This window comes from Somniosus microcephalus, chromosome 18, assembly GCF_052327205.1.
Source record: "Somniosus microcephalus isolate GS21.2 chromosome 18, FLI_Smic_1.0, whole genome shotgun sequence".
Taxonomy (NCBI): domain Eukaryota; kingdom Metazoa; phylum Chordata; class Chondrichthyes; order Squaliformes; family Somniosidae; genus Somniosus; species Somniosus microcephalus.
The window spans coordinates 21,018,905-21,090,993 of NC_141004.1; the positions used below are offsets into that span (position 1 = coordinate 21,018,905).

A 72,089-nucleotide genomic window follows, 5' to 3' on the forward strand; every position below is an offset into this window, starting at 1 on the left:
CGTTTCTGTTGTGTATGTCCCTTTAAGGGAATAACTGGTCTTAGACTGCAGTACCGGCAGTGACCAACCCTGTATAAAAGGCCCCAGCAGGCTTCTGTAGTTTCAGTTTCAAGCTGCCTCTTGTTCAAGTAAAGTACCTGTTAACTGTTCTCCTGAAGTCCGTGTATTATTGAGGCGCGGACTTTACAGTGGCGACGAGTAAGTTCGAACTCACCTGCAGTGTGGCATCATCTCACGGGGATCTCGCCTGAAAGGAAGGTCCTGGAAGGTCGTAGTCTGGGCAACGGGCGTCGACCGAGGGCAACCGCCCAAAGAATCCATCGGTGTTTGGAGAATTGCGGGAGAGACGGTGGTTCCAGCGAATCGTGCTGGTAGCAGGTAGCGCGCTGACCCTTCCGGACTGTGGCGGGCTCAAGCGCGATCGAGTGGCTCTACAAATCGGGCCGCGCAGCGTCGCCGGGAAAAGAAAACAAGAGAGAGAGGGTGGAGCGCACAGGGCACGGTCAGTGCTCGAGAATAGGACAGCGGAGAGAAACTAAATGGGTGGGAAGGAAAGCGAGATGCACCGAAGCTGCGGGTTGCCGCCATTACCCCGTAGAACGCTAGGAGCAGCGTGGCAGTAAGGGGAAGAAGCAAAAGCGCGGGAGACGCCATTTTATCCCGTCGGAGACGAAGCAAAAGCGCGGGAGGCGCCATTTTATTCCATTGGGGAAGAAGAAAAAGCGCGGGAGGCGCCATTTTAAATCGACCAAGATGCTGAAAAGTGGCAGTATCACTGCTTTCAACAATGAGGTTGAAGACTGGACCACGTATGTGGAAAGAATTGAAGTGTACTGCAAGGCAAATGAGGTGGCTGATGGAAAGAGGGCATCGGTATTATTAAATCTGATGGGTGCGAGTACGTACGGCCTATTGCGGAATTTAATTACCCCAGCTAAACCAATGGAGAAAAGTTTTGAGGAGATTGTTCATATCTTACAGGAACATTTAAGCCCTACACCACTGCTGATAGCAGAAAGATTCAAGTTCCATAAAAGAAACCAGCGCAAAGATGAGAGCAATGCTGACTATCTTACGGAACTACGCAAGTTATCGAAGCACTGCCAGTTCGGAGCAGGACTGGCAGACACCTTACGGGATAAGTTTGTCTGCGGGCTCCAGAGTGAAGGAACCCAGAAACGACTACTTTCAAAAAAGGACCTGACGCTAGAACAGGCTTTCAGCGTGGCAGTATCCTACGAAGCAGCAGCACGGGGAGCTGCGGAAATACAACAGAAACCACAAGAATACAGCGCTAATGAAATGGCGTATGGAGCCGAAAAGTGCTATCGGTGCGGCAGAACAACCCATGAGCAGAAGGACTGCTGGTTTAAAGACAAAATATGCAGGCAATGCGGGAAAATAGGACATATAGCAAGAGTCTGCAGGTCGGGAAAGAAGACCAACACGACAAGAACTACTAAGGAACAGTACAGGAAAGTAAAGAAACTGACAGATAGTAGTTCAGAAGACCAGGAGAGTGATAAGGACTCCGGGAGCAGGCGACTAAGTTGTTTAAAGTTACACAATGTGATCGCAAAAGAAGATCACCGAACCATTTGGGTCACCCTCATGATAGCAGGGTCCCCAGTGAAGATGGAATTGGACACAGGATCAGCCCTAACTGTCATGAATCGACAAGACTATGAGCGGCTATTCTCACACATACCCTTAAAGGACATGTCCATTGTATTGAAGACATACATGGGGCAGAAGGTCTACCCCAGAGGAAAAATAAGGGTGCCAGTTGACTATAACGGAAAGGAAACACAGAAACTATACATGTATATACTACGAGATGGAGGACCACCATTATTGGGACGTGAATGGATCCGAAGACTACAATTGGATTGGCATTCCATTCTGGCACTAACTGTGACTGACAAAAAAGATGATGACGCCGCACCTGGACGCCTCTCACAAATTCTATCTGACGCGGAAGCGGTGTTCCAACAAGGACTTGGGACTCTAAAAGGAGTAAAGGCAACCATAAAGATTGAGGATAACGCAACCCCAAAATTTTTCAAGGCCAGACCGGTGCCATACGCGATACGCCCAGCTGTGCAAGCTGAACTGGAGAGTCTGGAGTGTTCGGGGGTGCTGTCTAAGGTGGACTGGAGCGAGTGGGCCACACCCATTGCTCCTGTAATGAAGAAAGCATTGAGCAGCACGCCTGGGGAGCCAAGGAAGGTTCGCATCTGTGGGGACGTCAAGGTGACTGTGAACCCAGTCCTGCACACAGTACAGTATCCGCTTCCGCGGATAGAAGATATTTTCGCCTCACTCTCTGGAGGGAAACGTTTTACAAAGATTGACCTGGCTCAAGCGTATCTACAAATGGAGGTGGAAGAAGCATCTAGGAAATACCTCACGATAAACACTCACAAAGGCCTTTACCAGTACAATCGACTGGTATTTGGGGTAGCATCGGCCCCGGCTATGTGGCAGAGGGCAATGGAACAAGTCCTGCAAGGGATCCCGGGGACCCAGTGTTATTTGGACGACATCCTGGTTACGGGCGAAAATGACAATGAACACCTTGCCAACCTGGAACAGGTGCTCAAGAGATTGCAGGAATATGGGCTACGAGCCAACCGCCCCAAATGCGAGTTCTTCAGGAGACAAATCTCGTATTGTGGCCACATGATTGATGAGGAAGGGTTGCATAAGTCGCCGGACAAGATTGAGGCTGTAGTCAAGGCTCCAGCACCAGAAAATGTGTCGCAACTGAGGTCGTTCCTCGGGTTGGTGAACTACTACCATAAGTTCTTGCCGAATTTATCTACAATTCTGCACCCACTGAACGCCCTCCTTCAAACTGGTGTAACATGGAAATGGAGTGATGAGTGTAAGCGTGCCTTTCAGGAATGTAAATGCCAAATCACTTCAAAAGAAGTATTGGCCCACTACAACCCAACACTACCGATTCGGTTGGCATGTGATGTGTCACCTTACGGCATTGGAGCGGTGCTGTCACACAAATTCCGTGACGGTTCAGAGAGGCCAATTGCCTTTGCATCGCGCTCGCTAACCTCAGCCGAGCGTAACTACGCCCAGATTGACAGGGAGGCCCTCAGCCTGGTGTGGCGGGGTGAAGAAGTTCAATCACTATCTGCACGGGCAGAAGTTCACCCTACTGACTGATCATCAACCCCTGGTCTCAATTTTTAACCCAAGGAAGGGCGTTCCGGTGATGACTGCGCAACGGCTGCAAAGATGGTCACTTTTTCTAGGGGCACATCAGTATGACATAGAGTACAAAGGTACGAAACAACATGGAAATGCTGATGGGCTGTCGCGCCTACAGTTGCCTATGGCAGAAGAAGCACCTGCAGTGGACCCTGTGGAGATATTCCATGCGACCATAGTCAAATGTTTGCCTGTTACAAACGCAAGTATTGAGAAGGAAATCCGAAACGACCCGACATTCTCTCAGGTCTATGATTTGACGGTGAAGGGATGGCCAGCATATGGCGACTCACTGTTGCCAGCATTCTCGCCAAGGAGGGAACAGCTGTCAGTGTGCCGGGGCACCTTGATGTGTGGATCCTGAGTGGTAATTCCACCCAAGTTGAAAGATAGAGTACTCAATGAACTTCACAAGGGTCATCTGGGAGGGGTAAAAATGAAGAGCCTAGCCAGGGCGTTTGTGTGGTGGCCGGGAATCAATAAAGAAATCGAGGATATGACCAAGAGATGCACAGGATACCAGAAGGTCCAAAACGCTCCACCACAGGCCCCGCTACATCCATGGGAGTGGCCCTCATCTCCATGGCAACGGGTACACATTGATTTCGCTGGTCCATTTATGGACTCAATGTTTCTAATTGCTGTGGACGCCCATTCGAAATGGCCAGAGGTCATTAAAATGTCCTCCACCACCACGGAGAAAACTATTGCAGTCCTAAGAACCATCTTCGCCAGGAATGGGTTGCCAGAACAGATCTGTTCCGACAATGGCCCACAGTTTGTGTCTGAGGATTTCCGGAGGTTCCTGAAGAATAATGGGGTGAATCATTACACATCTGCCCCATATCATCCAGCCACAAATGGTTTGGCTGAGAGGTTTGTTCAGACCTTTAAAAAGGCCATAAAGGCAATGTATAATGACGACATACCACTGCAACACAAGGTGGATAACTTCCTGTTTGCTTACCGGAATGCAACACATGCAGTCACCAACCAAACTCCAGTCGTACTGTTTTTCAACCGGAGACTAAGATGTCGCTTGGATTTGCTCAAACCAAACATAAGACGAGATGTTGAGGATAAGCAGTTCCAGCACGTAAATGAGAAGCCAACCAGGAGCTTCAAGATAGGGCAACCAGTCTTGGCCCGCGACTACCGAACAGAAAAATGGCAGCCAGGCACGGTATGCACACAGCAGGGACCACTAATGTACACAGTGGACGTTGGAGAGAGCATCGTGAGACGCCATGCTGACCAGATTCTAGAGTCACAGGAAGAAGCCAAACCTGTACCACAAGCATGTGCACCTGGTAATGAGCCTGAAGTACAGATTGCGTCTACCTCAGAAGCAGGGGTATTGGAAGCTGACGAACCAACCAATGACAATGAGCCAGAATTGACTCCACCGCCAGAACAGGATACGCGAGAAAGGCGCTATCCAGTCCGGATCAGGAAGCCTCCTCAAAGACTGAACTTATAAATGATGTATATATTACTGAGAAAATTGTAATTGTAATTAGTTATTATTTAATTGTTAAATGAATGTTATGTACTGTTTATCTAAAAGGGGAGGAATTGTTGTGTATGTCCCTTTAAGGGAATAACTGGTCTTAGACTGCAGTACCGGCAGTGACCACCCCTGTATAAAAGGCCCCAGCAAGCTTCTGTAGTTTCAGTTTCAAGCTGCCTCTTTTTCAAGTCCGTGTATTATTGAGGCGCGGACTTTACAGTTTCCACTTAGTTAGTCAAGAAATTTTGTGCCAAGACTTCCGGCACTGCCATTGCTTTGGTGCATCCCCCAATATTGGGACAGTGGGTTTCCCAATGGGAATTCTCCTTTATTAATGGTTTTGGAGGAAGAAGAGGTGGAGCAATGGGGAGATGCCGGGCAGAATGTGCCCGCCTGCTGATATCCTCCGACCAACATTTGGACACCGAGGAGTGCTGACCTTAACTTGCTGAATCAGCTCCACAGACTCTGTGTCAACAGAGAGCCCGGTGCAGAACTAAAATGCAGCAGTGTTCATGGCAGTAATGGTCAGCTGGACCCTTCTTCCATGGATGCTGCAATGCTGTCCTATCGGGGTGGTGACCTAGACAGAAAATCAGGCACCAACCTCACTAACACTTCATTTTGCACCATCCCACTTCGCCAGCCATCAAATGAGGGGTTGGAGTGTTGTGCTGTTCCATCACTTGAACATAGACTTGGATTCTTGCCTTCAAATGTATTTTGCTGCCACTGGGATTTTCCAGGCACTTTTGTTACCCAAAGACTGAAATATGCATTGAAAATTTTACCAGGCCCTGTAAAGTTTACCAACATTTTTACCACAATGTGTGGGCAGGTACCTTTAAGTAGCCACATCCCTTTAAATTTACCCCTCCTACACAGCTTTTTTGCGAGCTCCCAATGCCAGGCCCAATATGGGCTGTAATCCTGCCCCACATTAAGCAAATGTGACTGACTCCACAAACTCAAATGGGGTCAGTGCATGTGTTAATAATGCATTACTCAAGCAGCATGCAATCAGAGACCTGATCGGAAAATCCACCAGATTACGTTAACCACGAATGGAAGTAAACCCAAACTGAAACTGAATCCCCTTCCCCAACATACAGAAGACACAGGACAGCTAGCTGTATGCCGTTTATGATGTATGTTGTTTGAGCAATTTAGGAACTATTGTAAAGGATCGAGAGCCTAAAGGATAGAAAACCCTGCTGTGTTAATCGCAATTACATTAACGTGGCTCAGGTCAGGAAATCCTGGTGCTTCTGGGACTGGACAGGAACAGCAAACTTCAAGAGATCCAAGTCCAACTGCTTATCTAAATGGGCATTCCTGGAAGAAGACAATGATGAAAGGTCATTGACCTGAAACGTTAACTCTGTTTCTCTTGTGAAGGAATAGCCATGATTCAGAGAATTACACGATACTATGAACAGAATTCTGATATTATTAATAAAAGACATACTGGGTTTAAAAGACACAAATCTCAGCAGAAAAGGCTGTGAACAGAAATACAGGCTTCTGAGATAAGATCAGTTGATAACAAAGTTGTAAACAGGCTTTGAAATGGGAAAGGGATATTGACCAAGAAACTAAGACCCTATTGAAAAGCAAAGACTTGCTACCGAAGAGTCTAGAGTTTGAAACAAACACAATGAGAATGCCCAGTTAAAGTGTGAAGAACTAACACGTTGGAACAGAAATACAAACATTAAAAGGGGCATGTGCCTTTGAAAACATGACATCAAGTAAAAGAAACATCTGCTGGTCAAATAGTTTTATGTTAAACTTGGAAAACAGGAACCATAAGATTAAATATGCAACCAATTGAGATAGCTAGAAATGCATGAAACATTCAGTTGAAGTGTCTTTAATTTATAGACATAGTAAATATGATACCAACAAGGACACTTTGAAGATATAACTTCAATAGATACACCAAGCAATTGCATTGTGTTTGTATTGAACTTGGAGAGTAAGGAAAGACACAATATCTGGTAAAAACCAGTTAAGCCAATAAAAAGAATTGAATGAAGAATCTTCAATAAGAATGACATCAAACAGAAACCATTGCTGTCATTGTTTTTATGATGGTTTTTGGAACACCTAAAAGTAGAGAAATAATTATGCATGCAATAGTTGAATTGATAGTAAAATAGAAAGCATTCGAAAGAGAGAATGAAAAAGACAATTAGCTGACATCAGCAGAGAACATCAAAGAAGAAACCACTGCTAAAAGAGTATAAAATAAGAGCTTTTCAAACAGAAAGACAGAAGACGCTGAACAGGCAAAGCGTTTCTCAACTTTCCAGAGGCATCTCTGTAAGTTTTTAACTTTGAGTCTCGGGCAAATCAAGGCATTGATTTTGGTGGATGTTCTGGATTTAGAAATAAGTAAGAAATAAGAAATGTAATGAAGTAAAGATTTGAGAATAAGGATCTCTGAGAAATAAGAAATGTAAGCTTGTGGCAGAGCCACTAAGGGACTCTGAACAACTGTACATAATTCCCTTTAACAATCTGTCAGCTACAGACTGAACCTGTATCTTTGTATATACTGTTTGCATGCACAGAGCGCGGTCCCTTTAAGAGCGCGGGTAAACGCGATGACGTCATGCCGTTAATCACGTGATCCTCCAACGGCGGGAAAAACATGTTGACGTCATGACGCCGTCCACGGGACCGCCCTGGCAGTCCTCGTGGAGCCTCCGAACTGACTAGACCTGTATTCATAGTTCCCGTGCATTTGTTTGTTAAACTCAGTTAGTTTTACAGTAAACATCTTTTGATTGCTCGCCTGAGTCGACCTCAGTCTTTTGATAGGAATTAGACATTCCTACAAGCTAATTGTATTTTGAATTGTTAATGTTGCAACTGATTCAATAGATGTTAACTGAATGTCGGCTCTTAAATAAAACTATATATTTTTAGAATTGTCTTATAGAGTTATTCTGTATAGACTCGCGAACCCACAAATTCTGTACACCCTTTTGTAAGGAGTTGCAGAATTCTGGGGGGTATTCCGGACCCTCATAATATCCGGAAGGTTACAGTCTAGTTCAACTTATTAAAAATACTATCCGGAGGTTGGTAACATATTTAGTCGTTCCTTTCCTTTAGGGAGAGATAGCCTGAACCTTTAGACCCATTTAAGCATCTTATGGAATTCGGCAAACTCTAACTTAAGTTGAAGGCGTACGTCTGGGGAATACGCCTGATCTGGGATAGCCCAAAAGGGCTAGGACTGTAATTAACCCTTCACTCTCTCCAAAGATGCTGCTGAGTATTACCAGCATTTTCTGTGTTTAGTGCTTTTCCAGGTCCTCATGTAAAGGGTTCTGGCCAAAAGGCATGCTCTCCATGAGGTGGCTTCCCTCTCCAAGGTGCTTAATAACAGATTGGTGTAGGGAACAGTCCCTTCCTTCTTTTATACCAGAAGTTCATCTCACAACTTGGTCTTGGATTTCAAATATGGGCCAAATTAAGCAGTCTAAACAGTAAAGGAGAACTGTTTGGATATACATCTTATATGTCGTAAACTTAATTGCATTAGAACTTCTCTATCACTGAGGAACAGCAAGAGCGCCCTTCACCTCTATTCACTATGGTCCCAATGTGCTGTGTCCAAGCCAATCTCGCCAGCCACCAGAATCCCCAGCTAGTAATATGAATCGATAAGTGGGACAGATTCTCCTTATATCTTTCAATTAGTATCTCCGCAGGTTCCCTTTGGAATGGTGCCGACCATAATCTCGCACTTGAGCTCACCACCATACTGCGCTGGTTAGTGAATTGTTCAAGATGGCGTGTGGAGTGCGCTGTCCAGCAACAACACACCAGCTGTGAAAATAAACACCAACATTCTTTGGCACAGACATTTCTATTACAATGTCATCTAATGTGTCATTGGTTAAGACACTGAACAGAATGTGCGACCATGGACAACTTTGCCTCGCTCCACTTTTGAGATGGGTTCACTGAGTCTCCCATCTATCCTTAAGTAGATCCTAAGGCTGCTACACAGCCCAGATAAAATCTAGGATATGACCACGTAATCCCTCAGCTTCCAGGTTCCTCATGTGGCCTTAGTTTGAAACTTTTAGGTAATTCAGTGAAAACCAAATAAATGAGTTTCCCCTGAGCTGTAGATCTCATATAAAGCAACAATGTGCCACATGCGTTCCTTACCCTTGAAACATGCTCTAGGTTTCTATAATCATACTGTCCTCAAAGAGCTAAACACTTACATTTGCAAGAACCATATGTTATCTTCTTTAACAAATAAGCATGTGGTTCTCTTATCAGGTCTAAGTTCTTAAACTTGACATTTAAAATGTTTGATTGTCAAAAATATCAGCTGATAATTATTAAATAACACCTGGAGTCCGAGTGTGTCCTTCCACAAGGACGATACAATCGCAAATTTTTTTGATGATCTACATCATTTGACTTTATGGACAATAGAATTGGTTGATACAGACCTGTATAAAATAACCAGACAGTTCACAAATCTGACTAACGTCCTGAGAAGTGCCAGACAAGATGAAGTGGCTACTCATTGCACTCGCTGGCATTCAGCTCTTTGAGTGTTTAATCAGGTAGCGAATTATCATTTTATCTGTATCTATGTATCTAAATTTCCATTCTTGTGTACTGTTGAGTCTGTGTTTACAAGTGCAGTTATGATGAATAACAGGACACAGACAACAGAAGTAAGTAAACAGGTCTTTAGTGATTGAGGGTCAAGGCGGAACTGAGGTACACTTGCTCCGCAGGGTTTATATACCGGTGTGGTCACCACCGGTACTACAATGTACAGGAGCCATTAAAAAGTAGTCCATCACTTTAAGGTATCCTCTTAAGGTAGTACAGGTTACATACACTACAATTCCTCCCCTTTTAGCTTAACAGTGGACACCCCAATTAATACACTACATGAATAATATACATATATACAATTTACACACAAGAACTGTTCAAAGATTCAGTCTCTGAGGAGGCCTCCTGATCCGGCCCGGATAACGCTTTTCAGGGACCTCTGGTTCCCGTTGCTGGGGTGACTCATCCAATTGATCTCCTATGGATTCAACATCATCCAATACGTTCGAGTCTGAGGTAGATGCTACAGGCTCAATAAGTTCTTCAACTGGTGTCTCTGCCGTAGACATGGGGTCGACCCTTGTTCTCGATTCCACAAGTTGGTCAGCATGACGTTGTATTACGTTCTCTCCAAAGTCTACCGTGTACATCAAAGGTCCCTGTCGTGCACAAATTGTTCCAGGTTGCCATTTATCATCCCTATAGTCCCTGGCCATCACTGGTTGTCCTATTTCAAAACTACGAGTGGCCTTTTTATTTACATGCTGGAATTGCTTGTTTTCGACTTCCCGTCGCACATTGGGTTTTAACAAATCCAACCGGGACCGCAACCTTCTGTTATAGAACATTATGGCAGGGCTTTGATTTGTCACTGCATGCGTGGCGTTTCGATATGCCATTAGGAAATTGTCCACCTTGTGTTGTAGTGGAATATGATCTTCACTCATGGCCTTTATTGCCTTTTTGAACGTTTGTACAAATCTCTCGGCCAACCCATTTGTAGCCGGATGATATGGGGCAGATGTATAGTGTTTCACCCCATTCTTTTTCATGAATTTCTGGAATTCTTCTGACACGAACTGTGGTCCGTTGTCTGAACATATTTGCTCCGGCAATCCATTCCTTGCAAATATGGTTCTTAGAACTGCAATCGTCTTCTCAGAGGTAGTGGTCGACATCTTAATCACTTCTGGCCATTTAGAATGTGCGTCTACTGCTATCAAAAACATGGAATCCATGAATGGACCTGCAAAGTCGATATGCACACGTTGCCATGGGGCTGAAGGCCATTTCCACGGATGCAGCTGTGCAATTGGAGGTGCGTTCTGAACTTTTTGGCACCCTGAGCAGCTTTTAGTCAGATCCTCTATTTGTTTGTCTATACCTGGCCACCACACATAAGCCCTAGCAAGGCTTTTCATCTTGACTCCCCCCAGATGACCTTCGTGCAATTCTTTTAGAACTCTCCCCCTTAATTTAGGAGGAATAATCACCCTTGTTCCATACATCAATGTTCCTTGACATACGGACAGCTGTTCTCGTCTGGCTGAGAATGCTGGTAACAGTGGTTCGCCATGTGCTGGCCATCCCTTCACTGTCAAATCGTAGACCCGAGACAGTGTCGGGTCATTTCGGGTCTCTCTCTCAATACCCGCATTGGTGACTGGTAAGCATTCGATGATGGTCAAGTGAAATATCTCGACAGGGTCAACTGCTGGTGCCTCTTCCGCTGTAGGTAGTGGCAGGCGCGACAGCCCATCAGCATTACCATGCTGCTTTGTACCTTTGAACTCAATATCATACTGATGTGCCCCTAGGAAGAGGGACCATCTCTGAAGCCTCTGCACCGTCATTACCGGAACACCCTTCTTAGGGTTAAAAATGGAAACCAACGGCTGGTGATCTGTCAGCAGCGTAAACTTTTGGCCGTGCAGGTAATGGTTACATTTCTTAACTCCCCACACGAGGCTGAGAGCCTCCCTATCTATCTGAGCATAATTGCGCTCAGCGGAGGTCAATGATCTGGATGCAAAAGCGACTGGCCTTTCCGAGCCATCTGGAAACTTATGTGAGAGCACTGCCCTGATACCATATGGAGATGCATCACAAGCTAAGCGACTAGGTAGCGTTGGGTTAAAGTGAGCCAACACTTCCTTAGAGGTGATCAATGCCTTGCTCTTTTGAAAAGCCCGCTTACAATCATCGCTCCACTTCCATGGTATTCCCGTTTGCAAAAGAGTGTTTAGTGGGTGCAACACCGTGGATAAATTTGGAAGAAACTTGTGGTAATAGTTAACCAACCCGAGGAACGACCTCAACTGGGATACATTTTCCAGTGCTGGAGCCTTGACTACAGCTTTGATCTTGTCAGGGGGCTTATGGAGCCCCTCCTGGTCAATGACGTGGCTGCACTCCAAGATTCACTTTTGAAAGAACTCGCATTTCTGGCGATTAGCTCTTAGCCCATATTCTTTCAATCTGATGAGCACCTGCTCCAAATTCGCGAGGTGATCATTATTGTTATCTCCTGTAATCAGGATGTCATCCAGGTAGCATTGTGTGCCTGGGATTCCCTGCAATACCTGCTCCATGGCCCTTTGCCAAATCACTGGAGCCGATGCCACTCCAAAAACCAGCCTATTATACTGATATAAGCCCTTATGTGTGTTGATCGTGAGATACTGTCGTGACGCTTCATCAACTTCCATCTGTAGGTACGCCTGCGCCAGGTCTATCTTGGTGAAGTGCTTTCCGCCAGACAGCGAAGCGAAGATATCTTCGATCCGCGGAAGCGGATATTGCACCATGTGAAGAACTGGATTAACAGTGATCTTGAAATCGCCACAGATGCGAACCTTCCCAGGTTCCCCAGGCTTGTTGCTCAATGAACGCTTCATGACAGGAACAATGGGTGTAGCCCATTCGCTCCAGTCCACCTTCGACAGTACCCCTGAATGTTCTAGCCCTTCCAGCTCTGCTTCCACAGCAGGTCGTATCGCATAGGGCACCGGTCTGGCTTTGAAACATTTTGGGTTTGCTTGTTCTTCAACCTTGATGGTTGCAGTAATTCCTTTCAGTGTTCCCAGTCTCTGTTGGAACACCTCCCTAGCATCGTCTAAGATTTTGGACAGTTGTTTAGGTTTGACGTCGTCCTCCTTACAGGCATCCACAGTCAGTGCTTTTATGGAATGCCAGTCCAATTTTATTCGCCTGATCCATTCCCGTCCTAGTAGTGGCGGACCTCCATCAGGTAACACGTACAAGTCCATTTTCTGACTTTCTTTACCATTGTAGACCACATTTACTTTTATTTTTCCATTGGGGTATACTTTTTGCCCCGTGTATGTTTTCAATACAATCTTCGTATCCCTCAGGGGAAAATGTGAGAATAACCTTTTGTAGTCTTGCTCATTTATGACTGTTAATGCCGACCCTGTGTCCAGCTCCATCTTCACTTGGACTCCTGCTATCTGGAGCATGACCCAGATAGTTTGGTGGTCTGCTGTGTTACCCACATTATGTATTTTCAGACAACCCAGTCCCTTGCTGCTGGAGTCTGAATTCGTCTTCTGTTCATCCGAACTGTACTCTGTCACCTTGTGTACTTTTTTGTACTTCTCCTGTGGTGACTTTTTGCTGCTGGTCTTCTTTCCTGACCGGCATACTCTCGCCATGTGACCAAGTTTGCCACATTGCCTGCATTCTTTGTTTATGAACCAGCACTGGTTCTGGTCATGCGTTGTCCTTCCGCAACGATAGCACTTTACTGCGCCCAATGCCATTTCATTGGTGCTGAATTCCAGTGGCCTTTGCTGTATCTCTGCAGCGCCCCATGCTGCTGCCTCGTGGGATGCTGCAATGCTGAAAGCTTTGTCCAGCGTAAGATCCTTTTCCTCTAGCAGTCGCTTCTGGGTTCCTTCCCTTAGGAGCCCACACACAAACTTATCTCTCAGTGCGTCTGCTAGTCCTGTTCCAAACTGGCAGTACTTTGCTAACTTGCGCAGTTCTGTTAGGAATTCAGCGTTGCTTTCTTCTTTATGTTGAATTCTTCTGTAGAATTTAAACCATTCCGCTATCAACAGCGGTGTGGGGTTTAAATGCTCTTGCAGGATAGTAACAATATCCGCGAAACTCTTTTCTACCGGTTTGACTGGGGATACCAGGTTCCTTAATAACCCGTACGTCTTCGCACCCATCGAGTTTAATAGGGTTAGTGCTTTCTTATCATCCGGTACATCATTCATACTACAGTAAACTTTGATGCGTTCCACATAAGTGGCCCAATCTTCCACATCGTTGTCGAAGGCAGTGATGTTACCCGTTTTCGGCATCCTTGCTGAGTTTCTTCTTTCCCTTCGGATATTATTTAATATGATGACTTTTTTTTTTTTTTTATTAAAGATGGCGGCTTTTCCCGTGCTTGGCGGCTTTTCCCGCGCTTGTCTTCTTGCCCCGCCGACTCAAGATGCCGATTTCCGCGCTGTTGCTGTCCATGCCTCCCAGCTGTCCTTCCTGCCTTTCTTTTCCCATGTATACGCTTCCTTGCGCTGCTGTTCTTGTTGCCCTGCCGCTCCCGCGGTCCTTGAGGCAATAAAGCGCCTTCCTGGCTGCTGCGCGTCTCTGCCCCGATTGCAGTTTATTTTAAAACTGCTTTTCAGCGCTTCTTCTGCGCTGTTGCGCTGTTGCCCCGCCGCTCCCGCAGTCCTTGTGGCAATAAAGCGCCTTTCTGGCTGCTGCGCGTCTCTGCCCCGATTGCAGTCCGGCCCCTGACACCGGCTGCGGTCGTGTCCTTCGCCCTTTCTCTTTGTTTTTCCTCCCCTTCTCCCTCTGACAACTCGGCCGACTTCCCCCCCCATGCCGCTCGATTGGGCTTACCCGCCGCTGTCGAAAAGGGATAATCACTGCCTGTTGCTGATGTTGGACTTCGTGGCCAGAAGACCAAACCGGGATCTCGATGGCCTCCCATGCGATCCTCCTTGGAATGGACCCCAGAATCAGTACTGGGGGAGGTGATGCAAAACTGCCGCTAGGTACGATCAGACTCGTCGCCACTGTTGAGTCTGTGTTTACAAGTGCAGTTATGATGAATAACAGGACACAGACAACAGAAGTAAGTAAACAGGTCTTTAGTGATTGAGGGTCAAGGCGGAACTGAGGTACACTTGCTCCGCAGGGTTTATATACCGGTGTGGTCACCACCGGTGCTACAATGTACAGGAGCCATTAAAAAGTAGTCCATCACTTTAAGGTATCCTCTTAAGGTAGTACAGGTTACATACACTACAGTGTAGTGTTTCTTTGTACTGCAGTTTCTATCTAACAGGATCAGTAGGAGATAGTTTTAGGTTCTTTCCTTTTAAACATTTTCACATGAAATATTTCTTCCATCGTAGACATGTTCCATGAGATAACTCAACGTACATTTATTAACATACCTCTATCTACTAATTATTTACCTGCTTCTGACCATCTCCTTCCAAGCATATTACAGAGGAAAATATAGCATCTGCGCTAAAGTATCAAAACCGTCCTCAGTCATTTTGAGTCTTATGACTTGCATTTGAGCAACTTAAGCTTTTGATGTTTTCTTGCCCAATCCAAACTTTCTATACTTTACCTTGGAGAAGATTCTGAAAACCTATTAATATAGGATTGCATAATTTTTATAGTACAATCTAAAATAGTCCATCATTTCCTAGTATCCATGAGTTGTAACCAACGTATGCAACAAGAGGTTGTACCTTTAACATGATAAAATGGGCAATATGGTGTCCTGGCAGTGAGTTCTCTTGGTAATTTTCCTTCGATCATCAGCATCAAAAACAGGTTGACAGTTTATTTTTCTGATTGCTGTTTGAGGGACTTTGCTGTGTGCAGAATGACTTGTGTTTGCTTAACAACGGTGTAATAATTAATAACAGTGATGGCGCTTCACAAACCAATTCATTCCTAGTGAACTGCTTCGGGATAGTTCTGAGAAAAGTTCAAAAGCATTACATAAACACAAGGGCCTCGATTTTAACTCCTCCCTCCAGCCTGGCGGAAACTGGGTGGTGGGGGGCTGTTAAAATGGAGCGGAGAACCGACCCACTTCGTTCCCGCCCCAATCTGACCAAATGTCATTTTAAATTGCAGGCGGCAAGGACACCCCCCTGTATCCGCTGGGGTCCTCTTAAAATATGCATATTGGGTCCCGATGACATCATCGGTGCCCCGATCTGCGATTTTAACCTGAGGCCTGAGCCGGGGAGCAGTGGTGACTTTCCCGCCAGAACAATCCTGCTGAGGGCTGGATCGAGGGCCAGAAGAGGCCCAGGCAAGGTAAGTTCTTACCTTTCAGTGTTAAGTTTCCATGTGGGCCAGGAGCAGGATTGCTCTTCTGAGCCCCACAAAGTAACCTTGAGCCTCCCTTGCCCTGGGTTTCATCGCCCCCCTTCCCCTGATTGCGACCACCACTGGACAGCCTACCCCCACTCGCCACACCGCCTCACCGCCTCACCATTTAACCAACAGTCGGAGGACCGTTCGGTCCCCGGCCACGGACTCTTGCTGCCTGAATTCCTGCTCCCGCCTGCTGGCCAGGCAGTGATTCCTGCCAGGTTTGAGTGGCAGTCCGAGTCTGCATATGGAAATGAGCCCGGGAATTAAAATCTCTCCAGGCCTATGCATGCGGGTTTGTCGTGCTCCCTGGATTCCCCCAGCCCAATTCACCGATTCCCTCCCCAAGTTAAAATCGAGGCCCCAAGTTTCTTTTCTTTTTTCTTTCTGCACCTATTTCAATTAACGTTCAAGCAGCTGCTGTTTTGAAATAGGTTTTTGTATCTCTGATTGACCTAATTTTGAACCATTGTTACAATGCTAGTCCCGCAATCTGCAGAGTTTAATTAAAAGACTAGGGCATGTTGCTCACAACTTTGATTCATCCCCTACTGTGTGTCATGTTTATCTTCACAGAGTTCCCTTGATAAAAGGTAAATCTACCTGTAAGGCTCTTGAAGAACGTGGGTTACTTGGGGAATTTCTGAAGAATCACCCACACAATCCATACTCCAAATATGCAGGACTCTTCAACAGCCAGTCCCTGGCTTCAGGCGAGCCACTTAGAAACTATTTGGACGTAAGTAATCGCTGTCATTTTTGCTGAGGAAATTTAAGGGCAACTTCACTGATCCCGGGGGAGAGTTGAGATTGAAGGAACCTTAGAGATCCAATGCTGCAAAGTAGCAGCCCTATCTTCTGAGCACGGTGCACCACTGGGAGTGCAGCACTGGTGAAGTTACCCTCAAGTTCCATGTCAATTGTATTTATTGCAGTAGACCTCCATAGCTTTGCACCGGTTATTGGACGCATGGGGTTAATTTTGACTTTGGGAGGTAGTGTAAAACAGGCGATATCGGACTGGCCACCCGTTATACACCTCTCCCAATTTTGGCTTCCACTGAAGTCAATGGAAATTAAAATCAGGGCAGCTGTACAATGGGCGGCTGATCTGATTTCCCCCATTTTACACTATCGCCCCATGTTATCATTAGCCCCCCACCCCTTGTGTTATTCAAGGAATGTGTTATTAAAGAGTAGGGCCTAGAATTTCAGTATAGCCAGTTTTGGGGCGCTAACGTTAGCGCCCGCCCGAAGTTAGCGCCCGCCCCAAAGTTGCGCCCCCTTGCCGGAAATTCAGTGGCTTCGCCCTAAGAGGTTGGTGGAGCGCTAAAAGAGGCGTTCCACTACTATCTTTAGGCGCTAAGCCGGCGGTGCAGAGGGATAGTGCCGAGGCAGGGCGCAGCGTGGGTGCGGTCATTTTTTGATTGACAGCAGACCCCGTGGCGCCGACCAGCTCTTAAAGGGGGAAGGGACGATTTGGTCTGCTGCCACGCCCTGCACACTGCAGCTTTGCAAATAGGCCTCAACACTGCTGCTCAGCCCCAGGGAGTCATGGCAACGCCAGAGAAGGCCCGTCAGCGTGCCCTGCGCTTCTCAGAGGGTGATCTGGAAATAATGGTGACAGCTCTGGAGAAGAGGCGCAGGATCTTGTTCCCAGAGACTGGGAGGAATCCGAACCACCAAGATTACACCAGAGCCTGGAAGCAGATCGCCAACAGGGTGACGTTCAGCGGCGATGCCCCCAGGACCCACAAACAATGTCGTAAAAAATACAACGACCTGACCAGGATTGTCAGGGTGAGTACCCTTTCCAGTCTCCTCCTCATTCTTGCATGTACACCTGACATGATGGGCAAAGGGAGCTGAAAGTCCTAATGGCCAGCTCTCAGCCAGCAGCTTTGGGACAGTCATGAGCATCAATTGCCCATTCTGCACTCTACACTCTGGCCAAGCTATTCCACCATGGGAGGCAGTGCACAGTACATCAGGGCTACACTCTGGCCAAGCTATTCCACCATGGGAGGCAGTGCACACTACATCAGGGCTACACTCTGGCCAAGCTATTCCACCATGGGAGGCAGTGCACAGTACATCAGGGCTACACTCTGGCCAAGCTATTCCACCATGGGAGGCAGTGCACACTACATCAGGGCTACACTCCGTACTTACAGCCCGTCCTTTCTCTTGCAGGCTAAAGTTGCCTATAATCGCCAGGCCCGTGCCAGGACCAGGGGAGGCCGCGCCAAGCTGCAGAAGCTCACTCGCCTGGAGGAGCGCGTGTGTGGGCTCATGGAAGCCTGGCTGATCGTGCCCACAGCGTGCGGAGCAGCCGACCCTCCACTGCCCGGCAATGGTAAGGACCTCGCCTTTTGGCCCTCTCGCGTCGCACTTGCGCATCTGAGCTACCTCCTTTGCCACTGTCCCACCAATGCGCTGAATGCCACCAGTCCTAACTCCCTCGCTGACGCCGTCTCCTCACTCTGAAGCTACTCTTGTGCATTCCTGCTTTCAGCTGGTGACGACCAGGACCCTGAAGCTGCCAGTGACAGCCCCTCCGAGCAGGAGGAGGAGGAGGAGGAGGAGGAGGAGCAAGCGCAAGCCGGACCATCAGGGGAACACTCAGGTCCCGCAGGAGAGGACGAAATGATTGACACGTCCTCACTGGATGAGTGCCTGGACCAACTGTCGCAGCGGATTGCAGCTTCTGGGACCAGTGGCGTCCAGCCACCCAGGAGCCGTGCGCGTGGGCCACGGCCTTCCCCCCAAAGGGGGGAAGGATCAGAGGGGAGTGCAGTTGATCAGGACACTCGCCGCCACCAACGTGGCAAGGTTCCCCTAGTTCGGTCCCCTGCTCCCCAGCGGGAGCGTCCCGACTCCAGTCCGGACACCTTCACCTCGGAGGAGGGGCGGAAGCTGGACAAGATGGCCGAGGATTCGGACCGGCGCCACACGGAGCTCATGAGCGTGGTGGGGCGCATGCCTGAGGCCATCGAGTCGCTGGCGACCAGTGTGCGCGAGTTCGGGGCATCAACTGCCGCGAGTGGCCGCATGCTCACTGATGCCGTCAAGACCCTGGCGGGTGTGATGCGGGCGCACACCAGGACAACAGGGCACTCACTGCTGCCACACGCGCTGTCTCAGGCAGGCATCGCCAGGGCAGCCGCCGTGCTGGAGCATCCCAGCGAGCCGCCCCTCGCCTGATTGTTGCGGATCCTGCAGTGCGGGCCCGGCCGAGTGCCAGCGCGCCACAGCACCAGCCAGCGCATCCCAGACGCCAGCTTGCCCACATTGCGCCATCCGTCGCCGCCACTCCCCCACTGGGGCGTCAAGGGCAAGCGGCTGGAGCTGATGTTGGCCAGGCTCAGGTGCGCCACTCAGCAGCCGGCCCCTCGATGCCCAAAGGCCGTGTAGGCCGCCCCCCAGCGGCATCTGGTGGAAGGACATCTGAGCCTCAGGTGCCTTCCCCCAGCCTCGCAGCAGCCACTGGGCAGAGCTTGCGAAGGAGCAGCAGGCCGGGCAGGGGAGGCAAAAGGCTGGACAAGGTCTCGCCCTCGCGGGCCACTCAGTAGAGGGTGTGGCCAGCTTTCGTTTTATATGGCGGTGGCCATCTTTCTTTTGCCCATGGTTGTTTGGTTCGTGGGCTTATTTTTTGTGTTAAGGCCGAGGTTGAGGCCAGGTTTGTACAAATGTGGAGTTACTCCTCCCCAGTTTGTGGGAGTGAGTCGTTTGTTGGGCTTTTTGTGGGGCCCGTTGATTATTTTTGGGGATTCATGTGGGAAGGGGTTTTCATTTTTGTGTAATAAATAATTATCTTTATTCATACAGTCTCCATGGTTGTTCTTGTTAGTGTTTGGTGGCTTCGCCGGCTGAGGGCTTGCGGAGCGGCTGCATTCATCTTCCCTCATGGCCACAAGGCATTCCCTGACAGGGGGCTTAGAAGTACCGTGTAATGAGGTGGCGTCGCGCGGCCCTTGGCCCTGGTCGCTCCCTCCTGGGAACGTACTCCTGCACCTCCTCCTCCTCCTCCTGCTCCTCCTGCTCCTCCTCCTGAGGTGCTGCTCCAACGTCAGGTGGCAGTGCCTGAGTCCTGCGGATAGCCAGGTTGTGTAGCATGCAGCAAACTACCACAAATTGGGAGACCCGGTCCGGCAAATACTGGAGAGCTCCTCCGGAGCGATCAAGGCAGTGGAACCGCTGCTTGAGGACCCCAATAGTTTGCTCGATGATGTTGCGGGTGGTTTGATGGCTCTCGTTGTAGGCCTCTTCAGCAGCGGTCCTGGACGCGCGGAGCGGGGTCATGAGCCAGGTACACAAAGGATAGCCTTTGTCCCCGAGTAGCCATCCTCTTGGGGGAGGCTGTGCCTTGAACATGTCGTGCACAGTACTCTGCCGCAGGATAAACGCATCGTGGCTGCTGCCTGGGAAGCTGGCATTGACAGCCATGATGCGCTGCTTGTGGTCACACACCAGCTGCACATTCAGAGAATGGTAGCCCTTCCTGTTGCGATACTGCTCGCCATGCTCCAGAGGGGCCCGCAAACCACATGCGTACAGTCAATGGCGCCCTGCACCAAGGGGAAGTCCCCGAGTCTTGCAAATCCCAAGGCGCGCTGATGCTGGCTCTGCAGGGCCATGGGGAAGGAGATGAATTGGCTTCTCCTTCTGAACAGTGCTTCGGTCACCTGGCGGATGCAGCGATGCGTGCCGTACTGGGAGATGTTTGCTATGTCCCCAGCAGCGGATTGGAAGGAGCCGGTGGCATAGAAGTTCAATGCCACCGTCACCTTCACTTCCACCGACAGAGACGTCCTGCACCTGAGCTTTGGACGCAGATCTCTGCGAAGCAGGTGGCAGATCTCTGCAATCACCTCCTTTCGGAATCGGAGCCTTCTAACACATCGCGCGGCACTCATGTTTAGGTAGGAGCGCTGCTGGCGGTATAGCCTGACTGGGTAAGGCCTACGTGGCCGACGCATGTAGCCCCCTCTGCCTCTAGCCAGGGCTGCCCCTCTCACAATGCGTCTGCGAGCCCTACGGACATGGCGCTGCAGCTCCGCGTTGGCACCCCATGCAACCCCCATCAAATCCTGGCAAACAGTCAAATTTCCAAAAGGCCACTTGCAGCGCTCTGGCCTGACTCCAAAAATACCTGAGCTGTTGCTGCTTGAAACCAGTTAGCTATCCTCCTTGTTGTGTGTCCAGAAATGCGTTGCACAAGAGTGTTTGCTGAAAAATGGCTGGGCTTTATACTGGAGGGTATGTCCCCTTTAATTTGCGCCCCCCGGGGCCCGCGCTGGTTGTGTTGCGTTCCTTTTTTCAAACGCTCCGGCCGCCAGCCGCACAATGGGGCGGTCCGACTGAAGTTTGGAATCGGGGCGGCCAAAGGGCGTTGCACGAGGATGTGACGTCATTTTCTGCGCGCGCATCCGGGCGGGCGCTAAACTTTGCGCCGGCGCTAACGGCCAACTTAATTTGGGGCGAGGCGCAAACTGCGCTGCGCCCGGGCCCTACACGCATAGCGCCCGAAATGCACTTCTCTTAAGGCGCTAACTGCTGGCGCAAGCAACTGAAAATCCAGCCCTAGATGTCCAGAATCACAGGGCTGGATTTTCAATGAGGAGTCGGGTAGGAGGCGGGACTACAACTTTCGGGGTTGTAGCCCTGCCTCCATCAAGTTCTAGCCAACCCACGCGATTTTGACTTGATTGACCTTGTTGAGCCCGCCCAGTGGGCTCAGCAGGCCAATTAAAGGCCACCCGGCAACAGGTGATGTCACAGATTGATATTTCATCTGTCAAGACCATTTGACAGATGAAATATCAGCGTTTCACAGCTGTTTGAAGCTGTCAAACACTGACAATCTGTACTCCAAGTTAATTCCTTCCTGTCAGGATGATTTAGAGATCTCCCCGGAACAGAAAGCTGAATGCTGGAACTTTTGACAGATCGCAGCCATTCTGCTTTCTGTGCCGGTGAGATGAGGGACTCCTGAGACCTGAGGGAAGGAAGGCTGTAAAGGTAAGTAAATGTAAGTAAAACTTCGATACATACTTTAAACACACCAAACACACTTACCTCTGCACTCCTGCACCCATCACTCACCTGAACACCGGACATCTCGACCCCTCCAAGCCCTTCATCCCGACGGCCCGCCTCGGTAACTTGGCATCGTTTGCAGCCATTGGGAATCTCACATTTCAACAATGAAAATAGGGATTAGGCTAAAAACTGCCTGTTAACTACCTGTTAACGGGCAGTTAATTGGCACTAATCCCCTTCCCGCCTCGGGGAGGCGGGTCCCAGTGCGGGTCGGGCACCCGCCTCCTTTGAAACTGGCATGGAGGCGTGTTGGGGGTGGGATGGGTTCGTGCCCCCAAGTTAGGGATTTTAACCCCCCACACACCTCCAATCCCGCCTTCACGGCCCAATGACAATCCTGCCCTAGATCTCCAGGATCACAGAGTTTAGGTTATGTGACTTGATGGACAATATACTGCATTAATATAATTAGAAATTATATTTAGCATTGAAAAATTCCTGAAGAAAATAAGAGTTGGTAAGATGTTTTTAATTTTACCTGGAAGGCATTCTGTTTCTACGAGGTAGGTGAGCATTAATCTAGATCTGTAAAATTTTCTCAAGAAAGGAAAATCAATGCAGTTACAACAATTTGCATTTATATAACACCCCTGATGTAGAAGAACATCTATGAAAAATTAAGGTAGCGGGGAAACAGCAAAGATCAAGCAGGGGATCAAAAAACACAATGGGGCAGCTAAGCCTTTCGGTAGCATTTGAATGGGGGGAGAGAGGTAGTGAGGTGAAGTAGTTTGTGGAGAGAACGTCAGAAAACAGGAGCAAAGTGAGTGAAAGAAGAGTTTTCAGGGCTGATTGTAACTCTTGGCAAGAAGCCGGTGGGAACAGGCGGCGTTCCCGCCTGGGTGGTTTGAGTCGGAGGCCGGACAGATTTCAACTCTAAAGTAGAGCTGGTTCTTCACTCTCTCCAGGAGTGGAGTTTGTGGGCTGGGATATACGACTGGAGAAGATCACTCGGATAAAGTGCAGTGTGACTGAAGGGATTTGAAAATGAGGATGAGGGAGCCAACAAGCTGGGAGGCAGGGTAACAGTGACAACGACAGGAGTGATGAGCACTCAGGAACTTGGTAGCAAAAACTCGACCACAGAGCGGGGAACTAACTGAAGCTTGTGAAGATTGGAGGAGGGGATGCATTTGAGAAATCGATACTTGAGGTGATGAAGGCATGGATTAGGGATTTTGTACCGATGCGAGACAGGTAGGGTGAAGTGAGCAACATGAGCAGTCTTGGTGATAACCATTTGGGATAAGAAAGTCAGGTCAAAGCCGACCACAACCCAAATCCAAGACTAGATGGTGCTGCGAGCAGTCACACAAGACAGCAACAGCCTGAAGTTGAGAGTGGTGCCAGAGAGATACGTGTTGTTGGTGTACAAGTGAATACTGATGCTGTGCTTGTAACAACATCTAGGGTTAGGGTTAGGATTAGGGTTAGTCCAAAACACCCTTTGTTCTCAATCATACAGGTCTTTCTGTTCCTGTGACGGGGTGCACTGGTTTGCAGGGGTGCAGTGTGGGGAGGATAATCGGGCAGACTCCTATATAGGCACATGCTCCTTCCAACCTAATTTGCTTCTATGAGCTGCGCCTAGACAGTCCAAAACACCTGAGCACAGGAACTTGAACATCTGCCTCAGTGTGTGTCTATATGCACTGAAATTTAGTACGGCAACACTTGGTAAATTATAACTTACCTTGTTTGATCTATAAAATATTCTGACAGATGTATTATTTTGGAGCTATCAGCATTGGAACCCCACCACAGAGCTTCATCGTCCTCTTTGATACTGGCTCCTCCAACCTTTGGGTCACATCAGTTTACTGTAACAGCCAAGTATGCAGTAAGTATACGTAAACAGATACAGTATTAGACTTCCCAAGATTTCGTTGGCATTTTCCGCTGAGTGATCTGGGCATTGATTGGGAAATTGTTCCAAGGGCACAATCAATTGATCACCAATTAAAGGACACATAAACTTACAGAAGGTGGCTAAGAGTGTTAAGGGTATATTTGGTGGATCCAGACCTTCTGAAAATACAGCCCATTGATTCAATGTGTCAATGTATATGAAAATACATTTGTTAGAGTTGTGAGGCCTGGTGCTTTGTTTCTTCAAAGATTTGACTTACAGAAGCCTACATTTGTCAACAGGGACGGTGGAAGTCGATGTACAAGTGCCACCAGCACAAAACATACTCCTAAAAGTTAATCCAATTTAGCAAATGTAAAACCAACTAGGTCAAACTTTTAATCCACATAATGCTGTAAATTAAAGCCACATAACCACCTGACTAATTATTCTAATTATAACTGTTGAATGAGTTTGTGAGATAATTGGATAATGGAATTTAATCACATTACTACAGTGTCATGCCAGTTAGGAAGGATGCTTAATAAAAGAAAATAATGCTAGAAAAAGGTGCTCTGGGACAAGGTAGTGCACTGGCCTTTCACTCAGAGAATTGGGTTTAAATCAAGCCCATACTGTGTCAGCCATGGCTCAGTTGGTAGCACACTCGTCCTTCTGAGTCAGAAGGTTGTGGGCTCAAGTCCCAATCCAGAGATTAAACACCAAAACCTAGGCTGACACTCCAGTGCAGTACTGAGGGAGTGCTGCACTGTCAGAGTGTGCCACCTTGCAGATGAGACGTTAAATCGAGGCCACATCTGCCCTCTCAGGTGGACATAATAAATCCCATGGCACTATTTCAAAGAAGAGCTGGGGAGCTCACCCCGCTGTCCTAGCCAATGTTAACCATTATTCAATATCACTAAAACAGATTATCAGGTCATTATCATGTTGCTGTTTGTGGGAGCTTGCTGTGCGCAAATTGGTTGCCATGTATCCTACATTACAACAGTGACTGCACTTCAAAAGTACTTCATTGGCTGTAGAGCACTTTGGGACGTCCTGAGGCTATGAAAGGTGTTGTGTATGTACCTTTAAGAGAATGACTGGTCTCAGACTGCAGTACCGGCAGTGACCACCCCTGTATAAAAGGCGCTAGAGAGCCTCTGTTGTTTAGTTTCGTTTATGCCTTTCACCAGTAAAGATCTATTTGTTTTCACTCCTGCTAGTCCGTGTCTCAATCATTCACGGACTTAACACTGGCGACGAGTAAGAAACGTACTTACCTGCAACTCGGCAGCAGCTCCGACGACGTTGTTGAAGGTCGGAAGAAAAAAAAATAGAGTCCATTGAAACTCGAGGAACGGGCGTCGACCGTCAATCATCGGGTTCAAGGCTTTGCAGGAGCGACGTTCCAGAGCCAGGCTGGGTTCCTCGGTCCGTGGTTTCCCAGCTAATCGGGCTGGTGGCAGGTAGTGCTCTGATCCTTCCTGGGCTGCGGCGGGCTGAAGCTCGATCGGGTGGCCTTTCAACGGGGCCGGGCAGCGAGTCGGGAAGCAAAGAGAGAGAGAGAGGGTGGAGCACACAGGGCGCGGCCGGTGTTTCGAAGCTGGGCAGCGTTCGGACCTAAGAAGAGGGAGGGAAGTGTCCCAGAGGGTCCGCTCCACGACGGAAAAATAATAAAAGAAAAAGAATACGCGCAAGAAACCGCGGAAAGCAGCGCTAACAACAGCGGGGAAGAAGACAAAACGCGGGAGGCGCCATTTTGTTAAATCGGGGAAGAAGGCAAAGCGCGGGAGGCGCCATTTTAGATTTGCAAGATGCCGAAAACTGGCTGTATCACTGCTTTTGATAATACATTAGAGGACTGGACCACGTATTTGGAAAGAGCCGAGGTATATTTCGAGGCAAATGAAATAGCAGAGGGGAAAAAGACATCAATATTGCTAAACTTAATGGGCGCTAGAACGTACGGCCTATTGCGGGATCTGATTACTCCAGCCAAACCGAAGGCGAAGAGTTTTAACGAAATTGTTGCTGTTCTACAGGAGCACTTAAACCCTGCACCGCTGTTGATAGCAGAAAGATTTAAATTCCACAGGAGAACTCAGCACAAAGATGAGAGCAATGCTGAGTATCTTATGGAACTACTCAAGCTATCAAAGCACTGCCAGTTCGGAGCAGGACTGGCAGATACCCTACGGGACAAATTTGTCTGTGGACTCCTGAGTGAAGGAACACAGAAGAAGTTACTCACAGAAAAAGAGCTGACGCTAGATAAGGCTTTCAGCGTGGCAGTATCGTATGAAGCAGCAGCCAGGGGAGCTGCAGAAATTCAACAAAAACCACAGGAATACGGCACCCACGAAATGACACGGGGATTTGCAAAATGTTATCGCTGCGGCAGAACTAACCATGACCAGAAGGACTGCTGGTCCAAAGACAAAATATGCAGACAATGCGGGAAGATTGGACACATTGCACGAGTTTGTAGGTCTGGGAAGAAGACCAGCGACAACAAAAAGGCTACTAAGGAACCGTACAAGAAAGTACAAAAGATGACGGACAGTAGTTCCGAAGACCAGATGAGCGATAGTGAATCCGAGAACAGGAGATTAAGCTGTCTCAAACTTCACAATGTAATCGCAAAAGAGGATCACCGAACCATTTGGGTCACCCTCACGATAGCAGGGTCCCAAGTTAAAATGGAATTGGATACAGGATCAGCGCTAACCATCATGAATCGACGAGACTACGAGCGGCTATTTTCACACATACCCTTGAGAGAGACATCCATCATCTTGACGATGTATACGGGGCAAAAAGTATACCCCAGAGGAAAAATAAGGGTGCCTGTCGAATACAATGGCAAGAAAATACGGAAATTGTATCTCTACATACTGCCAAATGGTGGACCACCGTTATTGGGACGGGAATGGATCAGGAAGATAAACTTAGATTGACATTCCATTCATGCAATGACGGTGGACGGTAAAAAAGATGAAGACGTCACTCCTGGACGATTGTCAACAATCTTAGCTAACGCCAAAGAGGTATTTCAACAAGAACTGGGCACGCTTAAAGGCGTAACTGCCTCGTTAAAAATAGAAGAGAATGCAGTTCCCAAGTTTTTCAAAGCGAGACCGGTACCATATGCAATTCGCCCAGCCGTCGAGGCAGAGCTGGAGAATCTGGAGAAGGCGGGCATGTTGTCTAAGGTCGACTGGAGTGAGTGGGCGACACCCATCGTTCCTATCATGAAGAAAACATTAAGCAATAAGTCCGGAGAGCCAAGGAAGATTCGCATCTGTGGGGATTTCAAGGTGACGGTGAACCCTGTCCTTCACACAGTTCAATATCCTCTTCCAAGGATAGAAGGCATCTTCGCCTCGCTGTCTGGAGGGAAGCGTTTTACAAAAATTGACCTAGCACAAGCATATTTGCAGATGGAGGTTGAAGAGTCCTCTAGAAAGTGTCTCATGATAAACACTCACAAAGGTCTTTACCAGTATCATGGATTGGTATTCGGAGTAGCATCGGCTCCGGCGATATGGCAAAGAGCGATGGAACAAGTTCTGCAAGGGATTCCGGGGACTCAGTGTTACTTGGACGACATCCTTGTAACAGGTGAAGATGACAGTGAACACCTTAACAACCTAGAACAGGTGCTCACTAGACTACGGGAACATGGGCTGCGAGCCAACCGCCCCAAGTGCGAATTTTTTAAGAAACAGATATCATATTGTGGCCACGTGATTGGTGAAGAGAGGTTACATAAGTCCCCTGACAAAACTGAAGCGGTTGTTAAGGCCCCAGTGCCTGAAAATGTGTCGCAACTGAGGTCATTCCTCGGGTTGGTGAATTACTATCATAAGTTTTTGCCGAATTTGTCGACAATTCTGCACCCGCTGAACGCCCTGCTACGAACGGGGGTAGCATGGAAATGGAGCGATGATTGTAAACGTGCTTTTCAGAAGAGTAAGGACTTAATCACTTCAAGGGAAGTATTGGCTCACTACAACCCAGCACTCCCAATCAGGCTGGCATGTGATGCGTCTCCCTACGGCATTGGGGCGGTACTGTCACATAAATTCCTTGATGGTTTGGAGAGGCCGATAGCTTTTGTGTCACGCTCGTTAACTTCTGCCGAGCGTAACTACGCCCAGATTGACAGAGAGGCCCTCAGCCTAGTGTGAGGGGTGAAGAAGTTCAATCACTATCTGCACGGTCAAAAATTTACTCTACTAACCGATCATCAACCTCTTGTCTCCATTTTCAACCCTCAGAAGGGCGTACCGATAATGACAGCACAACGGCTGCAGAGATGGTCCCTTTTCCTAGGGGCACACCAATATGACATCGAGTACAAAGGAACTAAATAGCATGGAAATGCTGATGGATTGTCACGTCTACCGTTGCCGACGGTGGAAGAAGAAGACCTTGCAGTGGATCCAATGGAGTTATTCCACTCGACCATAGTCGAATGTCTCCCTGTGACGAATGCAAACATAGAAAAGGAAACACGGAATGACCCGACACTATCACGGGTCTATGATTTAACGGTGAAGGGATGGCCAGCACATGGCGAACCACTGCTGCCAGCATTCTCGCCGAGAAGAGAACAGCTGTCAGTGTGCAGAGGAACCTTGATGTGTGGATCCAGAGTAGTAATTCCACCTAAGTTGACAGATAGAGTGCTCAATGAGCTTCATGAGGGTCATCTGGGTGGGATAAAAATGGAGAGCTTAGCCAGAGCGTTTGTGTGGTGGCCGGGAATCGATAGAGAAATCGAAGAGATGACCAAGAGCTGTGCAGGATGCCAGAAGGTCCAAAACGCCCCACCACAAGCTCCTCTGCATCCATGGGAGTGGCCCTCATCTCCATGGCAAAGGGTGCACATTGATTTTGCTGGTCCCTTCATGGACTCAATGTTTTTAATTGCGGTGGATGCACATTCAAAGTGGCCAGAGGTAATAAAAATGTCCTCAACCACCACGGAAAAAACTATCACAGTTTTACGAACCATATTCACCAGGAATGGGCTGCCTGAACAGATTTGCTCTGACAATGGACCACAGTTTGTGTCTGAAGAGTTCCGGAGTTTCTTAAAGAACAATGGTGTTAAGCATTACACATCTGCCCCATATCATCCAGCCACTAATGGATTGGCCGAGAGGTTTGTCCAAACATTCAAGAAGGCTATCAAGGCAATGTGTAATGAAGATATACCCCTACAACACAAGGTGGACAACTTCTTGTTTGCCTACCGGAATGCGACACATGCGGTTACCAACCAAACTCCAGCCATGATGTTCTTCAAGCGAAGACTACGATGCCGCTTGGATTTGGTTAAGCCAAACGTCCGAAGAGATGTGGAGAACAGGCAGTTTCAGAATATGAATGAAAGGCCGACCAGGAGTTTTAAGATAGGTCAACCAGTTTTGGCCCGGGGCTACCGCACTGAGAAATGGCAGCCAGGAACGATTTGTACACGACAAGGACCTCTCATGTATACCGTGGACGTTGGGGAGAGCATTGTAAGACGCCATGCTGACCAGATTCTTGAGTCACTGGAAAACGTCAACTCCACACCCCGATCTGATACACCTGGTAATGAAATCGACGTTCCAATTGCAGCTACCACAGAACCGGTAATATTGGAAGCAGAGAAACCAAACAACGACATTGATTCTGAATCAACATTGCCAGAAGAACCTGTTACCCCAAAGAGGCGTTATCCAGACAGAATCAGGAAGCCTCCTCAAAGACTGAACTTATAATTGCTTAACTTAACCACTGTATCTAGTAACAGTAATTGTGATTGTAATTCGTTATCATTTAGTTGTTAAATGAATGTTATGTACTGTTTATCTAAAAGGGGAGGAATTGTTGTGTATGTACCTTTAAGAGAATAACTGGTCTCAGACTGCAGTACCGGCAGTGACCACCCCTGTATAAAAGGCGCTAGAGAGCCTCTGTTGTTTAGTTTCGTTTATGCCTTTCACCAGTAAAGATCTATTTGTTTTCACTCCTGCTAGTCCGTGTCTCAATCATTCACGGACTTAACAAAAGGTGCTATAGAAACACAAGCCTTTCTTTTTTGTCCTTTCGCGTTGATGGGCCAAAGGTCTCCTACATAAAATCAACTTGGGCCGTCGTAACCTAGTTCCTCATGATCATGGGCCCACAGGACATGAACTGTGTCCTACTGTGACACGAACTGGCAATCTGACTCAGAGAAGCCATACGATGGTTGTATGGAGAAACGGAAAATATTACATTGATGTGTTACAGCAGAGGCCCATTGTTGGGACAGCACAAAGGTAGCTTTCCTCTAAATCTAACCCATGCTGTACTTGACCCTGTGAGCTCGTGATGCTACTGCTAGTTGCCTGATATGTAAAGTGGTTCAATAGCCAGCACCAACATCCCCCACCTAAATGAGCGCAAAATTCAACAGAAACAAATGGGACTACAAATAAAGAATTAGAAAGAAGATTTTTGGTCAGATCTATCCTTAACTCAGTAGTGGAATAAAACAACCAAACCATTAAATTGAGTGTTATGAAGCGTGTACTATTTTTGCAGTGAACCACAAGAGATATTCACCAAGCAAGTCCTCAACATATCAGACAAGAAACCAACCGTTCACCATTCAGTATGGTGGAGGCAGTATGGCTGGGGTCCTGGGTGTTGTGTATGTACCTTTAAGAGAGAACTGATTTTATACTGTAGTACCGGCAGTGACCACACCTGTATATAAAGCCATAGCAGGCTTCTGTATTTTCAGTTTAAGCTTACCCTCTGTTCAGTAAATACCTGTTATTATTGTTCTCCTGCAGTCCGTGAATTATTGATACTCGGACACTACACTGGCGACGAGCAGGTTCGAACTCACCTGCAGTACTGCATCACCTCACGGCGATCTTTCCCTGAAGAGAAGCTTCTTGGAGGTCGAAGTCAGAGCAACGGGCGTCGACCGCGGGCAACCGCCCAGGGATCCATCGGAGTTCGGAGAATTGCAGGGGAGGCTGTGGAGAGCTGGGCTTGGCTCCCGAGGCGAGGTGTTCCGGCAAATCGTGCTGGTAGCAGGTAGTGCGCTGACCCTTCCGGACTGCGGTGGGCTCGAGCTTGATTGAGCGGCTCTGCAAAGGGGCCGTGCAGCGTCGTCGGGAGGAAAAGAGAGAGAGAGAGGGTGGAGCGCACAGGGTGCTCAAAAACCGGGCAGCGTAGAGAAAATAAAAGGAGGGGAAGAAAAAGTGAGACGCGCCGAAGCCGCAGGTCACCGCTATTAACCTGTAGAACGCTAGGAGCAGCGTGGCAGCAAGGGGAAGAAGGAAAAGCGCGGGAGGCACCATTTTATTCCATTGGGGAAGAAGGAAAAGCGCGGGAGGTGCCATTTTAATCCATTGGGGAAGAAGAAAAAGCACGGGAGGTGCCATTTTAAACCACACAAGATGCCGAAGAGTGGCAGTATCACTGCTTTCGACAACAGGTAGAAGACTGGACCACGTATGTGGAAAGAATTGAAGTGTACTGCAAGGCAAATGAGGTGGCCGATGGAAAGAAGGCGTCGGTATTATTAAATTTGATGGGCGCGAGAACGTACGGCCCATTACGGAATTTAATTACCCCAGCTAAACCAATGGAGAAAAGTTTTGAAGAGATTGTTAATATCTTAGAGGAACACCTAAACCCTACACCGCTGCTGATAGCAGAAAGATTCAAGTTCCATAAGAGAAACCAGCAAAAAGGTGAGAGCAATGCTGACTATCTTACGGAACTACGCAAGTTATCGAAGCACTGCCAGTTCAGAGCAGGACTGGCAGACACCTTAAGGGATAAGTTTGTCTGCGGGCTCCAGAGTGAAGGAACCCAGAAACGGCTACTTTCGGAAAAGGACCTGACGCTAGAACAGGCTTTCAGCATGGCAGTATCCTACGAAGCAGCAGCACGGGGAGCTGCGGAAATACAACAGAAACCACAAGAGTACAGTGCTAACGAAATGGCATATGGAGCAGAAAAGTGCTATTGCTGCGGCAGAACAACCCATGATCAGAAGGACTGCTGGTTTAAGGACAAAGTATGCAGCCAATGTGGGAAAATGGGACACATAGCAAGAGTCTGCAGGTCGGGAAAGAAAACCAACACTAAAAGAACTACTAAGGAAAAGTACAAGAAAGTAAAAAAAATGACAGACAGTAGTTCAGATGATCAGGAGAGTGATAATGACTCCGGGAACAGGAGACTAAGTTGTCTAAAGTTACACAACGTGATCGCAAAGGAGGATCACCAAACCATTTGGGTCATCCTCATGATAGCAGGGTCCCAAGTAAAGATGGAATTGGGACAGGATCAGCCCTAACTGTCATGAATCGACGAGACTATGAGCGGCTATTCTCACACATACCCTTGAAGGACACGTCCATTGTATTGAAGACATACACGAGGCAAAAAGTCTACCCCAGAGGAAAAATAAGTGTGCCAGTTAAATACAACGGCAAGGAAACACAGAAACTGTACGTATATATACTACAAGATGGAGGACCACCATAATTGGGACGTGAATGGATCCGAAAAATACAATTGGATTGGCATTCCATTCAGGCGCTAACTGTGACTGACAAAAAGGATGACGACGTCACACCTGGACGACTGTCAAAAATTCTAACTGACGCGAAAGAGCTGTTCCAACAAGGACTTGGGACTCTAAAAGGAGTAACAGCAACGATAAAAATCGAAGATAACGCAAACCCAAAATTTTTAAAGGCCAGAGTGGTACCGTACGCGATCCGCCCAGCCGTTGAAGCAGAGCTGGAGAGTCTGGAGCATTCAGGTATGCTGTCCAAGGTGGACTGGAGCGAGTGGGCCACACCCATTGTTCCTGTAATGAAGAAATCATTGAGCAGTACGCCTGGGGAGCCGAAGAAGGTTCGCATCTGTGGGGACCTCAAGGTAACTGTGAACCCAGTCCTGCACACAGTACAATGTCCACTGCCACGGATAGAAGATATTTTCGCCTCACTATCTGGAGGGAAACGCTTTACGAAGATTGATCTGGCCCAAGCGTATCTACAAATGGAGGTGGAAGAAGCATCTAGGAAATACCTCACGATAAACACTCACAAAGGTCTTTACCAGTACAACCAACTGGTATTCGGGGTAGCATCAGCCCCGGCTATTTGGCAAAAGGCGATGGAACAAGTCCTGCAAGGGATCCCGGGGACCCAGTGTTATTTGGACGACATCCTGGTTACGGGCGAAAATGACAGTGAACACCTTGCCAACCTGGAGCAGGTGCTCACTAGATTACAAGAATATGGGCTACGAGACAACCGCCCCAAATGCGAGTCCTTCAGGAGACAAATCTCGTATTGTGGCCACATGATTGATGAGGAAGGGTTGCATAAGTCCCCAGACAAGATTGAGGCAGTAGTCAAGGCTCCAGCGCCGGAAAATGTGTCGCAACTGAGGTCGTTCCTCGGGTTGGTGAACTACTACCATAAGTTCTTGCCGAACTTATCTACAATTCTGCACCCACTGAACGCCCTGCTGCAAACTGGAGTAACATGGAAATGGAGTGATGAGTGTAAGCGTGCCTTTCAGAAATGTAAATGCCTAATCACTTCAAAAGAAGTATTACATAAGAACATAAGAAATAGGAGCAGGAGTAGGCCAATCGGCCCCTTGAGCCTGCTCTGCCATTCAATATGATCATGGCTGATCTGATCCTAACCGCCAATCTACTATCACAGAACCATCTCCTGAATCTAACAGAATTAGACACACGAAATAGGAGCAGGATCAGGCTACATGGCCCCTGGGCCCGTTCCGCTACCCACAGGGCCATGACCGATCCGAACCTAGACTCATGTCCAAATTCCTGCCCGCTCCCCATAACCCTTTATTCGCTTTACTTCTAGGAAACTCTCTATTTCTGTTTTAAATTTATTTAATGATGTAGCTTCTAGATCCCTTTGTCCTTCAGTACTTTCCAGTTTCTTGCTCTACGATTTTTCCTGCCGAAGTGCATAACCTCACACTTTCCAGTATTGTATTCCATCTGCCAAATCTCTGCCCACTTACTTAGCCTGTCTATGTCCCCTTGCAGGTTTTTTATGTCCTCCTCACTCACTACTTTCCGTCCCATTTTAGTATCATCTGCAAACTTTGATATGTTACACTCGGTCCCCTCCTCCAAATTGTTAATATTGATTGTAAAGAGTTGGTGACCCAGCACTGACCCCTGTGGAACACCACTAGTTACTGATTGCCAGTCCAAGAATGAACCATTTATCCCAACTCTCTGCATTCTGTTAGATAGCCAATCCTCTATCCATGCCAGAATATTACCCCCAATCCCGTGATTTTTTATCTTAAGCAAAAATCTTTTGTGTGGCACCTTGTCAAATGCCTTTTGGAAGTCTAAATACACTACGTCCACTGGTTCCCCTTTATCCATCCTATATGTTACTTCCTCAAAGAACTCCAGCAAATTTGTCAAACATGACTTCCCCTTCATAAAACCATGCTGACTTTGTCCCATTAAATTATGATTATCCAAATGTCCTGTTACTGTCTCCTTAATAATGGACTCCAATATTTTACCTACCACAGATGTTAGGCTAACCGGTCTATAGTTTCCAGCCTTCTGTCTACTGCCCTTTTTAAATAAGGGCGTTACATTAGCAGTTTTCCTTATTATGAATGCTCCTCGCAGTAAGACACAAAGCCTTCAGGTTTGTTTTTTTAACACTCTTAGACCTTTTAGAATTATTATTTATTGTGGCCATTTTTGATTTAAACCCTTGATTTATCTGAGTGCCACTTTTGCTTTTCTCCTTCCTGTCTTTTGCTTCTATCCTCGTTTCCCTTTCCTCTGTCTCCCTGCACAGGTTCCCAAACCCCTGTCATTTTAGTTTAAACCCTCCCCAACAGCACTAGCAAACACTCCCCCTAGGACATCAGTCCGGGTCCTGCCCAGGTGCAAACCGTCCAGTTTGTACTGGTCCCACCTCCCCCAGAACCGGTTCCAATGTCCCAGGAATTTGAATCCCTCCCCCTTGCACCTGCTGCTCTTGTCCTTCTAGGTGGTGGAGGATTCGGGATTGGGAGGTTTAGCTGTCCTCCCCCTTTTGGTTTGGATTCCTCCACAGGTGATTTCGCCCTGCAAGCTCGTTTTATGTGTCCTTGTTTCCCACACTTGTAGCACTTTTCCTCCAGAAACCAGCATTCACTCACCAGGTGATCGCCCTTGCATCTATAACATGCCTTCACATGCTCACGTTGTGCTTTCTGACGCATGTTCAACTTGTGCACAACAACCTGACCTGCAACTTGCGTAGCATTAGCCCTGTCTGAACCCTGTATTTCTTTTACATCTCGGTTCGCTGTCTCTATGGCTTGAGCAAGTTCCAATGCTTTTTCATAAGTAAGCCCAGTCTCGGATAATAATCTGCGCTGCATTCGGTCATCCATTATTCCACAAACTAGCCTATCTCTCAGCATTTCCTTCAGGTTGTTCCCATAATTGCAATCATGTGCTAATTTACGCAACACCGCTACATAGTCCATTACACTCTCTTCCTATTTCCTGTTCCGTGAATTAAACTTGAACTGCTGTACAATCGCACTAGGCTTAGGGTTGAAATGTTCTTTTAGCAAGGCCACTAATTCAACAAATGATTTGTCTCCAGGCTTTACAGGACTGAGCAGATTTTTCATCAAACTGTAGGTTTGGCTTCCCACTGAACTAAGCAGAATGGCTTTCCTTTTTCCAGCATCATTTATTTCATTTGCTTCGAAAAAATAACCCAACACTTCACAGTATTCCTCCCAGGTTTGTGCTTGACTATCAAAAGCGGAAACCGTTCCTACCGTGGTAGCCATGCTCTCTTCCAGCTGGTAGCTAACTATAGCTCCTAATTCTGTTGTTTAAACGTCCTGGCAGACTTTTCTTCTTTATTCAGAGTCCTTTAGTTACCTCGTCGCCAAATGTGATAAATCCATGTAGTGAGACAAGGAATCGAAGAGGAGAGGTATTAGGATTAATAAGAGTACTTTATTAAATGACTGCGAAACAACCAGGCAGCCTTGCATCCAGGCATTGCACCTTTGCTGACCTTGGCAGGAAGCAAACCTCTGACCTTAACAGGAAGCAAATCTCTGACCTTAGCAGCAGCATTGGCTACAGCACCACCTGGTGAATAACCTTAATCATAAAATCACAGGTTACTATAACAAGTTAGCTTTTTTCTTTTGTCTAGGTATTGAACATAGCTATCAGTCAGCAGGAATTTGGTTGAAGTGAGTCTGAACCTGGGAATTCATTCTCCTACGCTTCATTTGATGGAATTCTCGGATTGGCCTATCCAAGCATTGCAGCATCAAGTGCCACACCTGTGTTTGATAACATGATGTCTGATGACCTGGTGGAACAGGACCTGTTTGCTTTTTACCTGAGCAGGTCGGTTTTCTTACCTTCTTGTACTTCCATCTCCGTAGTTCCCTGCTTAAAATAGTGTATTTACTTAAGGCCACCACAGAACCTTCTTTCTTTAAAGCCGATGGGCCTTTTCTCGCCCTTCCTTGTGTTTGTTCTCTCACCTGGATGAACTGTTTTCATGTCAGGTGACCTCGCCACCTTCTAGCAAAGTCTGAAGCACGTCCAACTGGATCCCAATGGACAAATTCAACTCCTTTAGATTTTTTAATTGATTTATAGATCCAAGATGGGAAATTGGATAATTGCAATCTCTTTCAGGGATTATGGAAAGAACAACGTTTCATTCCAACCAGCACAGTGAGGATCAAGTTTTCTTTTCTTATTTATTTCGCAAAATATTGGCTTGGGTCTAATTTCCACTGGTTAATGAAGCCACATTGGGCCAGCCAGTAAAACATATTGTTAATCAGGAATATCTGAATCTCTGTTTATGCTCATTTCAATAACATTCTGGTTAAATTGTTTTACAGAGAGGCTGGTCAGTCCGGAAGTGAAGTGGTATTTGGTGGATATGATGAAAACCACTTTACAGGTCAAGTTAACTGGGTGCCCGTCACTCACCAAACTTACTGGCAGATCAGATTGGACAGGTAAATGACTGACCCATTTCACAATTGGCACGCATTCTGTAACAATCAAGTTGCACTCAACATTGCAAGTGGAAATATTAAATACAATGGGGTAGCAGTTGCGTTAGTGTGATAATACTGCAACGCCTTTCAATGATCAGGAATAAACACAGGGAACGAGCTAACTCAAGGATAGCTTCCAGGTCACAATTGAACCATTGTTTAAGTCCAGCATGAGCAAACAGAGGCTCAATCCATCTAAGGGTAAACTTATTGCAGACCATTGCTTGCCGAGAGCACACACTCGGAGTACTTGGAGAATCATGTGCCAAGAATCCATCCTGCATGATTTGCTGTCCATTAAAACTGACTGATTAAAATTAATGAACGAGAAATAGGGCCAGCTGCTCATTAGACGTGCGAGAGTACAAATTGGACCTCATTGCACCTGTTTTAACGGAGGTAAAATGGGCACAACAGGCCATTCTCAGGGGCCAACGTCCCATGCCCATAGGATGCCTGGAAAATGTCTGACCCAATATTGGCATATTTAAATTTAGATTCACCTCTTTGGTTCAGCTCTGCTTGTGTTTTTCACAAATATCTTACTTTCAGGGTTAACAACAACAACTTGCATTTATATGTGTCCCAAGGTGCTTTACAGGAGCTTTATCAAACAGAATTTGACATCAAACCACATGTGGAGGTATTCGGGCAGCTGACCAAAAGCTTGGTCAAAAAGGTATGTTTTAAGGAGCATCTTAAAGAAGGAGAGAGAGAGTTAGAGAGGCGGAGAGGTTTAGGGAGGGAAAGAATTCAATCAACTGTAACCACCTTTTCCTCTTTCAGAGTGACAATCAATGGGCAGGTTGTGGGCTGCAGTGAGGGCTGTCAGGCCATTGTTGATACTGGTACTGCTCTGCTCACTGGTCCCAGTGGACCCATCAGCAAGATCCAGCAATACATTGGTGCGACAGAAGGATACTATGGCGAGGTAAGCCTCTATGGTACAGATCAGACTTTACAATGAACCAAAGGAGGTTGCAGTTATGTATTTTTCATTTTGTAGTATTTATAAGGTGATGCTTTATTTAAGAGTTTTGTTCTTAAAAAATTAAAAAGCTAACTGAATCAATCAGTAGCGTATATTGTCATTTCTCTTCTGTTATTGCTCTGTATTACAGAACACCCTTTAGAAGCACTTGTTTCTGGCTTTCCTAGCTAGCTGCAAGATCCAAAAGAATCTCAGGAATCAAGCTTAGCTCCCATCAAAATGACTAAATTTAAGGCCTGTTAAACCAGGAGTCTATAGGGCTTCCACTGCCCTCCCACTGTAAGTCAGGTGGAAGAGCGCCTGTCGGGCTACAAATTAGGCTGGTCCCGGCTTTGGTTTAGAGTTTCCCGGGCATCTTGTGAAGGGTGGAGCTTACACCAGCTCCAAACAAGACTACTGATTTAGGAGGGCTGGAGATTCTCAATGCTGGGAGTTCCTGTGTGCCCGGTAAGCCCAGCCTCTCAAAGGCCCAACGGATCATCAATGCCGGGACACCTGGTGAAACCAGGCTGCTAAATGGTGGATGTGAGTCTCACCGAGGGAACTGGGTTGCAGCCTGTACCCCCAAAGAAAGGGTAAAAATATATTTTTTTAATTTGACCCCCTTACGAAGGGGGCCAGTGGAGGCATTTTAACTCCCATCCTGGGGGGTTCCCCCAACAGTTTCTCCTCCACAAGCCCATCAATTAACGGCCATTTTTACAGCCTCTGGGGGCAGGTAGATGGCCTCCATACACTCTTAGGTTGCAGGGAACCTCCCCACAAACCTCAGAATATCAAGCGGGATCAATGACGCAGGTTCCTCGCGGGACCATTTTGGCACTTGTGCTGGAATGTAGCCACAGCTGCTTTTAAACGTGACCAACTGTACATCCAATGATTACATCATTGATTTTGCTATTTATACAAGTATTTCCTGCAATGCTTCTCTGAGAACATTCTACTGACGACCATTGTTAAATACTTCACCCTTTTTACAGTACTCCATCAACTGTAACAATCTGCCCAACATGCCTGATGTGGTCTTCACAATCAATGTAATTGACTATCACCTTTCTCCATCTGAATACACAATCATGGTATGTTTTTGTTTTAATTTGATAAATCTGACTTTGAATGGTTTCACTATGTTCTCTGACTTCAGCATCCAGTAAGATTGCTTCTCAGTTAACTGCAAGATAAGAAAATGAGCAGAAAATTAATGAAAATGTACAAAGTGGTAAGATTGAGTAACGATACTACATTTAGTTAAAAAATGAACTTCCATATCAATTAATAAAGCAAGAGATGTCAATATTTTATTTATTCATTCTTTGGATATGGGCGTCACTATCAAGGTCAGCATTTATTGTCTATCCCTAGTTGCTCTTGAGAAAGTGGTGGTGAGCCAACTTCTTGAATCTCTGCACTCCGTGTGGTGAACGTATACCCACAATTCTGTTAAAGAAGAATGTCCAGGATTTTGACCCAGCGACGATGAAGGAACGGTGATATATGTCCATGTCAGGATGGTATGTGACTTGGAAGGGAACTTGGAGTTGATGGTGTTCCATGGAACTGCTGCTCTTGTGATGGGGATTCGAGTTTGGGAGGTGCTGTTGAAGCAATGTTGGCGAGTTGCTGCAGTGCATCCTGTAGATAGTACACACTGCAGCCCGGGTGTGCCAGTGATGGTGGGAGTGGGTGTTTAAGGTGCTGGATGGCCTGTCGATCATGTGGACTGCTTTGTTCTGGATGCTGTCGAACTTCTTGAGTGTTGTCAGTACTGCACCCATGAATGTGTAATGTAGAATAGTGTCTGTGGCACATTGGTGGACTGATTGAGAGACTGATGGACCAAAGAATTTACATTTTTGTGAATTTTGTGATTTAACATAGCATAGTGATCACTAAAGAGGAAAACATGGAAATTCTTTTCATTTTTTATTAATATACACACAGAAGAATCAGAATTGGCAACAAAGTAGTTCTAGGGAACTGACTCTCACACTTTGCATTTCTTCCAGGAGCAATATGGCTGCTTAAGTGGATTTGAAGGATTTTATCTTCCATCCTCTTCTGGAGAACTCTGGATTCTGGGAGATGTCTTCATTGGGTCATACTATTCCATCTTTGACAGAGGAAACAACCGAATGGGCTTTGCCCAAGCTGCCTAATTTATTCATCCAAGTTTTCATTTATTCATTTAAGGCACATTCAGATCCCATTTTGAAGCCTTTGCTCATTCATCCGCCATGATTGAAGCACTGGACCATAAGGTAACAAGAATTCAAATAATATCCTGGCGAGCCTCTGGTTAAAGAGTACTCAAGCTCATCTGATTTTGCTTGAGATGCAGCAAAGAAAAAGCCCTAGAATAAAGTCAATGAACTGAAATCTTTTAATTAAATTGGACCAAACTTGTAATGTATGTACCTTTAAGAGAGGAACTATCTTTTACAGCCCCTGTATACTGCAGTACCAGTAGTGACCACACCTGTATATAACACCGTGTAGTAATTTGTACAGTTAGTTCCAGCATACCCTCTGTTCAGTAAACACCTGTTATTATTGTTCTCCTGCAGTCCGTGTGTTATTTATACGCGGACACTACAGTGGCGACGAGCAGGTTCGAACTCACCTGCAGTACTGCATCACCTCACGGGGATCCATCCCTGAAAAGAAGCTTCTTGGAGGTCGAAGCCAGAGCAACGGGCGTCGACCACGATCAACCGCCCAGTGATCCATCGGAGTTCAAAGAATCGCAGGGGAGGTTGTGGAGAGCTGGGCTTGGTTCTCCAGTCAAGGTGTTCCAGCAAATCGGGCTGGTAGCAGGTAGTGCGCTGACCCTTTCCGGACTGCGGCGGGCTGGAGCTCGATCGAGCGGCCCTGCAAGGGGGCCGAGCAGCGTCGTCGGGAAGGAAAAGAGAGAGAGAGGGTGGAGCGCACAGGGCGCAGCCGGTGCTCAAGAGCCGGGCAGCGTTAAAGAAAATAAAAAAGGGGAAAGGAAAAGAGATGCGCAGTGGACAGCGTTGAAGAAGAATAAAACTAAGAAAATTAATTAACAAAAGAGAGACGCGCAGAAAGCCGCGAGGCGCCGCCATTTGCCACGAGGACCGCCGAGAGCGGCGTTGGCAGCAGCGCAAGGGAAGCGCGCGAAATCCACAGGGCACCGCCATTACTATTTAGAATGCTAGGAGCAGCGTTGGCAGCAGAGGGGGAAGAAGGAAAAGTGCGGGAGGCGCCATTTTAATCCATTGGGGAAGAAGGAGGCGCCATTTTAAACCACCCAAGATGCCGAAGAGTGGCAGCATCACTGCTTTCGACAACGAAATAGAAGACTGGACCACGTATGTGGAAAGAATTGAAGTGTACTGCAGGGCAAATGAGGTGGCCGATGAAAAGAAGGCGTCGGTATTATTGAATTTGATGGGCGCGAGAACGTACGGCCTATTGCAGAATTTAATTACCCCAGCTAAACCAATGGAGAAAAGCTTTGAAGAGATTGTCAATATCTTACAGGAACATCTAAACCCTACACCGCTGCTGATAGCAGAAAGATTCAAGTTCCATAAAAGAAACCAGCACAAAGACGAAAGTAATGCTGACTATCTTACGGAACTACGCAAGTTATCGAAACACTGCCAGTTCGGAACAGGACTGGCAGATACCTTAAGGGATAAGTTTGTCTGCAGGCTCCAGAGTGAAGGAACCCAGAAACGACTACTTTCGGAAAAGGACCTTACGCTAGAAAAGGCTTTCAGCGTTGCAGTATCCTACGAAGCAGCAGCACGGGGAGCTACGGAAATACAACAGAAACCGCAAGAATATAGCACCAATGAAATGGCATATGGAACAGAAAAGTGCTATTGCTGCGGCAGAACAACCCATGACCAGAAGGATTGCTGGTTTAAGGACAAAGTATGCAGGCAATGTGGAAAAGTGGGACACATAGCACGAGTCTGCAGGTCGGGAAAGAAAACCAACTCTAAAAGAACTACTAAGGAAAAGTACAAGAAAGTATAAAAGATGACGGACAGTAGTTCAGAAGATCAGAAGAGTGATAATGACTCCGGGAGCAGGAGACTAAGTTGTCTAAAGTTACACAACGTGATCGCAAAGGAGGATCACCGAACCATTTGGGTCACCCTCATGATAGCAGGGTCCCAAGTAAAGATGGAATTGGACACAGGATCAGCCCTAACAGTCATGAATCGACGAGACTACGAGCGGCTATTCTCACACATACCCTTGAAGGACACGTCCATTGTCTTGAAGACATATACGGGGCAAAAAGTCTACCCCAGAGGAAAAATAAGGGTGCCCGTTAAATACAACGGCAAGGAAACACAGAAGCTGTATCTATATATACTACAAGATGGAGGACCACCATTATTGGGACGTGAATGGATCCGAAAAATACAATTGGATTGGCATTCCATTCAGGCGCTAACTGTGGCTGACAAAAAGGATGACGACGTCACACCTGGACGACTGTCAAAAATTCTAACTGATGCGAAAGAGGTGTTCCAGCAAGGACTTGGGACTCTAAAAGGCATAACGGCAACGATAAAAATTGAAGATAACGCAAACCCCAAATTTTCTAGGGCCAGACCGGTACCGTATGCGATCCGCCCAGCCGTCGAAGCAGAGCTGGAGAGTCTGGAGCATTCGGGTGTGCTGTCCAAGGTGGACTGGAGTGAGTGGGCCACACCCATCGTTCCTGTAATGAAGAAATCATTGAGCAGCACGCCTGGGGAGCCGAAGAAGGTTCGCATCTGTGGGGACTTTAAGGTAACTGTGAACCCAATCCTTCACACAGTACAATATCCACTTCCGTGGATAGAAGATATTTTTGCCTCACTATCTGGAGGGAAACGCTTTACGAAGATTGATCTGGCCCAAGCGTATCTACAAATGGAGGTAGAAGAAGCATCTAGAAAATACCTCACGATAAACACTCACAAAGGTCTTTACCAGTACAACCGACTGGTATTCGGGGTAGCATCAGCTCTGGCTATTTGGCAGAGGGCGATGGAACAAGTCCTGCAAGGGATCCCGGGGACCCAGTGTTATTTGGACGACATCCTGGTTACGGGTGAAAATGACAGTGAACACCTTGCCAACCTGGAGCAGGTGCTCACTAGATTACAAGAATATGGGCTACGAGCCAACAGCCCCAAATGCGAGTTTTTCAGGAAACAAATCTCATATTGTGGCCATGTGATTGATGAAGAGGGGTTACCTAAGTCCCCAGACAAGATTGAGGCAGTAGTCAAGGCTCCAGCACCGGAAAATGTGTCGCAACTGAAGTCGTTCCTCGGGTTGGTGAACTACTACCATAAGTTCTTGCCAAATTTGTCTACAATTCTGCACCCACTGAATGCCCTGCTGCAAACTGGAGTAGCATGGAAATGGAGTGATGAGTGTAAGCGTGCCTTTCAGAAATGTAAATGCCTAATCACTTCAAAAGAATTATTGGCCCACTACAATCCAACACTACCAATTCGGTTGGCATGTGATGCGTCTCCCTACGGCATTGGAGCGGTGCTGTCGCACAAATTCCTTGACAGTTCAGAAAGGCCAATAGCCTTTGCATCACGCTCGTTAACCTCAGCTGAGCGTAACTATGCCCAGATTGACAGGGAGGCCCTCAGCCTGGTGTGGGGGGTGAAGAAGTTCAATCACTATCTGCACGGGCAGAAATTCACCTTACTGACTGATCACCAGCCTCTTGTCTCCATTTTTAACCCAAAAAAGGGCGTTCCGGTGATGACGGCGCAACGGCTGCAAAGATGGTCCCTTTTTCTAGGGGCACATCAATACGAAATAGAGTATAAGGGCACGAAACAGCATGGAAACGCTGATGGGCTGTCGCGCCTGCCGCTGCCTACGGCGGAGGAAGCACCTGCAGTGGACCTTGTTGAGATATTCCATTCGACCATAGTCGAATGTCTACCTGCTACAAACTCAAGTATAGAGAAGGAATCCCGAAATGACCCAACACTCTCTCTGGTCTATGATTTGACGGTGAAGGGATGGCCAGCACATGGCGACTCACTGTTGCCTACATTCTCGCCAAGGAGAGAACAGCTGTCAGTGTGCCGGGGGACCTTGATGTGTGGATCCCGAGTGGTAATTCTACCCAAGTTGAGAGATAGAGTGCTCAATGAGCTTCATGAGGGTCATCTGGGAGGGGTAAAAATGAAGAGCCTAGCCAGGGCGTTTGTGTGGTGGCCGGGAATCGATAAAGAAATCGACGAAATGACCAAGAGCTGCACAGGATGCCAGAAAATCCAAAACGCTCCACCACAGGCCCCGCTACACCCATGGGAGTGGCCCTCATCTCCATGGCAACGGGTACACATTGATTTTGCTGGTCCATTTATGGACTCAATGGCCGAGAAATTCAGTTGCGTTGTGCCCAGTTACCGCCCAAAGAGGGCTTCTGCGCCACTTGATGTGTTTGCGCCGATATTCAGCGCTGCGGTAATGGCGGCGTTAGCCAGTAGCGCTGCGCCGCCACCGATGACGTCATCGGTGTGCGCAGTGCCCCGCTACCACCCCGATACCAGCCCGACCGCCATATTGAGTAGCGGCCGCCTCTTCCGTAGCGGCCGCAAACAACGTTCAGAGACCGGTGCCGTACTGCAGCCTTAGTGGGGCGAGTTAAGGTGGAGGTGCGGCCGGCCGCTTTTTCGGCGGCCGCCTGCCCGCACCTCCTTCCCCGGCCTCCTCCACCACCCCCCCCCCGCGGCATTGCCGGCTGTTTTCCGGGAGCCCGGCACTTCTCCGTGGTGCCGGGCTCATTTGCCGGCACTAGCGAGCGGCGATCTTGCTGTTGCAGGCACCTCCCCCTTAAGAGAGGGAGGAAGGCCTGCAGTACCACAGCCTGCAGCTCCGCAGCGGGTGGCGCTGCGGCACCTAGCGCGCCGACATTCAGTTTCATCGCCCCAAGCGGGGGCGGCCACACACTTGAATAACGGCCGCCTTCGAGTTGGGGAGCGGAAACTGAATATCCGACGGGCGCGAGTGGCTCCGCGCCCAGCGGTAACTTTTGGGCGCAAGCGAGCTGGCGGGGCCTTACTCAATTTCTAGCCCAATGTTTTTAATCGCCGTGGATGCACATTCGAAATGGCCAGAGGTCATCAAAATGTCCTCCACAACCACGGAGAAAACTATTGCAGTCCTACGGACCATCTTCGCCAGGAATGGCTTGCCAGAACAGATTTGCTCCGACAATGGACCACAGTTTGTGTCCGAGGATTTCCGGAGGTTTTTGAGGAATAATGGGGTAAAGCATTACACATCCGCCCCATATCATCCAGCCACAAATGGATTGGCTGAGAGGTTTGTTCAAACCTTTAAAAAAGCAACAAAGGCGATGTATAACGACAACATACCACTGCAACACAAGGTGGATAATTTCTTGTTTGCTTACCAGAATGCGACACATGCAGTCACCAACCAAGCTCCAGCCATGATGTTCTTTAACCGAAGGTTAAGATGTCGCCTGGATTTGCTCAAACAAAACATAAGATGAGATGTTGAGAATAAGCAATTCCAGCACATCAATGAGAAGCCAACCAGGAGCTTCAAGATAGGGCAACCAGTCTTGGCCCGCGACTACCGAACAGAAAAATGGCAGCCAGGAACGATATGCACACGGCAGGGACCACTAATGTACACAGTGGACGTTGGAGAGAGCATCGTGAGACGCCATGCTGACCAGATTCTAGAGTCACAGGAACAAGTCAAACCCATGCCACGATCATATGCACCTGGTGATGAACCCGAAGTACAGATTGCGTCTACCTCAGAATCAGTGGTATTGGAAGCTGACGAACCAACCAATGACAATGAGGCAGAATCGACTCCGCCGCAAGAACAGGATACTCGAGAAAGGCGCTATCCAGACAGGATCAGGAAGCCTCCTCAAAGACTGAATTTATAAATGATTACTTTCAGCTGATGTATATAGTGCAAAGAAAATTGTAATTGTAATTAGTTATTATTTAATTGTTAAATGAATGTTATGTACTGTTTATCTAAAAGGGGAGGAATTGTAATGTATGTACCTTTAAGAGAGGAACTATCTTTTACAGCCCCTGTATACTGCAGTACCAGTAGTGACCACACCTGTATATAACACCATGTAGTAATTTGTACAGATAGTTCCAGCATACCCTCTGTTCAGTAAACACCTGTTATTACCATTCTCCTGCAGTCCGTGTGTTATTTATATGCGGACACTACACTATTGTAACCTTATTAGTAATATTGACCAAACTCTGTCTTGATGCTTCAGTTCCTTTTTTGGTCAAGAGGGGGGTGTGAAGGAATAAGCAATATATCTATTCAGAAAATACACCATCCTAGTATTGTGCTAGTTAAGTTATCCAAGGGAAACCGAGAAGTACCCCTGAGACAAACGAGTAGCACAAATGAGAACAGCTTGTAAAATAAGCTCACGAGGGCATAGGTCAAACACATTGTGGTGACAGAAGAATATTCTGTAAATTGACTCCCTTATATTGGTGGCCAGGCATGCTTAAGGCCTGTAAAACGTACGTGGCAAATTGTGACACATGCAATTTAACCAATAAGTCATCACTAATTAAGCCACCACCATTGGCTCCTGTGAAAGCTGATGAACCAATGGGAAAATTCTTTATTGACTTCATTGGACCACTTCCCCCATCTTTGGAATATGGACATGTTCTCGTTTGTGTTGATGGATGCACTTCCTTCTGCTGGCTGGTCCCCACAAAAACTGTTTCAGAAAACGCACTCGCCAATGCTATTACTGATATAATTACTGTAGCTGGTGCACCCAAAATCTTACACTCCGATCAAGGCGGAGCCTTTGTCTCCAAGGTCTTCAAAGACTACTGCGAACAAAGGGGGATTGGGTTGGAGCACAGCACGCCACGTCATCCGCAATCAGCGGGGCTGGTGGAACGTAAAAACGAAGATGTAAAAAAGCTATTGGTCAAACTGTTGAGAATCAGGGGAAATAAGTGGACCACTGTCATTCCGGAGGTGCAGCTATCACTTAATAATGTGCCCGCATCTGCATCAGGGACAGTGTCCCCTAAAACTCCATATTATCTAATGTATGGGGCTGAGACGCATACACCACTAACCCATGGTTCTTTTATTGCCTCTACACTCTGATTCCTTGACCCGACAGCAACAGTTAGATTTAAAAAAAGAAGTAACAGAGGAAATACATCAAATTGATTAGAAGACAAGGGAGACAAATAGGCAGAAAAAATTGACAAAAAAAGCGTGGCAACCCCTAGCAGGAGATTGGGTGCAGGAAAAGAAGTTCGAGCAAAAATCTGGTTTAAGACCCAAGTGGAAAAAACCTGTTCAAATACATTCCATTATTAACGAAAGAACTGTTGAAATACATATTAATCTGCCGAATGGCAAGTACATTCCTAAAACTTTCTCCTTAGGCAATCTCAAAAGATATACTGCGGGATACCAAAATGGAGGAACGATACAAGGTGCAGTCGTACACTTGTCTTCCAAGACCCAGCTTGGAGCACGACACAGGAAATGGATGCGATCGAACTACTGACAACGGTCAGCCAGACAGTGTCACCGACTCCTCCGCACGATGCTTGGCAACGCCTCAGGAATTGGTTTCGCAAAAAGCCACAACCAAAACAAGTAAAGACCAACAAGTTACTTCAACGAAGGAGGAAAACACTGTGGATGGAGAAGGAATCAACTGAGCTTCTGAAAACAAGAATCTGTCCTCACGCTGGATCAACGGAACAGCGTGTCAAGCTTCAACCAGCAGCAAACGACGTCTCCTTGACTCGTATAAATAACTCACCTCTACAGAACGTACATCTGCAAATTGGACATTGCTACCGTGAAAATCGTTCACGGATACGGGTTCACCAATTGTAGCGTTGGAATTGATGAGCTCCCGTACTCACGTCGTTGGGTCACCAATTTAGCGGTTCGTGTTCGTCGGTTGTCTTCTGTGAAGACGAGGGTCAGGCTGCGCGTTGCTTCCGTGAAAATCGTTCACGGATACGGGGTCACCAATTGTAGTGTAGGAATTGATGAGCTCCCGTACTCACGTCATTGGGTCACCAATGTAGCGGTTCATGTAGATCGCCACTGAATAAGAGAATGTGACTTTGACGAACTATAAATAAGTTGTTTATTTACAGGAACTGGTTAAATACAACAGGTAAGGTAGCAGGTAAGATGGCTGACTGTAGGAGCACCGTGGTGTAGGTCCTTCCCCAGCGGGGACACCACGAGGACTGACTAGAAGTTTCCGAGCTCAACTGCTAGCAGGTTCCGAGCTCAACTGCCAGCAGGTTCCGAGCTCTACTGTTGGAAGGTTCCAAGCTCTGACGTCATCACACAGAGTATAGGAGAGAAGCCTGAGTATAGTAACAGACACATACAGTAAGGTAAGTTAAAGGGAATTATGTATCTCAATGTAAGGGACAACCGGTGGTACCGCCACAATGCCCCCTTGTTCTGGACTCTCCCACCAGAGGAAATAGTTTCTCTCTATTGGCCCTGTCAAATGCTTTAATCATCTTAAACACCTCGATTGGATTAACCCTTAATCTTCTGTATTCAAGGGACTAGAAGCCTAGTCTATGCAACCTGTCCTCATAATCGAAACCTTTAAGCCCAGGTATCATTCTGATGAATATTGGCCTCCAATATATTCTTCCTGAGGTGCGGTGCCCAGAACATAAGAACACAAGAAATAGGAGCAGGAGTAGGCCAATCGGCCCCTCGAGCCTGCTCCGCCATTCAATAAGATCATGGCTGATCTGATCCTAACCTCAAATCTACTTTCACTCTCCATCCCACCCGAACCCATGTGATCTCCCGGGAGAGGCGAAAAACCAGATAAAAAACCCAATGTGCCAATTTGGGAGAAAAAATCTGGGAAATTCCTCTCCGGCCCATCTAGGCGATCGAAACTCATCCAGGAGATCACTCTGTCCCTGTATTTCCTACAGTACTTACCTTCTGTAAGAGGTGATCTCCACCCCAGCCAGGAACAGGCTCAATTTACTCTTGAAGGACTCCTAGCTGGCAGCCTGTTCCCGAGGTCTCCACTAATCCCTGTGAATAGAACCATCTCCTGAAATCTAACACAGAATTAGAACACAAGAAGTAGGAGCAGGACTAGCCTACACAGCCCCTGGGCCCGCTCTGCCACCCACAGGGCCATGACCGATCCGAACCTAGCCTCATGTCCGATTTCCTGCCCGCTCCCCATAACCCCTAATTCCCTTTACTTCTAGGAAACTGTCTATTTCTGTTTTAAATTTATTTAATGATGTAGCTTCCACAGCTCTCTGGGGCAGCAAATTCCACAGACCTACCACCCTCTGAGTGAAGAAGTTTCTCCTCATCTCAGTTTTGAAAGAGCAGCCCCTTATTCTAAGATTATGCCCCCTAGTTCTAGTTTCACCCATCATTGGGAACATCCTCACCACACCCACCCGATCAAGCCCCTTCACAATCTTATATGTTTCAATAAGATCGCCTCTCATTCTTCTGAACTCCAATGAGTAGAGTCCCAATCTACTCAAACTCTCCTCATATGTCAACCCCCTCATCCTCGGGATTAACCGAGTGAACCTTCTTTGTACTGCCTCGAAAGCAAGTATGTCTTTTCTTAAGTATGAACACCAAAACTGTACGCAGTATTCCAGGCGTGGTCTCACCAATACCTTGTACAACTGCAACAATACCTCCCTGTTTTTATATTCCATCCCCCTAGCAATAAAAGCCAACATTCTATTGGCCTTCTTGATCACCTGCTGCACCTGCATACTAACTTTTTGTGTTCCTGTACCAGGACCCCCAGATCCCTTTGTACCGCAGTACTTTCCAGTTTCTTGCCATTAAGATAATAACTTGCTCTATGATTTTTCCTGCTAAAGTGCATAACCTCACACTTTCCAGTATTATATTCCATCTGCCAAATCTCTGCCCACTTACTTAGCCTGTCTATGTCCCTTTGCAGGTTTTTTATGTCCTCCTCACTCACTACTTTCCCTCCCATGAACTGAATGCAGTCCTCCAGATGGGGTCTAACTAGAGCTCTGTACACTGTAATATAACATCCGCAGTTTGTTCAGCTCAATCCTACCTTCACGCGACGGTGTATTTTTCTTTTAACTCCCGAACGTTATTTATGGCAGACCCCCCGAAACCCTCTCGCGGACCCCTAGGGGGCTGCGGACTCCGGTTGAGAATCCCTGGTTTATTAGTTATGAAAATATTAGAGATCGGTGGGGGGGAGGATAAAGGCTGTTTGAGTGACAATCAAGCTGAGAACTGGGACCGGTGGATGTGCCGGGAACGGTTGGCGACGGAGTCGGGGGTTTTGGGGGAAAAGAGGGAGGGCGGGGGGAGGGGAGAGGAGGGTAGGTGATTGGAGCTCATGTGGAGGGAAAGAGGGAGCGGGATGGGCGTGGGGACCTGCATTTTCTGCGGTGCCGGTGAGTGGGAGCAGCGCAGAGAGAATTTTTATGCGGAAAAAATCCGCGTGTTCTGTTACAGGGGATCCGTGGAATTTTTTGAACACAGGAGGGGGGCCTCAGAAGCAAAAAGGTTGAGAACCCCGGTGATAAACGAAAGTAAGGGCCTGGGCTTGGCGGCAGCGGCCGCTGTCATCTCACAGACGTTCGGGAGGGGGTGGACAGAGGTCCGTGTTGGGGCCGGAGCTGCAAGTTTGCTCAGCTCGATCCCACCTTTACATGACAGTGTATTTTATTTTTTTTTAACTCCCGGAGATTATTTATGGCGGGCCCCCTGAAACCCTCTCGTGGAACCCTGGGGGTGCGGACCCCCGGTTGAGAACCCCTGCATTAGCTTTTTGTGATTTCTGTACTTGGGCCCCGAAATCTCTCTGCTCGCCCACAGTTCCCAGCTTCTCGCCATTTAGAAAATACTCTGATCGATCTTTCTTAGATCCAAAATGGATGGCCTCACACTTTCCCACATTGAACTCCTTCTGCCTCAGTTTTACCCACTCACTTAATCGATCAATGCCCCTTTGCAACTTTCTGCTCCCATCTATACTATTTACTGGGCCCCCTAACTTAGTGTCGTCAGCAAAGTAGCATTTTTGCCATTAATCCCTTAGAATGGCTTCTGGAAGTCTTTATAGATATCATCCATAGTCACTCCCTTATCTACCTTATTAATGACCACCTCAAAAAGTTCAACTAGATTAGTCAGACATTACGTACCCTAAAGCCTGATCTCTGATCAGCTCATCTGACGATGTTAAATTTACAACTTTATTTTACAATTTTCAAAGTAGTTCCTAATTTTTCCTTTTGATGAACTCCAATTGTTTGCTATCCCCAACATGGATGCCTGATACGGAGCCCTTTCTACTGTTTTCAACATAGCCCTATCCTCTCTTCAAAATGATTACCACACCTCTCCCGCCAATCAACCCAAAACTATGTGATTTACCTTTTCCCACAGATCTGAATGTCTCATTTACTCGGTCAGTCGTAGCCCAGAGGATCAATGTGGGTTCAGAGGGAATAAATCTGTTAATTTTTTATTATTACTCTACGTCTACATTTCAGAAGGGTATTGGATATATACTTGAAAAGGAAACATTTGCAGGACTATGGGGAAAAGGCAGGGGAGTGGGACTAATTGGAGAGCTCTTTCAAAGAGCCGGCACAGGCACGATGTAGGAATGGCCTCCTTCTGTGCTGCCCCTCTAATCCTGACTTGAGGAAAGCAAAATACTGCAGAGGCTGGCAATTTGAACCGCCAATGGTGGAGCGATTAAAATCGGGGATGCGCACGAGGCCAGAATTGGAGGAACGCAGAGATCGCGGAGGGTTGTAGGGCTGGAGGAGGTTACAGAGAGGCCACTGTGGTGAGGCCATGGAGGGATTTAAAAACAAGGATGAGAATTTTAAAATCGAGGCATTGCTGGACTGGGAGCCAATGTAGGTCACAAGAAGTAAAAGGAAACCACTTGGGTGTAACATGAAAAAACACACTTTAACATCAGAGAATGATTGGAATATAAAATCTGTTGGTTTACAGTGAATATAGGCGCTTGTCTATTACTGACAAATCCTTGAACGCACATCAATAAAACAAGAATCAGACAAACCAGGATTAGTATTTTGCAATAGCATTTATTGTTTACTCACAAGAACATATGGTAACATTCAGGGGAAAATCAAATAAAGGATGAAATATTTCAGTGAACAGGTGTGGTAGAAACTAGGTAAAATCGAGGCCAACCCGGGTAATATTAGCAGAAAACCTCATTTACCACAATAGGCATTTAAAGTGAATTGGCTGTAATCAGTCTATTAAGGAAGATCATTTATGTCAAGACAGGGCATCACTTGGAGAAGATACAGCTTTACTTCGAGAGATAGTGAAGTAAGTTAGAAGGTTCACAGCTTAGGCAGCTTTAGCGAATCCCATTCTATTATTCCCTCTATCGTAAATAGAATAGAACTCTCTCAGGAAGACGTCACCCAAGATCCAGAATGGTCCATCTCGGGTAGGCGGATACATGAAGGTTGGCTGAATCGCAGCGAAACAAATGCCATTATTCTGCAAAATGTGAGATAATGACACTCCGTTAGACTCATGAGCATAAACCCTCAAAGTTTCAGCACAAGTTTAATTACTTCATCCATTAGACTAAAAACCTGCGGAAATACTTTCAGTTTACACTTTTCTAGCCTCATAATAGGGCCGACAACAGAAAGATTACTTTTTAAGAGTTAAGAGCTGGTGGAAAAATTCAGCTGATTCGCAAAGCAACTAGCGCCCGGGCACAGCACCACTAACGCCTTCCGCAAAATTCAGCGGGAGGTTAGCGTTCGGTGATAACCATTAGCACGCCGTTATGCTGCGCCTCCTGCGATGACATCATCACCGTGCGCAGCGCCCCGCTCGCAACCCAGCCATGATCTTCGGTAGTGCCTTACCACCGGAGGCTATATCCGACAGAGTCAGGGGGGGGCCTACCTGCGGCCGGGGCTGCGCAAATTAAAGGGGAGGTGCTGGGCAGCCATTTTTGTTGCTGGCCGCCTGCCAGCACCTGCCCCCGTTGCTGTCTCCGGCCTCCTGTGAAGCCCCCACCCACCATGGGGTGCCGGCTGCGCTCCGTGAGCCCGGCACTTCTCAAGTACCAGGCGTAAGATTTTTAAAGGTTTTCTGCGGGCGGAGGGTGTGCAGAAAGCGGACCTCTCCCCCCCCCCTCCTCAGAGGCCCTTCTCCCGGTCAGGCAGAGGATCTGTCAAGAGGATTTTTGACAGATCGGAAGTGCCGGTTTTCAGCGCATGCACTTCGCACGCCTGAAACCGGCACTTTGGTGGCCCCTACGGGTGTGTACGCAGCTCGTGCACTCCCGTAGGGATCGGAAAATATGGGCCATTAATTGGTTAAAGAGATTAATGTTAATGTCCACATTTATGTATTTTTTTTTACTTTATATTATATGGCGGACAGGTATCTCTGACAGTCAGGTTTTTGACTCCCATTGGAATAGCTCAAGTTGAGTCTCCATATCTTCAGCCATTTGAAAATGGGAATTTGAGAATTCCTCCACCAGTATGTAGAATGTGTGAGGTGGCAGTGGACTCCACTGGAGAAAGGGGAGGGCAGTGAAGGGAAAATATCTCCCAGTGGATCTATATTCTGCCCCACACAATTGGCCTCCTGTTAGATGATAATAGCTTCATTAAAAGTGGTCATAGAGAAATTTATAACACAACCCCTCACTGAAAGATGACATTATGAAGAGAGATCGAATGGAAGTTAGATTATAAAACCGACATCCTGTTTTGCCCTCCCCCAAATAATAACATTTTCCTTGTGCACTATGTGCAACAAAAATCATAAAACATCTTCTTTATAAAGGGTTTGTGATTTTATTACAACTAGCGCACAAAGGAAATCTTTGCCTAATATTTCTAAGGTTTCACAGTTAACAAACCAGACAGATTCTCCAGCCAATGTTGCAGCTATTCTGACTAAACTGAGTCACGTCGTACATTGGTTTAAAAAAAAGACAACATCTGTCGTACACACCTGTCTGATGTAGGCCGAGGCTGGAATAGTGAGTTCAGCGTCGTTGATGATAAAGGTCAATGAAGGCATGCTTGCAATAGAGTCACAGTTGACACCGTTCTATTGAATAAAGAAGAAAACATTCAGTAGATCTGCATGTGTAGCTCGAATGGAAGACGCACAGCAAGGAATTGTTGGAGACGTTACTAATTCCACAGATAACCTATTTCACACAGCTTGATTTCCACTGGAGGAGAGAACCACAAGAAGAGATTGAATCGAGGCTTTTATAATCAAGGCCTTTGGTAGAGTGAATTGGAGAAGAGAATTTCCTCCAGCTCGGGAGTCAAAGACGACGGGTCATCAATTTAAAATTCTTACTAAGAGAGTTAGGAGAGGGATTAGGGGAAATGTCTTTACTCAGGAAGTTGTTATAGCTTGGAGTGCTTTGCCACAGAGGAGAGGGCCTTACTCTGTATTTTGTTATATTGAATTTAACAATCACACAAATCACTGAAAGTAGCGACACACGTTAGCAAGGCCATAAAAAAAGGCAAACCAAGCACTCGGGTTTATTTCTCGAGGGATTGAATGTAAAGGTAGAGAAGTTATGCTAGACTTGCATCAAACCTTGGTTAGACCACACTTGGAGAACTGCGTACAGTTCTGGTCACCATACAGGTAGACTATCCTTTATCCGAAAACCTCGGCACCAGCCGAGTTTCGGATAAAGGAGAATTTCGGATTTCGGAAGGTGGGTCGGCGGGGGTCCGTGGGGGGGTCGGCGGGGGTCCGCGGGGGGGTCGGCGGGGGGTCGTGCGCACGACTTACGCTGACGCTCAGTGTAAGTCAGTCGGGGTCGGCGGGGGTTGGGGCCGGCGGGGTATGCGGGGGGGGTCGGCGGTTGTCGGGGCCGGCGGGGTCCGCGGGGGGGATCGGCGGTTGTCGGGGCCGGCGGGGTCCGCGGGGGGGTCGGCGGTTGTCGGGGCCGGCGGGGTCCGCGGGGGGGTCGGCGGGGGGGATCGGCGGTTGTCGGGGCCGGCGGGGTCCACGGGAGGGTCGGCGGGGGGGATCGGCGGTTGTCGGGACCGGCGGGGTCCGCGGGGGGGTCAGCGGTTGTCGGGGCTGGCGGGGTCGGCGGTTGTCGGGGCTGGCGGGGTCGGCGGGGGGGTTGGCGGGGGGTCGTGCGCACGACTTACCCTTTATCCGAACTTCCGAAACCGGAACCCTCTAAAAACCGAAGGTTTTTTCGTTCGTACGCACGACTTACGCTGAACGAAAAAACCTTCGGTTTTTAGAGGGTTTTGGTTTTCGGAAGTCCGGATAAAGGGTAGTCTACCTGTATTACAAAAAGGATATAGAGGCACTGGAGAGAGTGCAAAAAAGATTTACAAGGATGATACCAGAAATGTGAGGGTATACAGATCAGGAAAGGATGAACAGGCTGGGTCTCTTTTCTCTTGAAAAGAGAAGGCTGAGGGGTGACCTAATAGAGGGCTTTAAAATTATGAAAGATTTAGATAGATTGGATACAAAGAGAGTGTTTCCACTTGTGGGGAAGAGCAAAGCTAGAGGCCATCAATATAAGACAGTCACCAAGAAATCAAATAGGGAATTCAGAAGGAACTTCTTTACCCAGGAAGTGGTGAGAATGTGGAACTCGCTACCACAGGGAGTGGTTGAAGTGAATAGTATAGATGCATTTAAGGGGAGGCTAGATAAGCATATGAGGGAGAAGGGAGAAGGGATTAGAGGGTTATGCTGATAGATTTAGATGAGGAAAGACGGGAGGAAGCTCGAGTGGAGCATAAACGCCGGCATGGACTGGTTGGGCCGAATGGCCTGTTTCTGTGCCGTATATCCTATGTAATCCTATGTAAACTCTTCTAAAATGTCCCAATATCGCAGGGCCCTATGAAGACTAAAATGGCTTTGTAAAGCCAAATGTTGTTCAATGTTTTCTTTCCTAAAGACCACTTGCGATCACACTGCACAATACTAGTAACATGTTCTGATGAAATTCCTTTGTTTTAAGAAAGATGTCGATCCATTTATTTTAAATGTGTTGACACGTTTGTTGCGCATATCACACGACGCGGCTTCAGGATATCAGTTTGTGCCTTAGGAGCAGCCGTGTCAGAGACCTGGGAAAGAGGTCCCTTTCCTGCCCCTTTGGCTGTGGGACAGTGTTTGGCATCGAGGGACTCAAACAAGTATTATAGTCCAGGATAAAGACATATTCAAAATTGATATTGGGTCCAACCAGCATTTGTAGTCAGTGGCTATCTGCAAAATGATGATCATGTGTAAATCATGGTATAAAGGGCATGATTTGAAATTCTGCCATCTTTTAAGATAATTGGCAAAAGAACCAGGGGGATGACAAGAATTGATTTTTACACAGTTGTTATGATCTGGAATGCACTGCCTGAAAGGGTGGTGGAACCAGATTCAATAGAAACTTTCCAAAGGGAATTGGATAAATACTTGAAAAGGAGAAACATTTGCAGGGCTATGGGGAAGGAGCAGTGGAGTGGGACTAATTGGATAGTTCTTTCAAAGAGCCGGCACAGACACAACGGGTCAAATGGCCTCCTTTTGTGCTGTATGATTCTATGATTGATCATGGCAGTTTACCAAACATTGAACATTTCGTCTCACTGTACAAGAGCAATTAGTATGGGAAACAGGATTCTAGGAACTATAAGCAGATCTATAGAGTTGAAGTCCAAAGAGTTTCTACTGATACTATAAACCTTTGGTGAACCTACACTTCAATGTATTGTCTCGTTTTGGTAACTGTACAGAAAGACACAAAAGGTATTGCAAAGGGTTTGAAGGTGGACAAAGAGAGTGATACCAGCCCTTCAATCAAAATCCGATGAGGAGAAGGTGGTAAGTGAACTAATTCCGCTTTCACTTAGAAAAGGATTAAGAGAAACAAGATCCAATCTTTTAAAATCATGAAGCGGTGACATGAAGCAATTGGTGCTCAACCAAGAGAGAAACACTCGGCAATCTAAAGCCAGGAACCATGAACTTTAATTACACAAATCAACTAGCACATTGAATGAGAACTCAAATGAAGCAATCAAAGAAGAAATGGACAGATCTGTGCTTCAACAGGGAGCAGAGAGAAACATTCTTGGTAACAAGGCAGAAGGGAAATCAAAATTAATCTTCATAAAGGTTTTCCTCAATCCAGGCTTTTTCTGCTCATTGTATGGGGCGATAATATAATTTTGAAGCCTTTATTTTGCACAAAACCAGCAAAATGAGGCTGTCTAGTGCTGGGACAGCGACATTTCATTTTTGCACCAAACACTCCCTTGTCATAGGCAGTACAAGTTAAATGCCTCTACACTGCCCCAACAATGTCTATCAAGCGCAGTCTGAAAAGAGCAGGCATTACTGTACTGGTAGGACAATTTCATTTTCCACACCAGCTATCCTTGTGACACCTCCAAATAAGAATACAAATTTTGTGCGAATTAGCTAAGACTTAAATCCATTAATGATTCGATGGAGACAATTAAATTAATTTTACTTAGGGTTCTTACAGAAATCAGATAGAGGAGACGGTCATCCACCACGATCAGTTGTATCAAACCCAAGTCCCAGAGCTGAAGGGACGGTCTTGTCAACGTAGTTCCACTTTAGTGACCAATAACTGTCACTACAGCCCTAATGCTGGTACAGTCGCAGAATCTGTATCAGTTAGCACTTGTTACAAAAACTTACCGCACCATACTCATTCTGGTTTACGCCAATGTACTGCATCAGTTCTCCGAAATCCTGATCTGGTACAGTGAGGTACGAAGTCCCAGTGTCAACCATAGCTTGACATCCTCAGGTACAGAAGGTAGGGTTGCCATTGAGAAACACACTGAAAGACAGAATTACATTGATAGTTATTTATCTTTTTTTTAAATAGTAATTTAGAACCATAATAGCAGTTTCCCTACATTTTTTTTTGCTTATGGTTCTTTCTATTTTTAATTTCCCTACTTTTCCACCTCGTAATTATTAAGAAGTTTTGGTTTTTACAAACATTTTAGATTTCTGAGTTTAGCATTTTATCTTCATCTTTCACTTTCAGTATTCTCTACTCATGACCAATTTTCCCTCTAACATTTTCCCCCTGGTGCGGGCCCTTTAAATTTGCGTATCTCTTCCAGCAGCAGCATCTGGTGAGCGGCCTGCGTGGGACCTTACGATTGGCGCGCGGTGATGCGGCCAGTCACCTTAGGAGGAACATTGCTCATGACTCTCATGTTTTTTAAACCTTCCTCCCTTTTAAATTATTCTTTAATTTTTGTTCTGTTAATGTCTGCCTATGTCTTTCTCCTTTTGCTCATTCTAACAAGTGTCTCTTCTAACTTGCTGGAATCTCATTGAGGTCATTACCCACTGTTGGCTGGCAGTATTTTTCACTCTATGGGATAGATGCAGGCAGCAATCAAATCAGATCTGCGGCACTGCCACCTGCACAGCAGGATATGTCCGAGACCACACTCAACATAAAGGGGGAGAAATTCAGTATCGCCCCATCTGGGGCGCCATTATCGGCCGTGCGCAAAGTTCAGCGCCTGGTGCTAATTATCGTCTCCGACGGCAAACGTGGCTTTTATCGCCCCTGGAGGTGATTGGAGCGCTAAATTAGGCACTTCACACCTGTCTTAAGGCGCAAAGGCCGAGCTATGAGGCGCTACCTCAGAGCGCTGGCGAAGCAAGGAAGGGCAAATCAAAATGAACCTGCAAAGTGCTGCTCAGTACCCAAAATCGCTTCACACAGCGTTGAATCTCTCCAGAAGTCTCTCTCTCTCGCTCAGAATGCGTGGTGCAAAAATGTCACCAACAAAAAAAGGCAGGAAGCGGTCACTTTTAAATAGCGCTCCCCCAGTCCCTTTCTGACTGCAAAACGCTCCCCTCAACCTGTCGTTGCTAACGGCAGGCGGTAAGGCAGGGGGCGCCACTCAATATCCTGTCCTGGGTGCTACTGGGGCGTTGCGCACTCGACTGACGTCATGATCTGTCGGCGCAGGAGATCGTGGCGGTAGTGTTTAGTGCCGCCGCAAAATGTCTAGTTAATTTTGCAAGCGGTGCAAATATCGCTGCGCCCGGGTGAAAGTTGCTTTGCGCCCCATTAGCGCCCTCTTAAGGCGCTAACGGGAGGCGCAAACAATTGAATTTTTCCCCCAAGATGTTAAAGACCATCGATGCCAGTATCATATCCAATATTTACCAACCATTCCGGAATTTATCTGATAATAATATACTGAGTGAAATAGAAATGGTTAATCTTGATCACCATTTCAAGTTACCTCCTATTTACAGCACAGAAACAGGTCATTCTGCCCAACAGGTCTACGGTGGTGTTTATGCTCCACACAAGCCTCCTCCCACCCTTCTTCACCTAACCGCATCCACATATCCTTCTATACCTTTCTCCCTCATGAGTTTATCTAGTTTCCCCTTAAATGCATCTATGCGAGTCGCCTCAACTACTCCTTGTGGTATCGCTTTCCACATTCTAACCAAGCTCTGTGTAAAGAAGTTTTCCTGAATTCCCTATTGGATATATTAGTGACTAGCTTATATTTATGGCCCCTAGTTCTGGTTTCCCCGCAAGTGAAAACATCTTCTCTATGTCTACCCTATCAAACACTTTCACAATCTTAAAGACTTCTATAAGGTCATCCCTCAGTCTTCTCTTTTCTAGAGAAAAGAGCCCCAGCCCGTTCAATCTTTCCTGATAGGTATAACCTCGCAGTTTGGTATCATCCTAGTAAGTCTTTTTTGCACCTTCTCCAGTTAAAACATGACTGCAGCACAAGAGGACACAGGTAGAAACTGATAAAAGGTACAATGTCACAAGGCAGTTCTTCACACTAAAAGTGATTCATACCTCAAATGTTCTCCCAGACAGGATAATGGTGGCAAAAAACTCTGGAGTCATTTAAACAGCAATTAGACACAGTGAGGTAGTGATGAAAAGTTTCTGTTGAAGGCAAACTGGATGGGCCAAATGGCCTCCTGCCTCTGCACATCTCTTTTTAAGCAAGTTCGAAAGTATCTATGCACAGAGCTTCAGGTTTGTATTGTGTATGTCACTAGGATTTGTGTTTTTAGCCTTTTACTTTTTTTACTCATTCATGGGATGTGGGCGTCGCTGGCAAGGCCAGCATTTATTGCCCATCCCTAATTGCCCTCAAGAAGGTGGTGGTGAGCTGCCTTTTTGAATACAATTGAGCGGCTTGCTAGGCTATTTCAGAGGGCAGTTAAGAGTCAACCACATTGCTGTGGGTCCGGTGTCACATATAGGCCAGACCGGGTAAGGACGGCAGATTTCCTTCCCTAAAGGACAATAATGAACCAGATGGGTTTTTACGACAATCTGGTAGTTTCATGGTCAGCATTACTGATAATAATTGTTTTATTCCAGATTTATTTTAATTGAATTTAAATTCCCCAGCTGCCATGGTGGGATTTGAACTCATGTCTGCTCTAATTCATTGTATTTACATAACGTAGTCCTCAAGATGATCTGTGGCCAGTACCAGCCCGCTGGGTAAGCAATCACTCATTATCCATTTTACTGTTCTGCCTTTCTTACTTACCCTTGCATGTAGATAAGCCAGTACATTTCCTGAAGAACGGGGACCCAGGTAATTTCACCAGTATACTGCCTATTGTCAATTCCTCCAAATGTCACTTCACCACCGTCTTGACTATTTGGAACCCTGGAATGAAGAAATATATTCCGCTTTACTAATGTTTCAATTAGTCCTTCAGCAATTAGACATAATTTGGCCTCATCTAGCTTCAAGTTACTGACAGAAACATGAGTCCCACTAACTCCTCCACCCACTGGGATAGTCCCGTAACTGGTTTAGGCAAAATATACTGCCTTAGATTCTGCATCACAGTTAGCATCAAGCAATCTATGACCAACAGTATTTAACTATAAAAGGTTCATCATTATTTTGAATTATAGTATAGGCTCATATTACTTGCACATGACACTACTCCATACAAACATGAACTATGTCTTAGTAACTCCAGATTATATCCTGGTCTTGTACAAAAATGTACTGTAGTGATGTCCCGCTTTCAACACCTGGCTCAGCTTCAGTTGTGGCTCGGTGGGTAGCACTTTCACCACTGAGTCAGAAGGCTGGGGGTTCAAGTCCTATTCCAGAAAATGATGCACAAAATCTAGGCTGTTACTCCAGTGTAATAGTGAGGGAGCGCTGCACTGTTGACGGTGCTGTCTTTCGGATGAGTGGTTAAACCAAGGCCCCGTCTGCTCTCTCAGGTGGGCATAAACAATCCCATGGCACTATTTCGAAGAAGAGCTTGGGAGTTCTACTGGTGGCCTGGCCAATATTTATCCCTCAACCAACATCATTAAAAAAACAGATTTTCTCGTCATTATCACATTGCTGATTGTGGGACTTTGCTGTGCACAAATTGGTTGCCATGTTTCCTGCATTACAATAGTGACTACACTTAATATGTAGCTTTACTCAGTTTCTCCGTCTCCGCCGCATCTGCTCTGGCGATGCCACCTTCCACACCAGTGCTTCCGACATGTCTTCCTTTTTCCTCAACCGAGGATTCCCCTCTACTGTGGTTGACACGGCCCTCGACCATGTCCATTCTATCTCCCGCACTTCTGTCCTCACCCCTGCCCCTCCCTCCCGGAACCACGATAGGGTTCCTCTTGTCCTCACCTTTCACCCCACCAGCCTTCACATTCAACGGATCATCCTCCGCCATTTCCGCCACCTCCAATGTGATCCCACCACCAAACGCATCTTCCCCTCCCCTCCCCTTTCAGCATTCCGTAGGGACTGCTCCCTCCGAGAGACCCTAGTCCACTCCTCTATCACCCCCAGCACCCCTTCCCCTTCACCCGGCACCTTCCCGTGCAAGCGCAGGAGGTGCAACACCTGCCCTTATACCTCCCCCCTACCCACTGTCCAGGGCCCCAAACACCCCTTCCAGGTGAAACAGCGATTTACTTGTACTTCTTGCAATCTAGTATACTGTATTCGCTGCTCACGATGTGGTCTCCTCTACATTGGGGAGACCAAACGCAGATTGGGTGACTGCTTTGTGGAACACCTCCGTTCAGTCCGTAAGGGTGACCCCGAGCTTCCGGTCACCTGTCATTTTAATTCACCGCCCCATTCCCACTCAGACCTCACTGTACTCGGGCTCTTGCGTTGTTCCACGGAAACCCAGCGTAAGCTCGAGGAACAGCACCTCATCTGCCGATTAGGCACTTTACGGCCTTCCGGACTCAATATCGAGTTCAACAATTTCAGATCATAACCTCGGCCCCTATTACATTTTTATATATATATTTTATCCACTCCTTTGTTTTGTGCCCTTTCCCCTTTTTTTCTCTCCCACATGGCAGCTGTCTCTCATTCTGACAGCGCATTTCACACCTAATCTAGAGCCGTCTTTTGTCTCTTTACTAGTCCTATCATCATCTCGTCTGGTTTTGAATACCTCTTAATGTCTCTTCACTTCTCTTTTGTTCTTTCATCCCCATTTCCCAGCCCCCAAGCTGGCCTTTTAATCTGTTTCATTTCCTGTGCTTTTTCAGTCCTGACGAAGGGTTTCGACCTGAAACGTTGAATCTATTTCTCTCTCCACAGATGTTGCCTGGCCTGCTGAGTTTTTCCAGCATTTTCTGTTGTTATTTCTTAATATGTAGTTGATTGGCTGTAAAGTGCTTTGGAATATCCTGAGGACATGGAAGTCTTTCTTTAATCACCTATATGAGCACCAGACTCTGGGATTCCCATGGTTTCTTATGAAACTTCTCTCTCTGCTTTGAACAAAACCCATCAGTTAAATATTGGCAGCCGTTTGGCTCATTTCAATATTTCTGTATGATCCCCATACTCTTACCTGCCCAGATATATAGAAAACAGATGCTCTGACACCAGATTGTCGCTCATCATGCTATCAAACACTGTTGTGGCGCCCCCTGCTGAAAGTGCTGGGTATGCAAGACCGAGGATTCCGTCAAACTTTGAATAATAAAAGGCCGACCCAGGTTCACTCTCACTGAGGCCAAACTCCTGCTTTGGAATAGATATGCCTGCAACCTTGGGTGGGGAGACAAAAGAGAACCAGAAAATATTACACTAAGTTTAGAAACAAGACAACATTGAGCTGACAGACGATTCCAATGCCTTGGCCATTGATTGAGTAATCCTAACCCAACAACTGTGCTCCGAATACAGATTCTTTCAAAATCAGCAGAAGGCTTCTATTCCTTTAGGTTGTTTTGTTCAAATACCAGACTGGGCACAATCCCACCTCAGACTGAGGGAGCTGCCACCAAACCCCTCCTGTGCCGTAGTAACGCTACTCTACAACCCACCAACTGGAGCAAGACAGAGGAGGCAGTTCTATGTCGCTGTTTGCCCTTTTTTTAGGGCAGTGCCTCACCTTCCTTCAAGCTCCTCTCTGGTTTTGTCTGGGAAGATGGAGCGTGTGGGGAATCTCAGGCCTCAATCTGAGTCCCACAAGTGACATTGTAATTGCTCACAAGGCTGGCGACAGAAACAAAGTGTTCTTAGTACAGGTTTCACTTGAGCTCGTGCCTTTTGGAAATCAAGTACGCTAACATTACACTTTGAGTTTACTGCAACAATATATAGAGATTAATGAATATTACAAATGAGTTATTATAAAGGTAGCGATCAGTTCAACTGATGGCATCATAAACCTTTGAAGAAAAATGCAAGCAGCACGAGATGAGATTCTGGCCTTAAAGTCATTCCCTGGTACCTGCAATTGTTGATAATATGTAGGCTACTCCTCTAATTCAAAATCGCTGAATTAAAATTATCTGATAATCTGATTTTTAGTAATAAATTCTCACTTTGGTGTGCTATTTCCGTTGCTTAATTGAAATTCATGGATCAATTATTCAACTTTTTTTTCATTCATTCACATGATGTGGGCATTGCTCGTAAGGCGAGCATTTATTGCCCATCCCTAATTGCCCTCGAGAAGGTGGTGGTCAGCTGCCTTTTTGACAACTGAGTGGCTTGCTGGGCCATTGCAGAGGGCAGTTAAGAGTCAGCCACATTGCTGTGGGTCTGAAAGTCACATACAGGCCAGACAAGGACGGCAGATTTCCTTCCCTAAAGGGCATTAGTGAACCAGATGGGTTTTTACAACAATCCGATAGTTTCATGGTCACCATTACTGATGCTAGCTTTTTATTCCAGATTTATTTAACTGAATTTAAATTCCCAAGTTGCCATGGTAGGATTTGAACTCATGTCTCTGGATCATCAGTACAGGCATTTGGATTACTAGTCCAGTAACATAATGCTAATGTTCCCATTAATAAATGACTGAACTGCCAGGAGTAGACTGTATACTGCTTCAGTTTTATGTGGACTTTTTACAGTTTTGGTCAGGCAATGGCCAGCCATGCAGGTCAGTAATATTGTGCATCGCTGGTGTGTCTTGACTAACCCAAACACGAGAAAATGACTGTGATACCATCATTGTAAGAAACAGTGCGCAGTTAATATCTAGGAACCAATCTGCAATGGCTGAGGCTTTCTGTCTCACACCCACCAATACATTAGCAGATCCAGGCTGGGTATTCTGCCCTTGCAGCACGTTCCTATGCAGAGCTAGACAGGTAGCTAACAACTTGATATCTTCCCATAAAAATCACAAGGCTTGACTTTTCTTGTAAACTTTACTGAAAGATTCTTATTGTGAAACTGAAATACAATACAGAAATGAAAGCACACATTAGTACACAAGCACATAACTGATATGCATACACAAATTTAGGTAAGCCTGAGCAACACAGTACATTTGGCATGTAACTTACCAAAACACGTGGAAACACAGCTTACTGTGAATATACATTTAGCAAACTGAAAGGCATTCTCTTTAAATTAGCCCCGTACATAGTGCATCAAAATACAGCTACAAGTTAACCAGCGAGACAGAGAGCGAGCACTTCACGGCTAGCTGTGTAAGTTTGCTTACAGAGAAAAGTTACAAACTAAACATTTTCTGCAAAATATAGTGTACACTAATCATCTATAACATTCTCAAGTACTTACAGACAAATAGTGTCCAAGGCTGGAGCGTGACAAGAATATAACTTCCCAGACCATGTGTGGCTGCAGGTCTGTGATATACAGTAGTTTACTTTACTGCACTTTACTGCACTTGCTAGGTACCAAACATCCACTAGGTGGCGGCACACAATGGAAATCGACCCAAATTACTCAAACCCCTGAATTAACTGGAAAACTAACATAAATTCCTAAAGAAAGGCAGCACACTGGGTGTGAAGCAGAAGGCAACTTGGGGACGCCTTCCGCTGTGTCCCTGACTCTCTGCCAATTCCCGCTGGGGATCTGGTCGAGGGAAAGTGTGCCCGTCCACATGTGGGCCGGCGTTTGTTAAATACCCATGGGTTTGTGCTCTTTGAACGCTGGGCACAGGTGCCTGGGGTCCAGCATTCAGAAATCAGCAGAGCCCGAGGACACAAATTGAAAAGCAAGGAATTACTTATTATCTGTTTCGGCAAAGGCTGGAGAAAGGTATTTGATCATTCGATGATCAAAAAAATTGGAGAAATAGTCATTTCACGGTAGGCCTGGCCCAGTACGTCTCTGCCCCCATTGTGGTATAACCCCCTGGCAAACCTCATATACCCTGGTATAACCCCACCTTCTGCATGTAAACGACCCTGGGGTTACAGGAGCAGGAGTAGGCCATTCGGTTGGAAGTACAGCTGGAATCAGCAGGGCACCTGTAGGATTGTGGAGGTCCCGCCCTGCCAATCAATGAGGCGTGGAAAGCCTTTAGCTGTGACTCAGTTGGTAGCATTCTCACCTCTGAGTCAGAATGTTGTGGGTTCAAGTCTTACTCCAGGGATTTGAGCACAAATTCTAGGCTGACACTTTTGTGCAGTACTGAGGGAGTGCTGCACTGTCGGAGGTGCCGTCTTTCGGAAGAGACATTAAAGCCGAGGCCCCATCTGCCCTCTCAGGTGGACATAAACCTATCCCATGGCACTATTTCGAAGAAGAGCAGGGCCAATATTTATCCCGCAACTAACATCATTAAAAACAGATTACCTGGTCATTATCTCATTGCTGTTTATGGGACCTTGCTGAGCCCAATTGGCTGCCACGTCTCCTACATTTAAACTGTGACTATATTTCAAAAATACTTCATTGGCTGTAAAGCGCTTTGGGAGGTCCTGAGGCCACAGAAGACATTATATAAATGCAAGGTCAATGACTGGTACCTTTTTGGTCATTACCATATAATACTTACATTCACTGTATCGTATCCAAAATAGCCACTCAAACTACCATAGCCGTAAGCTACGCTGAAGCTTTGTTTTTTTGTGGTGAATGTTGAGGATTTAGTTGGATTGTATCTGGTGTGATCCACTGAAAAGAGAGGAATAAATCATGATCTCTTCCTGAAAGGCTGTGGCGAGTTAATTGACCATACAATGACAAAATAAACTGGGGAAACAATCACTTGCGTGAGTTATACTTACTACATGTTGGGCTGTTACAGTAGATGGATGGGACCCAAAGGTTGGATGAACCAGTGTCGAACAGAACTGTGAAACTCTGGGGTGGGGTACCAACAGTAATGGATCCATAGTAGGAGTTCTGGTGCAAGTTTGAAAACGGAAATTAGAATTGGTAATTTTTACACTGGGTAACTGTGTCATCAATCAAAAAGGCTAATGGAATGCTGGCCTCTATATCTAGAGAACTAGAATACAAGGGGGTGGAAGTTATGCTGCAGCTATACAAAGCCCTGGTTAGGCCACACCTGGAGCACTGGGAGCAGTTCTGGGCACCACACCTTAGGAAGGATATATTGGTCTTGGAGAGAGTGCAGCGTAGGTTTACCAGAATGATACCCAGACTCCAAGGATTAAGTTACGAGGAAAGATTACACAAACTAGGGTGGTATTCCCTAGAATTTAGAAGGTTAAGGGGTGATCTGATCGAAGTTTTCAAGATATTAAGGGGAACAGATAGGGTAGAGTGAGGGAAACTATTTCCGCTGGTTGGGGATTCTAGGACTAGGAGGCATTGTGTAAAAATTAGAACCAGACCTTTCAGGAGTGAAATTACGAAATATTTCTTCACACAAAGGGTGGAAGAAGTTTGGAACTCTCTTCCGCAAATGGCAATTGATGCTAGATCAATTGCTAATTTTAAATCGGAGATTGATAACTTTCTGTTAACCACAGGTATTAAGGTATATGGGCCAAAGGCGGGTAGATGGAGTTAGATCGCAGATCAGCCATGATCTCATTGAATGGCGGAACAGGCTCGAGGGGCTGAACGGCCTCCTCCTATTCCTATCAGTAGAGGAGCCCAAAATGTCACAATTTATTTTAGTGATGAGTCATTAAAAGTAGAAGAGCTCCACTAGTGTTTAAAAGGAGAATAACTCAGAAATGAAAGCTTGAGGACAGGTTCAGTGATTGGCTTAAATAAAAACAGAAAATGCTGGAAATACTCAGCAGGTCAGGCAGCATCTGTGGAGAGAGAAACAGAGTTAACGTTTCAGGTCAATAACCCTTCGTCAGAACTGGAAAGAGTTAGCGATGGAACAGGTTTTTAAGCAAGTGCAGAAGCAAGAAAAGGGGGGCGGGGAGCTTACGTTGAGCTTCATTGGAACAGTGTAAGAGACTCAGGACAGAGAGGTCAGAGTGGGAGTAGAGCGGATAATTAAAGTGACAGGCCACCGCAAGCTTGGGGGTCACGCTTGTGGACTGAACGGAGGTGTTCCGCAATGTGGTCACCCAATCTGCGTTTGCTCTCCCCAATGTAAAGGAGACCGCATCGTGAGCAGCAAATACAGTATACTAAATTGAAAGAAATACAAGTCAATCGCTGTTTCACCTGGAAGGAGTGTTTGGGGCCCTGGACGATGGGAAGGGCGGAGGTAAAAGGGCAGGTGTTGTATCTCCTGCGCTTGGACGGGATGGTGGCGTGGGAACGGGAGGGGGTGTTGGGGGTGATTGAGGAGTGAACCAGGGTGTTGCGGAGGTACGGTTATTAGCTTGTTGCGTTGGGGCATTCCCATGCTCTTCTCCTTAGTAAGTTGGCAGCTACCGAAGGAATTACTCTGAAAACCCAATAGTGAACTGAGAAATGAAAGTGCTGGCAGAGTTTACAATCACCAGCCTGTCTGCTCATTGTACCTGCTGATATGTGAACTGGAAACTCAACCCAAAGCAGCAGCCCGTTAACCCAGCCTCACTTGACTACATTCCTCTCTCCACTTTTGAGTTGGTTTCCCTTTTTACTTACATCGATGTAATTCAGGAGCGGCTCATTTGCATCCTCCGACTGGTATCCGGGGAAGAGATGGTGGTACTTCAAGGCGGGATCACACTTGTGAGTTTCTAAGAACTGTTTCAGCTCCCCGCGCTCCTTCAGGATCTCGCGCACAGATTTGCATCTGTGCAAAGGCACTCTGAGATGATAAAAACCCATCATCAGCGATCAAATAATTGTGAGTGGAGCAAGCTTTGTTTAAAAATGGAAATCATGAACCGCACTGTCATTCCAAGATTCAACAAGGGTTCAAATCAAAACAGTTCAGGTCCCCACGAGAACTGAGTGGGAAAATGAGGACCTTTCTCAAACTATTAATCTTGATTTATTTACGGATTTCATGCATAGTGACTTGTTTAGAATCAAATTGCATTCCTGCAGACTTTATACAAGCTTGTGCTGATCCCCCCAAAATGACCTTTTGTCAAACCTTGTGATGGACTCTATGGGGGAAAAATTGGGTTGCTTTGCGACTCCCCAAGGGGGCGCTAACAGGGCGCAAAGCACCGAGTGCCTGGTCGCGGCACCACTAACGCCTCCCACGAAATTCAGCGGAAGGTTAACGGCGGCGGTAGCTGGTAGCACCCCGCAGCACTGCGTATCCGGCGATGACATCATCGTCATGCGCAGTGCCCCCACTCGTGCCCAGCTCGCTAACTTGGCTCACGCCCCCTGACCTACCGCTGGGCGCTATGTCCGACAGTGTCAGGGTGGTGTTTCAGCAGCCGTGGTGGCGCAAATTAAAGGGCAGGCACCGGGCGGCCATTTTTCTTGAGCCGCCTGCCAGCACCAGCCTCCTTTCGCCTCATCCTGCAGGGTGCCGGCCGCGATCAGTCATCCCGGTACTCCTCTTGAGTGCCGGGCTCTTTTGCTGGCACCCCGCTCCCCGGTGGTCCAGCAGGGCACCGGTGTGCACTGCGCTAGGCCCCTCCCCTTTAATCAGGGGAGGGAGGCCTGTAACACCGCGGCGCTACGTGCCGACGCATGCGGCGCTGTTGCACGTAGCGCTGTGATATTGAATGGGAGCGCCCCAAGAGGGAGGGGGAGCGCTTCCAGTAGTGCCCCGCCTCCTGTTTGGGGCACTTCGATTCAATTTGCGGTGTTGGGGCGATAAGTTTTTTGGGGCGCTAAAAGCAGCGCCCCGGCGAAGTTAGTGCCCCAAAGGGGGCGTGACCCAATTTTTCCGCCGTGGTACACATTTAATCTCTTGGAAGGAAGTTTGCAAAATTTATCCCAGAATTTCTGTCCCTCCCACAGTGTACCACGATCCAGCCCAGAAGGGTTCCTTGACACAGATGGCAATGCCTTAGTCCCAGTAGTACAGGAACCATGGTGTTCCATTAATTATTGCTCATCTCTCCCCAAAGTTATCCCTACAGCCTTCAGTCTCCCTCTTAATTAAGTGCTCATCCAACTCTTTTGTTTGAATTATTTAAGTGACACAGCCTGGCTTACTTGGTAGCACTCTGATGAGTCAATCAGAAGGTTGTGGGATCATGAGCCAACACTTTAGTACAGTGCTGAGGGAGTGCTGCATTTCTCAGAGGTGCCTTTTTTGGACGAGGCGTTAAATTAAGGACCTGCCTGTGTGTTTAGGCGGATCGTCAAGCTGTAATGGGCAGATGGCAGGGTTGGTATTCTGGACAGGTGAGATCAAATCGGACGAGGAGCCTTCTTCATCCAAACTGATCTAAGCAACTGTGGGAAATAATTTCCTTCTTGCCTTAAACTTGTTAATTTTATACTCGCATCCTCTAGTTCTACATTGTCATTCATTTTGGCAAGTATGGCAATAATCAACCTTTTTGTCCATCCACTTCTAATACGTGTGACTGCAAATGAAGCTCAGCTATCAGGCAGAATTAACTAGCGCCTCTTTCCCTTTAAACAAGCATCCGTATTAACAGAATATTCACCAACTAGCATATAATCTGGTGAAAATTTCAAGTGGTACAAAGTTATTCAATTATTTAATGACTTACTTGTAGAAACACTCAGAGAGCTGGATACAGACCAGGGCAAAGATTAACCACTTCATTCTGTTCCTTGGTGTGGTGTCCCGGAATGCTGGTGTCAACAGAGGTCCACACAATTCCTTGAATTGTGCTGGAGATTGGAGCAGTCTGGGTGCCTTTATACTTGCGAGTAAACAGGCGATTTGTTTTTCAACTTCACTAATGAAGATCATTTTATCTCAAACTATATTGTTCCATTCTTTTTTTAATACAAACAAAGTAGCCTTAAAATACTTCAACCTTCGTCAACCTTGAACAAAATGTCATGATCAGGAGGCTCGCAGCTGAAAACAAGCCAACAACGAACCATTCTGATAATAATTGGATTGTTGCAGTAAAATATGTTTTAATTCTATAATTAGGAGGGAAACTGAGCTATTCCACTCAGTAAGTAACTGTGCATGCATTTGTAGAATTCGCAAAATTGGACTTTGTATTAATAAGGGTCAAATGGCAGAAGAGGCCATGATTTTAAAGACTATTTTAAAAGAAGCCCAGAAAAAGGGGCATACAAAATGGCCACCATACCATGTGACCGGCTTATTGGGACACTTTAAATTGGTTCCTGCGAATCCTCAGACAGCTTTGTGGATTCAACCCACAGTAAGTTCTGGAAGCCGTTCCTGAGAGAACGAAACCAGACCCACACATATACATATGGATTAGATGCAGATCCAGTCAAGATTGGCCTGGAGACAGAGGCCATCTAAATGTTGACCCAGACAAAAGGGGCCAATTTCATATTCATGAGAACCGCACCAAGGACTAGATAACGAGATCAGCAGGACATTAAAAACAATGAAGGTCATTCCAGACTAGAGATGGGCCTTTACCGGCCATCAAAAACATTTTAAAATATAATAACTACCCCGCTGTGCTCCCAGCCCGCCAAAAGTAAAACAAAGACTAACCTGATTTTGGGCAGGAAGTGGAGACTCCTGAAGAAAGGTATAACTGGAGGAGTTGGAGTTGTACGGTGGCATAGTGGTTAGCACTGTTGCCTCACAGCGCCAGGGACCCGGGTTCGAATCCGGCCTCGGGTGACTGTCTGTGTGGAGTTTGCACATTCTCCCCGTGTTTGCGTGGGTTTCCTCCGGGTGCTCCGGTTTCCTCCCACAGTCCAAAGATGTGCGGGTTAGGTTGATTGGCTATGATAAATTGACCCTTAGTGTTAGGGGGATTAAATACGTGGGGTTACGGGGATAGAGTGGGATATGTGTTGGTGTAGGGGTTACGGGGATCGGGTGGGATATGTGTCGGTGCAGGCTCGATGGGCCGAAATGGCCTCTATCTGCACTGTGGGGTTTCTGTGGTTTCTGTGGTTTCTGTGGACACACTGAAGGAGACACCGGAGTTGTAGTTGCGGAGACAGTTGGAGACAGCAGTGGGTGAAGAGGAGTTGCTTCGGGAGAAGATCAGCAAACTCCTCTCCACCACCGGAGGAGGAAGAAGAATTAAGCCAACATCAAGAAGGCCGCTCGAGCCGGCATCCCGCCCCGGGGACACACATCGGGAGATCATTGACCATCCCCGGGCCGTTGCCAAAACGAGAGGCCATCAACACAACTTGGGAGAAGAAACAAAAAAATAAAACCCCAAGAGAAGAAACCTTCCAGCCACTCCGGCTCGGGAAGAGACGAAAATTAAACGGGAGCCAGCCCAAGGCTCCTCTGACCAGGGTCGAGCCGACGACCCCCGACCCCGCCGACAGCCAGAACCAGCCGGTGTCCAGCCGCCCCGACCCCCACCTCAGGAGAGAGGTGTGGCGCAGCTTGCTGGGGCTCCACGATCCACGTGGAGACGGAACGCCTGAAAGGATCAAATGCAGACTGGT

The 72,089-nt window shown here is 46.9% G+C and overlaps 1 protein-coding gene and 1 pseudogene across 1 annotated transcript; one reads left to right on the forward strand and one right to left on the reverse strand.

The window, feature by feature from the left end:
* The first annotated feature begins 9,283 nt into the window (after window positions 1-9,283).
* Window positions 9,284-39,997, forward strand: LOC147105100 (pepsin A-like; annotated as a pseudogene).
* Window positions 39,998-52,230: 12,233 nt separating this feature from the next.
* LOC147105101 (gastricsin-like) lies at window positions 52,231-70,316 on the reverse strand. Its single transcript, XM_086011781.1, has 9 exons — window positions 70,223-70,316; window positions 68,214-68,379; window positions 66,434-66,551; window positions 66,202-66,320; window positions 62,779-62,978; window positions 60,471-60,593; window positions 58,258-58,285; window positions 53,872-53,970; window positions 52,231-52,386 (listed from the first exon to the last, which is right to left on the reverse strand). Exons 1-9 carry the CDS (start codon window positions 70,276-70,278, stop codon window positions 52,231-52,233), a joined length of 1,065 nt encoding a protein of 354 aa, XP_085867907.1. The 5' UTR covers window positions 70,279-70,316.
* Between the last annotated feature and the right edge of the window lie 1,773 nt (window positions 70,317-72,089).

Excerpts from the sequence above, each read along its gene's own strand:
- LOC147105101 (XM_086011781.1), bottom strand. The coding sequence starts at position 70,278 with ATGAAGTGGTTAATCTTTGCCCTGGTCTGTATCCAGCTCTCTGAGTGT. Across the intron at positions 68,380-70,222 it reads CTCTCTGAGTGTTTCTACAA|AGTGCCTTTGCACAGATGCA; the intron begins GTAAGTCATTAA and ends TTATCATCTCAG. Across the intron at positions 53,971-58,257 it reads ATACTGCCAGCCAACAGTGG|AACGGTGTCAACTGTGACTC; the intron begins GTAATGACCTCA and ends TTTATTCAATAG.